The 72,089-nt window shown below is 33.7% G+C and overlaps 3 protein-coding genes and 6 long non-coding RNA genes across 15 annotated transcripts in view; 2 read left to right on the top strand and 7 right to left on the bottom strand.

Moving 5' to 3' along the window:
* The window catches only part of LOC142224919 (uncharacterized), a 5,382-nt gene extending 2,736 nt beyond the window's left edge, over positions 1-2,646 (bottom strand). The window contains exon 1 of the mRNA XM_075294697.1: positions 1-2,646. This exon is cut by the window's left edge and continues 2,736 nt beyond it. Within this exon, the coding sequence (XP_075150812.1) occupies positions 1-2,646 (2,646 nt within the window).
* A 12,610-nt stretch (positions 2,647-15,256) lies between these two features.
* On the bottom strand, positions 15,257-16,643 carry LOC142223619 (uncharacterized). The gene is made up of 3 exons (XR_012718828.1): positions 16,456-16,643; positions 15,554-15,680; positions 15,257-15,488 (listed from the first exon to the last, which is right to left on the bottom strand). It is a non-coding gene; the product is annotated as an uncharacterized LOC142223619 (long non-coding RNA).
* Positions 16,644-25,283: 8,640 nt separating this feature from the next.
* On the bottom strand, positions 25,284-25,798 carry LOC142223618 (uncharacterized). Its single transcript, XR_012718827.1, has 2 exons — positions 25,554-25,798; positions 25,284-25,497 (listed from the first exon to the last, which is right to left on the bottom strand). It is a non-coding gene; the product is annotated as an uncharacterized LOC142223618 (long non-coding RNA).
* A 6,196-nt stretch (positions 25,799-31,994) lies between these two features.
* On the top strand, positions 31,995-33,148 carry LOC142225952 (uncharacterized). The gene is made up of 2 exons (XR_012719536.1): positions 31,995-32,394; positions 32,456-33,148. It is a non-coding gene; the product is annotated as an uncharacterized LOC142225952 (long non-coding RNA).
* A 738-nt stretch (positions 33,149-33,886) lies between these two features.
* On the bottom strand, positions 33,887-35,292 carry LOC142225951 (uncharacterized). Of its 2 annotated transcripts, none has more exons than XM_075295798.1 (2): positions 34,157-35,292; positions 33,887-34,100 (listed from the first exon to the last, which is right to left on the bottom strand). In XM_075295798.1, exon 1 carries the CDS (start codon positions 35,128-35,130, stop codon positions 34,783-34,785), a length of 348 nt encoding a protein of 115 aa, XP_075151913.1. In that variant the 5' UTR covers positions 35,131-35,292; the 3' UTR covers positions 33,887-34,100; positions 34,157-34,782. The 2 variants fall into 2 exon arrangements, with proteins under 2 accessions (XP_075151913.1, XP_075151914.1); XM_075295799.1 differs by having other exon boundaries at positions 33,887-34,089.
* An 868-nt stretch (positions 35,293-36,160) lies between these two features.
* LOC142223617 (uncharacterized) lies at positions 36,161-37,283 on the bottom strand. Its single transcript, XR_012718826.1, has 3 exons — positions 36,940-37,283; positions 36,770-36,875; positions 36,161-36,704 (listed from the first exon to the last, which is right to left on the bottom strand). It is a non-coding gene; the product is annotated as an uncharacterized LOC142223617 (long non-coding RNA).
* Positions 37,284-38,983: 1,700 nt separating this feature from the next.
* Positions 38,984-39,392, bottom strand: LOC142223616 (uncharacterized). Its single transcript, XR_012718825.1, has 2 exons — positions 39,113-39,392; positions 38,984-39,055 (listed from the first exon to the last, which is right to left on the bottom strand). It is a non-coding gene; the product is annotated as an uncharacterized LOC142223616 (long non-coding RNA).
* A 19,882-nt stretch (positions 39,393-59,274) lies between these two features.
* Positions 59,275-72,089, top strand: part of LOC142225949 (protein groucho-like) — a 12,846-nt gene continuing 31 nt past the window's right edge. The window contains exons 1-6 of one of the 5 annotated variants that reach the window (XR_012719533.1): positions 59,275-59,289; positions 70,313-70,521; positions 70,602-70,932; positions 71,006-71,322; positions 71,498-71,703; positions 71,774-72,089. The exon at positions 71,774-72,089 is cut by the window's right edge and continues 31 nt beyond it. Coding sequence is in view for 2 of the 5 variants with exons in the window: in XM_075295797.1 (XP_075151912.1) it covers positions 71,212-71,322; positions 71,498-71,668 (282 nt within the window). In the remaining 3 variants the exon portion in view is untranslated. Of the gene's footprint in view, positions 59,290-70,312; positions 70,522-70,601; positions 70,933-71,005; positions 71,323-71,497; positions 71,704-71,773 lie in introns of those variants that run through there. The other 4 variants (XM_075295797.1, XM_075295796.1, XR_012719532.1 and 1 more) reach the window with 4 other exon arrangements.
* The window catches only part of LOC142225950 (uncharacterized), a 1,671-nt gene continuing 1,670 nt past the window's right edge, over position 72,089 (bottom strand). For both annotated transcript variants that reach the window (XR_012719535.1, XR_012719534.1), the window contains exon 3: position 72,089. This exon is cut by the window's right edge. This is a non-coding gene — a long non-coding RNA (uncharacterized LOC142225950).

Raw genomic sequence — 72,089 nt, 5'->3', positions numbered from 1 at the left:
AAATAAAATTCTTTGATATGGCCTATCTAAGGGATGTACCTTGATCTGTCGGTACATTTTTTCAATATCCGCGCTGTATACATATTTGTATCTCCTCCAATTGAGGATTATGGACATTAAGTCATTTTGTAGAGTTGGTCCCGTATAGAGGACGTTATTTAAAGATTGACCAGATTTGGTTTTACGAGAGCCATTAAATACAACCCTTACTTTTGTAGACCTATGGTCAGGGCGTACAACAGCATGATGGGGAAGGTAGAATGAAAAATATTTACCTTCTGTACAAATTTCAGTTGAGGACGTTTGTTCCATGTGTTTCAAGGATATGTATTCCTTGAGAACTGAGTGATATTGTTGTCGGAGGTCGAGATCTGTGGACAATGTTTTCTCTAGTCTTAAGTATTGACCCAGAGCGAGAAAGCGCGATGATCCTAAAGATAATGTGTGAGGGAACTCCTTCTTGAAAGGAAGTCGTACTACATATCGTCCATCGTCATCACGGGACGTGGTAGAGCTATAATAATCCTGGCAGAATTTATCCTCATCTGAAGAATGTGGGGCTGAGGGAACCTCTTCGATTTCCCAAAATTTTCGGAGAACATCGCTAATATTTTCATCTTCAGATGGGACTACATTTGTTGTAAATATGCGAACGTGTTGGGTTATAATGGGACCGCTGAGTACCCATCCAAAGATGGTATTGTAAGCGGAAGCTTGCCCACAAATATCTTTCTTAATGCCCTCTAGGTTTATAAACCTTTCCGAATCATTGCCCAATATCAAGTCAATGTTCGAAGATTTATTAAAATGGGGATCGGCCAGATCTAAATCCCTGAGCTGTTGAGAGTATGGAACACTAAATGATACGGATGGTAATTTTCTCGTGAGTCGGGGAAGGATAATGGCAGAAATGGAAAAACGACAATCGTATTTCGGTGAATAGAGGACCACTTCACACTCCTTATCAGCCTTTTGTAATGACTCACCAACTCCACTAATTTCAAAAAGAGATTTTCGATAAGGGACCTTTAACAAATTACGTATTCTTTCAGACAAGAATGTCCTTTGTGAACCTGGGTCAATCAAAGCACGAACTGTAAAGAGCTCACCGTGGTGCTCAAGATGCACCAAAGCTGTACGAAGCAATATCGTCTCATTATTAAGCGAAAAATTCGCCTGAATTTGAGAGTATGATTCCTGAGACGTAGAGGGTGTTTCGGTATTGAGAGACAACCCTTCATCACTTCTAGTCGCATTATTCATTTCACTGGAGGATGCAGTCCGTAGAACCTGAGTTCCAGTAGATGGGCGTGATAATTGGCGGTCCAAGTGTAGTAAAGTATGGTGCTGTTTCTTGCACGTTAAACACGTATATTTACTTTTACACTTGGCTTTGGTATGAGCGTCTGAAAGGCAGTTATTACACATCTTGTTCTTGAAAATGAAATCAATTCGTTCTTGAGGGGATAATTTTCGAAATTCGGGACAAATTCGCACGTGATGCCTTTTGTCGCACATTTGACAAGATGAATCAAGTTTCTCCTGAGATGTATACGACTGAATCTTATTCGATGAAGAGGCATTTCGAAAAGGAGTATTATGACTTTCCTTTGTAGATCTAAAGCTCGTTATCCTTTCCACAACTTCAAATCGATTTATCAGAAACCTATCCATTTGGGACCAGCTGGGAAGCTCTCGATGGGATTTCAGCGATTGCTCCCACTGGGATATCGTTTCGTCAGGAAGTTTGGTTGATACCAAATAAATTAATATGGGATCCCAACCATCGACATCTATACCCAAACTTTTCAATGTACAAATACAATCCTTCACCGTAGAATGAATCTTCTGAAGAGATTCACTGTCTTCAATTTTAGCAGGGGAAATATTGAACAAAATTTTGAGTTGGTTGTCCACCAAAACTCTTTTATTCTCAAATCGAGCTTTTAAGGCATTCCAAGCGTGTTCAAAATTCTCGTCACATAAGGGGTATCTTTTTACAATTGCACCTGCGCTTTCCTTAGTCTTATTCCGTAAGTGATAGAGCTTTTGCGCAGGGGTGAGCTTAGGATGATTTACGTACACGGCCGTGAACATGTCACGAAATGATGGCCATTGTTCGTAACTGCCACTGAAAACTTCGGTGTCGCATGGGGGCACTTTAATGCACACAGTTGAGTTATCCGGTATGAATGTATTGTTTTCAACTGGGTCTCGACGTGCTGAAATACGTCTAAATGTTACATTCTCCGAGTTTGGAATTCCAGATATGCGTAAGATATCAATAATCTTCGATCTGGTTGCGTAGTATGCCTCCGCACAATTGTCAAAATTAACCCTCGCGTTTTCTTGGGATTGCCTTGTGTTTGAGAAATCAGGGGACAAGTGCAAGTCTTCATAGATAACCTGAAGTTTCTCCCATCTCCGATCTAAATCCGTCAATCGGACTTCAAGAGATGAATCGGTTTGATCTCGGATATCTATGTTATCATACGTAGAACAAAAAGCAATAAGGTGATTGTATGCAAAGAGAAATTTGTCATAAATGGGGCAAGGTTTATTCGTACCACTGCCTCCCTCTGACTTTTTTGGTGATTTTGCACCAGAGCTACTCGATGAGCTGTCTTTATGTGAAGGAGGGTCCATATTGAAAATATATTATAGAACTTGGAAACGAGTCCAAATTGACTCAAAATTTTAAATGTATTCGTGATAAAAAAAAAAAAATAAACAGAGATTAAAATTTGACCAATCAGAAGCCCTGTTCTAGCACCGACTTGTTCAATTTCAACCAATTCGGAACTCCGTTACTACTTCAGTATTCCTATTCCGAAAACTTTATCGCATCACAATTAGGGGTACCGTAGTCACAACAATAAACGAGTGAGGCATAAGAAGTGTTCAAATTAAGGGTTAATTGTAAACCATACGAGAGGAATAAAAAATATAAGAATCAGCTATAAATGTGTGTGTTTCTAAAATTTCTCCAAGAGAATTTCATAAGACATATAAGTTTTAATATTGACGAATAAAACTTCTTTTAATTGGTGCTATAAATTAATTTGTAACTTATAGCGACAGGTTGATTGCAAACCCATTAAATGTGTAGAGAAAAGAATGTTGCTAGGACATTCGTGCATATACTAAAATTTTAGGAAACTTGAAAAGTATTGTCACGTACATGTCTTTTTTTACTCTTAGATGTATCCAAACACACGACATACGATAGATGAATGTGCGTAACACTTTAAACAAAAATTAAAACAGCTAATAAGCAACACCAATTTTTAAATTTGTTCAAGCGTTGAGAATAGACCTTTTTAAATATATTAGTAAATGTTAGTAAATATGAGACAATTCTAATTATTCATATTTCTGTGCTACCAATTATATAAAATTTCTTTTGATATATTCCATATATCCAAGATCTATAACTTCATATTCTCTTCCAATATCTGGTGACCGTATTACACGTTTATCATTCATACATGCGGTATTAGTCTGCCCTTAACAACGGTTTTTTACGACTGACGCAATATGACTTGTTTTACAAGAGATTACCTGGAATTTGCTCCGCTTCCAATTGATGATGATCTCTGCCTGGAAGTGTCTCTCATCGAATGGACCATGTTTAAGTTTATGTGTATCGAGAGATGAAGTCTGGAGAGATTGAATTCACTCTTACCAACCTCTGGAGTGATAGTGGACTGTATAGGGAATAGGCCTCTGGAATTTACTTCCCACCAGCAGGGACTATAACAAAAGGGAGAGGAGATCAACCATGGAATGTTTTGCCAAACATAATATCTCAGGGAAGAGTTATTATGGGCAAGTGAACCAAAAAGACAATAAAGGAATATTAGGGTGCTATTTGTACAGGTTTATTGAGTCTGTTCTATGCTCACCGTTGAAGTATAAAAAGCAAGTGGCCAAATTCTAATTCAATGACTTGCCACGAAATATCTTAGTACTAAATTCGTAACATTTCCACATATGAGTAATGGCTTATAAGTCTAAACTCATAAGTTTGGACACATAGTTTTATGTAATATAATAATAATTTTTTGAAATAAAATACTGGTAGTTATGAAAAATGATCTTATATTGTACGAAAAATTTCTTAGTTGTATACAGGCTTGTTGTACCTTTAATTCCTCAATTTATTTACTTCTTTGAAAATTATACTGATAAACAGTTTATTTGAAACCAATTTCTAAATATAGGATTCCCAAAAACTTGTTCATTTTTCCGGATAGCAGGAATATTTGGAATAAGTGTAAGTACATTCTTCCCACAGCGTAGTAAGAATGAACTAAAATACGATGCAATACATAAACTTATTTATAAGAAAATCATGAACTTATCTAGATGAAAAAAATCTTTGGCGCCAAATCATGGTCATTCTTACTATGGGTTAGTTCATTTTTCGTAAACAATAGTAAACTTTTTTTTCGGTGTTGTTTTCTTTTGTTGAACCAACCAGATTGTTCCAAAAACATTAACATTGGTATAAAATCCTAATGATACACCCATAGAAAAATTATTACCATACGGGCTCAAATCAATACCGTACATTATTGATAGTTAGCCAACCCCGTATGGTACAGTCGGTACACAAAGCATGAAAGTACCATACGGTATTATGAGAATACCAAAATGGTATTAAAAACAAGTATATGCGGCCGTAAGTTCGGCCAGGCCGATGCTTATGTACCCTCCATCATGGATTGCGTAGAAACTTCTTCTAAACACTGCCATCCACAATCGAATTACTTAAGTTGCGGTAACGCTTGCCGATGGCAAGGTATCTTAAAACCTCATAACACCATCTTCTAAATTGTATGTAAGTCCATACGTGGTATACACCCAGAGAAGGAATATGATCACCTCAAACATATTTTAAGAGCAAAATGTTATTTTTGGGTGGTGACCATGTAACATGGTTTTCGCAACCATGTTATTTTATCGGAAATCATGTATCTGATTTCAGCAAGCAGGTTATATTGGACGAGAAAATAACATTTTAGTGACAAACATGTTACATGGTCACCATACAAAATAACATTTTGCTCTTAAAACATGTTTGAGGTGATCATATTCCTTCTCTGCGTGTATATTAAATCAAAAAAGATCGATCCAATACGTATATAATTCAGTTTGACAAAGTAGACATAAAATGTTGACAAAATTTTCTACAGAAATAAAATTTTAACAAAATTTTCTATAGAAATAAAATTTTGACAAAATTTTCTATAGAAATAAAATTTTGGTAGATTATTTTTGGCTCTAGTGGCAACCATGATTATGAACCGATATGGACCAATTTTTGTGTGATTGGACCAATTTTGGTATGGTTGTTAGCGACCATATACTAACACCACGTTCCTAATTTGAACCGGATCGGATGAATTTTGCTCCTCCGAGAGGCTCCGGAGGTCAAATCTGGAGAACGTTTTATATGGGGGCTATATATAATTATGGACAGATATGGACCAATTCTGTGACGGTTGTTAAAGATCGTATACTACCACCATGTTCCAAATTACAACCGGCTTGGATGAAATTTGCTTCTCTTGGAGACTTCGCAAGCCAAATCTGGGGATCGGTTTATATGGGGGCTATATATAATTATGAACCGATGTGGACCAATTTTTGCATGGTTGTTGGAGACCATATACCAACACCATGTACCAAATTTCAGCCGGATCGGATGAAATTTGCTTCTCTTTTAGGCTCTGCAAGCCAAATCTGGGGATCGGTTTATATGGGGCTATATATAATTATGGACCGATGTGGACCAATTTTTGCATGGTTGTTAGAGACCATATACCAACACCATGTACCAAATTTCAGCCGGATCGGATGAAATTTGCTTCTCTTTTAGGCTCCGCAAGCCAAATCTGGGGATCGGTTTATATGGGGGCTATATATAATTATGGACCGATGTGGACCAATTTTTGCATGGTTGTTAGAGACCATATACCAACACCATGTACCGTTACCAACACCTTCTGTTACACCCTCACAAAAAATCGCTTCTGTAACATATACTCCCAAACATGTTTTGCTTCAAGCATATACATTTTTGGGTATTGCCCAAACATTTATATGTTTGATCTCTTCCAATATATAATATGTTTGAAAGCATATTGGTCTAAACAATATATGTTTGGGTAGTCTAAGTTCCAAACATTTTGTATTTTTGCATCCAAATTCAATAATGTTGTCTTCCAAAAAACAATATGTTATTATGTGAACATATAATATGTTTGGAAGCATTTTGCACCCAAAAATATTATATGCTTAAAAAAAATTCTCCCAAACAATATTGTGCTCAAAATTTTATTTATTTATATATTTACAATCATAATGAATTATGAAAATAAACAGGTAATATAGGTGCTAACAACATAGGTTTTCGACATGAATGCTCAAAATTTTGTTTCTGCCTAATTGTATATTCCCTCACATCTTTCTCACTTCCACGAGATTTTTTAGTTCTTAGCACCTTTTTCTGTAATTCAAACATTGTAGAAGAAATTATTCAATTTTATGATTTTTTTATTTTAATTTTACCTTTTGCCGGACGGGGATTCGAACAGCGGACCACACAGTTCGTAAGGATCAAAGAAGTAGCTGATCAATTGCCCAAGGGAAAATAAAATGTTAATTTTGTAATAACAAGCAACAACCACCAACTTAATTCAATATCGCTCCCTGTTAAATAGCGCTCCAAGCTACTAAACACATATATGTTTATAGGCTATTTCTAAATTAATATATGTTTGCATCCAAGCATATTATATTTACAAACATTTTATGTCCCAAACATAATATGTTCTAACATATTAACATATATGTCCCAAACATGTTGTGCTAGTTTATGAACATTATATGCTTGCACACAAAAATATTGTATTTAAAAATTTGTGTTCCAAACATATAATGTTTATAGCCAAACATATGAAAAACAGTCTTTTTCATCCGTGTAGAGGCTCCACAAGCCAAATATGAGGGTCCCTATATATGTTGGCTATACGTAAAAGTGGACCGATACATTTTCAATACCATCCGACCTACATCGATAACAACTACTTGTGCCAAGTTTCAAGTCGATAGCTTGTTTCGTTCGGAAGTTAGCGTGACTTCAACAGACCGACGGACGGACGGACATGCTTAGATCGACTCAGAATTTCACCACGACCCAGAATATATATACTTTATGGGGTCTTAGAGCAATATTTCGATGTGTTACAAACGGAATGACAAAGTTAATATACCCCCATCCTATGATGGAGGGTATAATAATACCTAAGCGGTATTAATATATATACCATTAAGTTATTAATGTATAAACAGTGTGGTATTACCAAATAATACCAAACCAGTATTGGGTTTAATACAAACCCTGTATTTATTCTTATAATACATATTAATTCAATAAAACACACGTAACAATGACTTTTCCTTTAATACGTTTATAAAATACATAGTACATACACTTCACCACTTTTTTCATGCAAAATTAATCTTTGAATTTTATGTCCCATCACAGGCTCTGCATGCCTCAAGCTGCCTGTAGTGAGATTTGGAAAGCTTTTGTATGTCTCTTACGTATCTAATGAGAGAATGGTTCCGAATAAGTAAACATTAATAATACTAAAACATTTAATACTTACGAATACTTCGCTAAATCCACAAATTTAGTTTTTTCAGTCATCATGTTTTCCAAGAAATATTGCAATTAACGCGTCTATAACTACTAAGGCGACAACTTAGTTTTTAGCAACGGCGACATATCTTATGCTACGGGTAATAACCAAGTACCGCCTTTTTTTCTACCAGTGTACTTACCAATGATTGAAATTAATTTAAAGTGTTTGTACAATTCGCAAATCTAATTAATGAACGAAAAAGGTTCGTAGCAAAACATTTTGGTCCATTCGAATCGTATGGTGTATGAAAAAAAGTAAAGTTGCAAACTTTCGTAAATTAAAAGTTTTGGTAGAAATCAAAGTGAGAAAGTGAAGGTGTTTAAAACAAAAAAGAACAAAGCTCGGAATTTTCGGTTCGGTTCATAAAAACAAAAAGACAGTTCAATAAATACATAACATAAAACAAAAAAGCGGTATTAATATTTATACCGTGAAGGTATTGATGTATAAACAGTGCGGTATTACCAAATAATACCAAAACGGTATCGGGTTTTAATACAAACACAGTATTAATTATGGCAATAAATTTTTAGTTTAATAAAACACAAGTAAAAATTGTTGTTTCATTAATTCATTTAATACATAACATACATACACCTTATCATGTATCCATGCAAAGTTTTTCTACCATTCTGTTCCATGTCACACCTCATGCGCTTTACAGACTATCAGTTATTCCGGACAGAATGTCGGTGTTTGTAAAGAATCTTACAGTGTGTCGGATCGATACGATTTGTCGGCGATGACTAAATAATCGGTAAATGTGTTATCGATCCCTGAAACATGCAGCAGTATCGATTATGCCTTCGGACTTAACTTATAAAGTGCACAAACATATGGGATATGTTCGACACGAGCACTGTCGTCCGGAATAACTGATAGTCTGTAAAGCGCATCAGGCACTGCATTCCACAAGTCGTCTGTTGTGGTATATGGATGGGTTTGGTATGTCACTTGCGCATCTAATTAAAGAACATTCGCATTAGTAAACATTAACATTGCTAAAAAATATTATACCTACTTATATTTCGCTATATTCACAGTATTAATTTTTTCTGTAGCCATGTTATCCCAAATTATAGTTCTTTACAACCCATGCGAAAAAAACTACCAAGGCGACCAATTACCATTGGTCGCAACGGCTACATATCATATCTTACGGCGATATGGTTGTTAATACATAATAATACCTGATGTAAATGATTTGATAAAATGTGGTATCAAAATTAAAAGGTAACCCGAATCAATTTGTTAGTACCACACGGTAATGGCCACGTACCGCCATTTTTCTACCAGTGCACACACGCAAACAAATCCACACAGCAAAGTGAGTACCCCTTTTACTGTTTTAAATAAATAACCGGCAAACAAGTTAAGGATACCGGGTAAAGCATCTATTGACCCAACTTTCCGACAAAAGCGAAAAAGTTCTGTCCATTTGCGCCTGACCCCGTATGCAGCACTTAATACTTTGGATAAAAATCTTTTTGGCGGTTTTTTATAGCGTCTGTTGGTTCGCCATATTAATTTAAGACACATACCCATTACCCATTTACTGAGACACATACAAATTGGCGACCCGTCACATATCAGTGTTTTTTCTCGTGTCGTACTTATGCTCGTTGAAAATAAAGTGACTTAAATCTAACTACGTGGAAAAGACGACAATACAGCTCCAAAGTTTTAAAAATTAGCTCGTATTCTCATCCAGAACTGATTTTATAGTGTGTTTGTTGACAAATACTTTCTCGGTACACGTAGAAGTCATTTTCTAAAATTTTTACTACTGACCCCAAATGTTTTTTCGTCTCTTGTAATGTTACATAGTGGTACAAGTACATGAAACCTTCGTTCACCTATTTTTTGCGTATGAACTCAAACCTAACTTAGAAGAGAAGATTCAATAAAGACCCGTAGACAGCAGTTGTGGGGGATTAACCGACATTTTATAATATTTCACAGTCTTCTTTTTGTTTATACTTGTCGTTTGAAAAAAAATATATATAGAAGTGTATGATACATTGGTTCTCAACTACGGTTGCCTACAGCAGTGGTTCCCAACCTCAGCGATTTCAGACGCCATGTATTCAAAATACAGTGATTCCCAACTACAGTGATTCCCAATCACATGGGCTCTTGTTTACAGGAATTCCCAATTCGGGTGCTGTTCGAAATTTCCATTTCTTTTGTTCAGCCTCAATTGCCTTTTTATACCCTCCACCATAGGATGGGGGTATATTAACTTTGTCATTCCGTTTGTAACACATCGAAATATTGCTCTAAGACCCCATAAAGTATATATATTCTGGGTCGTGGTGAAATTCTGAGTCGATCTAAGCATGTCCGTCCGTCTGTTGAAATCACGCTAACTTCCGAACGAAACAAGCTATCGACTTGAAACTTGGCACAAGTAGTTGTTATTGATGTAGGTCGGATGATATTGCAAAAGGGCCATATCGGACCACTTTTACGAATAGCCCCCATATAAACCGACGCTCAGATTTGGCTTGCGGAGCCTCTTGGCAAAATTCATCCAATCCGGTTGAAATTTGGTACATGGTGTTAGTATATCGTTTGTAATAACCATGCCCCAATATAAACCGATCCCCAGATTTGGATTGCGGAGCCTCTAAGAGACGCAAATCCGGCTGAAATTTGGTAACATACATGGTGTTCGTATATGGTCTCTAACAACTTTGCGAAAATTGGTCCACATTGATTCATAATTAAATATGGCCTCCATATAAACCGATGCCCCGATTTGGCTTAAGAGAAGCAAATTGCATGCGATCCGACTGAAATTTGGTACATGGTGTTAGTATATGGTCTCTAACAACCATGCAAAAATCGGTCCATAATTATATATAGCCCCAATATAAACCGATTCCCAGAATTGGCCTCCGGAGCCTCATGGATACGCAAAATTCACCCTATCCGGTTGAAATTTGGTACGTGGTGTTAGTATATGGTCTCTAACAACCATGCAAAAATTGGTCCACATCGGTCCATAATTATAAGTAGCCCCCATTTAAACCGATCCCCAGATGTGACCTCCTGAGCTCTTGGAGGAGCAAAATTCATCCCATCCGGTTGTAATTTGGTACGTGGTGAAATTTGGTACATTGCGCTAGTATATGGCCGCTAACAACCATACCAAAATTGGTCCATATCGGTCTATAGTTATATATAGCCGATCCCCAAAAATAATCTACCAAAATTTTATTTCTATAGAAAATTTTGTCAAAATGTTATTATTATAGAAAATTTTGTAAAAATTTTATTACTATAGAAAATTATGTCAAAATGTTATTACTATACAAAATTTTGTCAAAATGTTATTTCTATAGATATTTTGTCAAAATTGTATTTCTATAGAAAATTTTATCAAAATTTTATTATTATACAAAATTTTGTCAAGATTTTATTTCTATAGAAAATTTTGTCAAAATTTTATTGCTATAGAAAGTTTTGTCAAAATTTTATGTCGTCTAACTGAATTATATACGTATTTAATCGGCCTTTTTTATTTTTGTTTAATATATACCCCGTATGGACTAACTTACAATTGAGAAGACGGTGTTAAGAAGTTTTAAGATACCTTGCCATCGGCAAGTGTTACCGCAACCCAAGTAATTCGATTGTGGATGACAGTCTTTAGTACAAGTTTCTATGCAATCCATGGTGGAGGGTACATAAGATTCGGCCTGGCCGAACTTACGGCCGTATATACTTGTTGGTTTTGATTTCTCGCCGCGAGTTTTTGGATTTGCATATTTTGGAAATTTCCGCCATAATAAAAATCTCTTTGGTTTTTCGATTACTTCCGATTGCCTCGACTTAAGTACAGTATTTTCGTGATTTGATAATTGTTCGCTTGAATCAATTTTCACCATTGGGAAATTAACCCTCCCAAAAATAGATTTTTTTTTGGTAAAAATAGCTTTCAGACCCACACAGAAAAAAATGAAGCAAAATAAAAATCAATTATTGGCATATTTGAATGAAAAAATTATATCAAATACCATTTTTATTAAGTCAAATACGAAAATAATTGGTTGAATGAAAAACTGTCAAAAATATCCAAATTCCCTGGTAATTGAATTCACAACACATCAATTACTATGTTCAATTGGACTAAGTGTAGAAGTTGTTGATTTAAGAATAATGTGTAATTGCCTGATAAAACTGTTTATGACGTTGCTACGCAATGAAAAAATAAATAAATACAAACAATAAAATGGCATGTATTGTTATTGTTAAGAAACTTCTCAGGTATATGGTCGAATTTATCAAGCAAATAAACCGTGGCATCGGCAACACGATTCGAAATGTTTACATTAACAACATTTTTAGCGCATCATATTTTATTTTTACCGCAGGTAAGTACCTTTATCTAAATACCAGTTCTTTGGTCAAGCGCATTTTTTGTGGAAACTACACTGAAAGAATTCTCTTCGTAAAAATTAACATTTTCATTGTGAATCTAACGTGTCACGTGTTGGAGGAATATGTAACTAGAGGTGGGCGCGTGACACGAAATTCTCGTGACACGCGTGAATCGCGTGAGTCGTAAACAAAATCCAAAACAGCTCTCGTGAATGGGACTAAAATAAATATGTCGGACGTAAGAAATAAAATCGGTTCGTGAATGTGCGTGAGTACTGGTTTTCATTTCGAGAATGTGCGTGAGTGGGTGCACGTATCGTGCGTAAATAAAGGCTTCGTGAATGTTCGTGAGTGTGTGTGAAATTTCAGTCGCGCGCACACCTCTAATATTTACGAAATTCTCGTGTACGTTCACGCAAACAGAACTTTTGAAGACGATTGACGATTCACAACAATTTTTAGACTCACGAAAATTCTCGTGATTTCGACTAGTAGTCGGGATCACGACGAATCACGCATATTTCACAGCATGATCTTTTTACGGAAAGTTAATGTAATATATTTAGTATATATTTCGTAAAAAGTCGTTCGTAAATTTACAAAATTCGCTGAAATCTTTGATAAATATGTAAATGAATTCTCTCGTTGTATAAACTTACACACATCCTGAATTGGACCATTCAAAAACTTGGGAAAAAGCTTTGGAATATACATATAATTACACTCTTTCTATTTTGTTTTTACAATTAGGACGTGTACACGTCGCACTGGTCTATAAATGGATATAAGCGGACTGTCAAAAATATGTGGGCTATAGAAAAATGTGTTTACATCGAAAACGGGGAGTTCGTGCTTCAATTCTTCCCACAAACAAAAGGTAAATTTATATAAATCTTTGAAATCTTTTTGAAACTTTGAAATGAATAGAGGTTTGTATTACAGAAGAGCAAGATGCCGAAACAAACCGCATAGAAATGAGGAAGATTTGGAAAGCAATTCCAGCAGGTGGTACAGATAATTTAAAAACAACTTTTTCTTTGTGAGTGAGCCTGTTAAATATGTCGTTTATAACGAATATTCTGTATTTTTTTCCAAACATGTACTTCGCTGTATTTACTATTATATATTTTTTTACATTTTTTTATAATAAAACGCATAAATCCGTTTTACAGAGTGTATTTGTATACTTTTCTTAAACCAATAATGATTATATAGTACAAAGATTATATTGATTACCATCATAATAAACACAATTACGGTAGTAATTGTACAGGTTGTAAAATTCTATAAATATTGTACTCAGTTCAATTATGGCTGTAATTGGAAAAGCTTATATACTTCAAATACTAATGTATTTGGATTGAGTACTATGTCATTTGGATATTATGACAAATTCAAATTACCTTTATACTCAACACAAATATTCCTTCATTTGAAATTAATTTTATGACAACCTTACAATTTGGGTAATTGGGTTTATGATTTTCGTTATAAGGCCGGTATGCACCTCTAGCGAAAAATTTCATTCCCATAAGAAATGCATTGCTATTTATGCTAACGAAATTTTCGGTAGCGTTCAATTTCGTAAGCTGGTACGCACCTCTAATGAAAATAACAGGGTTGTCAAAAGCATATTTTGGCAGCAAACATTTAATTTATTACAATCATTGTGTGCGTAAAAGTTTTAAAAAGTCTGTAAATAATAAACAAATTATTTGAGGAATATTTGGAACATATATTAACAATTTTTAAAAGCGATTAGCTGGTTTAAAATTTGTGTGCACAGGCCTGTTTTTTTGTTGTAGACTTAAATAAATTTTTGCTACCGAAAATTTCGCTAGAGGTGCATACCAGCCTATAAGCTGAAAATCAAATACAAAAATAATTGAAATCACAATTTTTGTATTTGATTCAAGTATTCACTTTTTTCTGTGCAAGTTTACGGCTTTTTTTTTTGCTTCGTCTTAGCAACGTTTGCCTTCAAACTTTGATGTAAGACATCACCATACGATGGAGAAAGCAAAAAGTGAAACAATTGCAAATAGTTTAAATGATTTACACGACTATGAAAATACTTATACTTACGCGACTGTTGATAATCATGCTCTTGAGTCAATTCAGGTAGAGGTCACTTTATGGTCCAACGTAAAAAACACCTATTTCGACTGTCGAGATTACGTCCAACAAGAGGGAGAAAAGCCTATCGACAAGGTAAGACTGCGGACCCTCTATAGTGAAGCTATGGAAACTTACAAGCGTATAATGGCCGCGGTCAATGATGATATATTGGCAATGAAGGAACAAATTGACACAGAAAAGAAAGAAAGGGAATCTCTTGAATCCCAGTCCACTAGTTTGGAGTTTTCGCCAGCAATGAAGCTTCCTCCAGTTGACACCGATACTTTTAAAGTGGGTGTTTATGCCACTTCGGCATAAATATGAAAACCATTACTTTAAAATATTTTCTATATCTTTTATTGACCATATAATTGTAATCCACCCTAATGTTGATGATCACTTGCTACATTTATTACCCAAATTGAAAACTCTTATACTGACCAAGTATACATACTTTACGTAAACATACATACATTTAAGCTGAACTCATAAACGCAACATGAAACAGACATACTGCAGTCTCACTAACCATTCAAATATACATTCTACGCAATACTTGGTAAACACACAACTATGCATAACTAATAACTAAACAAACATTTATATATATATTTATTGTTACAATTTTTTTGTTATTCAAACTGCACAGAAAAAAGTGAATACTTGAATCAAATACAAAAATTGTGATTTCAATTATTTTTGTATTTGATTTTCAGCTTATAACGAAAATCATAAACCCAATTACCCAAATTGTAAGGTTGTCATAAAATTATTTTCAAATGAAGGAATATTTGTGTTGAGTATAAAGGCAATTTGAATTTGTCATAATATCCAAATGACATAGTACTCAATCCAAATACATTAGTATTTGAAGTATATAAGCTTTTCCAATTACAGCCATAATTGAACTGAGTACAATATTTATAGAATTTTACAACCTGTACAATTACTACCGTAATTGTGTTTATTATGATGGTAATCAATATAATCTTTGTACTATATAATCATTATTGGTTTAAGAAAAGCATACAAATACACTCTGTAAAACGGATTTATGCGTTTTATTATAAAAAAATGTAAAAAAATATATAATAGTAAATACAGCGAAGTACATCTTTGGAAAAAAATACAGAATATTCGTTATAAACGACATATTTAACAGGCTCACTCACAAAGAAAAAGCTGTTTTTAAATTATCTGTACCACCTGCTGGAATTGCTTTCCAAATCTTCCTCATTTATATGCGGTTTGTTTCGGCATCTTGCTCTTCTGTAATACAAACCTCTATTCATTTCAAAGTTTCAAAAAGATTTCAAAGATTTATATAAATTTACATTTTGTTTGTGGGAAGAATTGAAGCACGAACTCCCCGTTTTCGATGTAAACACATTTTTCTATAGCCCACATATTTTTGACAGTCCGCTTATATCCATTTATAGACCAGTGCGACGTGTACACGTCCTAATTGTAAAAACAAAATAGAAAGAGTGTAATTATATGTATATTCCAAAGCTTTTTCCCAAGTTTTTGAATGGTCCAATTCAAGATGTGTGTAAGTTTATACAACGAGAGAATTCATTTACATATTTATCAAAGTTTTCAGCGAATTTTGTAAATTTACGAACGACTTTTTACGAAATATATACTAAATATATTACATTAACTTTCCGTAAAAAGATCATGCTGTGAAATATGCGTGATTCGTCGTGATCCCGACTACTAGTCGAAATCACGAGAATTTTCGTGAGTCTAAAAATTGTTGTGAATCGTCAATCGACTTCAAAAGTTCTGTTTGCGTGAACGTACACGAGAATTTCGTAAATATTAGAGGTGTGCGCGCGACTGAAATTTCACACACACTCACGAACATTCACGAAGCCTTTATTTACGCACGATACGTGCACCCACTCACGCACATTCTCGAAATGAAAACCAGTACTCACGCACGAAATTTTATTCACGCACATTCACGAACCGATTTTATTTCTTACGTCCGACATATTTATTTTAGTCCCATTCACGAGAGCTGCTTTGGATTTTGTTTACGACTCACGCGATTCACGCGTGTCACGAGAATTTCGTGTCACGCGCCCACCTCTAGTTACATATTCCTCCAACACGTGACACGTTAGATTCACAATGAAAATGTTAATTTTTACGAAGAGAATTCTTTCAGTGTAGTTTCCACAAAAAATGCGCTTGACCAAAGAACTGGTATTTAGATAAAGGTACTTACCTGCGGTAAAAATAAAATATGATGCGCTAAAAATGTTGTTAATGTAAACATTTCGAATCGTGTTGCCGATGCCACGGTTTATTTGCTTGATAAATTCGACCATATACCTGAGAAGTTTCTTAACAATAACAATACATGCCATTTTATTGTTTGTATTTATTTATTTTTTCATTGCGTAGCAACGTCATAAACAGTTTTATCAGGCAATTACACATTATTCTTAAATCAACAACTTCTACACTTAGTCCAATTGAACATAGTAATTGATGTGTTGTGAATTCAATTACCAGGGAATTTGGATATTTTTGACAGTTTTCCATTCAACCAATTATTTTCGTATTTGACTTAATAAAAATGGTATTTGATATAATTTTTTCATTCAAATATGCCAATAATTGATTTTTATTTTGCTTCATTTTTTTCTGTGTGGTGTCATTATATGACACTTTAATATTCAAGCTGTAAATAAGTTCCATTATATAGGGCGGCAAAATTTGCTGACCAAAAATCGAACCAAACAAAGTCGTCCAAGTTTATTGGGCGTCAAAATATGATTGACTATTAATCTGATCAAAAAAAATCGCCCCATGTTGCCGGGCGCCAAAATATGACAACCCCCTTATTTAAGCGGATCTAGTACTCAGTGGTGTTATGCTGCGGCCTAGCTCGCCGGATGGGGTTGTTCTTTCCGCTTTTTAGGGTTGTACATTTAAAATATTTAAAGTACCAGTTTGTTTCCCTGAACCAGAGCTGGGAGTATGTAAACAGTGTAAAACAGCAATTACGCGTATACAGCTCTGATGTATTTTTGGCATTCTCTCTCAATGAGTGAAATGGTATGGGTGACTCTCTCAACCAGTTAGTTCAGGGATGGGAAGTCGCAAATTACTATGAAGGGTTTTAGACGATGCAATAATTGCATGCAATAATTGCACGCAATTCTTGTTTGTAGGCAAACGGGGTAGAGAAGCAAAGGGGGTAGAAAAAATTTCATGTTTTCCGTTCCTCTTGCAATTTTTTGACATTTCTGAAACTTGAAATTTCAAGCGATTGCATGAAAAATTTCAACGTATAAATGCTGAAGTTTTTAAGAAGCAACTTTAAAAGAGAATACAAAAAATTGCACGCAACCAATTGCATCGTCTAAAACCCCTCTATATTGGGCTATTGCTGTCTGAGTGAAACGGGTATGCTTTTTTTATGCTGTTTTGCTAACAGACAAATACATTTAAAATTCAACAGATAATTTTTTGGATTCCTATTTGAGACTTGGTGTTCAGCCCACCCCATATGACATTTCTGTCATCCTTGATATTTCCGTTGCCTATAAATATGTGGAAATATCCCAAAATTGCATTAGCCTACTTTTTAACGGCTGTTACATTTCAACCCTTATTAAACACATTTTAACTTTCTTTTTAAATTCAAACATTTACAAAATTGGTTTTATTCTTAAATTTTAACATTTTTTTTTAACATTATATATAATTTAGCATTACATTAATAACATAATTAGCATTGGAGATAAATTATTACATGAATGTTTGTATTATAATAATGTAGTATTAAGGCCTTTAATAATGAATAATATTGAGATTTTATGATATTTTGAAAATGAGATTATGACTAGTTTAGAAATTTTTAATATTTTTATTCGTGCAAAATTGGAATTTTAATATATATATCTATATATCTATATATATATATATATATATATATATATATATATATATATATATATATATATATATATATATATATATATATATATATATATATATATATATATATATATATATATATATATATATATATATATATATATATATATATATATATATATATATATATATATATATATATATATATATATATATATATATATATATATATATATATATATATATATATATATATATATATATATATATATATATATATATATATATATATATATATATATATATATATATATATATATATATATATATATATATATATATATATATATATATATATATATATATATATATATATATATATATATATTTACTCGTAGCGCATTGTTTTTCATCGTTGCGCATATTGGGCTCTGTCCCGCTGTTTTTATTCATTGCAACGCATTGTTCGGAGACCTTGATACTTTCGGGACTTTTTTTTCTCTTTGAGATTTGTATTGCAATGAACACCTATATCATATTTAAAGTGTTTATAGGTCTTTTCATATTTATTTTAACATGATTTCTATTAAATTTCGTAGTTTTTATATTTTTTACCTATAAAAGATGTTGCCACTTTATTACAATATAATTGAATTTATGGCGCCGTTCATTGTCTTAATACTTATCGCCTCTGACATTCCTAAATAAACAAATAAAGTTGGGTTCTGCAGAACAAATTTTTATATGTTTCATCTAAATACCAGTATGCACCACTAGCGAATACTTCGTATGTGTCTTAATAATATAATTTTGACTCGCACGTCTTAAAAGAGCATAGTGTAAAGAAGTAATAACAACTTGTCTTATAAATTATTGCAATTAAAATTTGCATGCAAAATGTGATGTGAGACTTACGCCTCCGCGGTCATATGAGACTATATCGGGCGAAAGATTTTTATAGGGGAAATATATCTACACCTTACCCGATTTTAATAAAATATGTTATGCATACCTGTATGGTTATAATGACACCTCCTCTTTGTGAAAAAAAAATTCTCTTAAATCTGGGTAAAACTTTAACTTCTGTGGTAACAGGAGTATAAATGGGACAATAGATATATGTGGGAGCTATATCTGAATCAATTTCAAGCAACTTTGCCATGCACATATGGAATTTTATTTCTACGCCATGTGAAAAATGTCACGTAAATTGGAGTAAAACTTTGATCTCTGTGGTCAACTGAATGAAAATCGGGCGAAAGAAATATAAGCTAGTTATACCCTTCACCACTACTGTGGTACAGGGTATAATAAGTTTGGCCATTGGTATGTAACGCCAAGAAGGAAAAGTCTGAGACCCATCGTTTAGTATACCGATCGTCTTAGAATTAAATTCTGAGTCGAATTAGCGATGTCCGTCTGTCTGTCTGTCTGTTCATGTATTTTTGTGCGCAAAGTACAGGTCGCAGTTTAAGTCCGATCGTACTCAAATTTGGCATAGGGTCGTTGTTTGGAACAAAGACAATCGCTATTGATTTTGCAAAAAATCGGTTCAGATTTAGATATAGCTGCCATATATATTTATCCCCGATCTGGTCATAATTGGCGTGTTTATCAACCGATGTTCTTCAAATTCAGTTCATCCGAATATTTAATGAGTCTCGAAAAACTTGTAAAATATCAGCTAAATCGGTTCAGATTTAGATATAGCTCCCATATATATCTTTCCCCCGATATGGACTAATACGGTCCCAGTAGCCAGAGTTTTAACCCAATTTAGTTGAAATTTTGCACTAGGAGTGCAATTAGTAGTGTAGTCAAGTGTGAAAAATTTTATTGAAATCGGTTTAGATTTAGATATAGCTCCCATATATATCGTTCGCCCGATTTACACTCATATGACCAAAGTGGCCAATCTTTTACTCCGATTTAATTGAAATTTCGCACAGGGAGTAGAATTAGCATTGTAGCTATGCTTGCCAAATTTGGTTGAAATCGGTTCAGATTTAGATATAGCTCCCATATATAGCTTTCGCCCGATTTACACTCATATGACCACAGAGGCCAATTTTTTGTTCCCATTTAGTTGAAATTTTGCACAGGAAGTAGAATTAGCATTGTAGCTATGCGTTCCAAATTTGGTTGAAATTGGTTCAGATATAGATATATCTCCCATATATATGTTTTTCTGATTTCGACAAAAATGGTCAAAATACCAACATTTTCCTTGTAAAATTGCCACTGCTTAGTCGAAAAGTTGTAAAAATGACTCTAATTTTCCTAAACTTATAATACATATATATCGAGCGATAAATCATAAATAAACTTTTGCGAAGTTTCCTTAAAATTGCTTCAGATTTAAATGTTTCCCATATTTTTTTACTAAAATTGTGTTCCACCCTAGTGCATTAGCCGACTTAAATTTTGAGTCCATAGATTTTGTAGAAGTCTATCAAATTCTTTCCAGATCGAGTGATATTTAAATGTATGTATTTGGGACAAAACCTTTATATATAGCCCCCAACACATTTGACGGATGTGATATGGTATCGAAAATTTAGATCTACAAAGTGGTGCAGGGTATAATATAGTCGGCCCCGCCCGACTTTAGACTTTCCTTACTTGTTATATCTAAACCTTACCAATTTCAACGATTTTTTTCAGATATAGTAATAACGACACTTCTACTCCTTGCGCAAAATTTTGCATAAATTGGTGTACAACTTTGGCCTCTGTGGTCAACTGAGCATAATTTCAATTCAACTTTACCAGGCAAAGCTAGAGTTAAACGTATACCCCCTGTGTGCAATTCGACTTAAATCCGGGTAAACTTTGACATCTGTGCTCAGATGATTATAAATGTGGCGAAAGATATATATGAGAGCTATATCTGAATATTAACCGATTACAATAATATAGCTAGAATGACACTTCTACTCCTTGTGCACAATTTCTCGTAAATCGGAGTAAAACTTCGGCTTGTGGTAAACTGAGTGCAAATCGGGCGAAAGATATAGTGGGAGCAACATCTGGATCTGAACCAATTTCAATCAACTTCGGCATGCATTAAATAATCCTAATTGTACTCCCTGTATAAAATTTTACGTGAATCGGAATAAACTTTGTTCTCTGTGGTAATATGAGGGTAAACCGGACGAAATATCTATAAGAGCTATATCATAATCTGAATCGATTTCAACCAACTTTGGCATGATGTAATGTCACCCTATGCAAAACATCAGGCAAATCGGAGTAAAACCTTGGCCTCTGTGGTAACCGAGTGTAAATCGGGCGAATGAAATATATAAAGGGTGATTCTTTTGAGGTTAGGATTTTCATGCATTAGTATTTGACAGATCACGTGGGATTTCAGACATGGTGTCAAAGAGAAAGATGCTCAGTATGCTTTGACATTTCATCATGAATAGACTTACTAACGAGCCACAACGTCGAATTTTCAGTGAATGGGCCCTAGAAAAGTTGGCAGAAAATCCGGTTTTTTATCGACAAATTTTGTTCAGCGATGAGGCTCATTTCTGGTTGAATGGCTACGTAAATAAGCAAAATTGCCGCATTTGGAGTGAAGAGCAACCAGAAGCCGTTCAAGAACTGCCCATGCATCCCGAAAAATGCACTGTTTGGTGTGGTTTGTACGCTGGTGGAATCATTGGACCGTATTTTTTCAAAGATGCTGTTGGACGCAACGTTACGGTGAATGGCGATCGCTATCGTTCGATGCTAACAAACTTTTTGTTGCCAAAAATGGAAGAACTGAACTTGGTTGACATGTGGTTTCAACAAGATGGCGCTACATGCCACACAGCTCGCGATTCTATGGCCATTTTGAGGGAAAACTTCGGAGAACAATTCATCTCAAGAAATGGACCGGTAAGTTAGCCACCAAGATCATGCGATTTGACGCCTTTAGACTATTTTTTGTGGGGCTACGTCAAGTCTAAAGTCTACAGAAATAAGCCAGCAACTATTCCAGCTTTGGAAGACAACATTTTCGAAGAAATTCGGGCTATTCCGGCCGAAATGCTCGAAAAAGTTGCCCAAAATTGGACTTTCCGAATGGACCACCTAAGACGCAGCCGCGGTCAACATTTAAATGAAATTATCTTCAAAAAGTAAATGTCATGGACCAATCTAACGTTTCAAATAAAGAACCGATGAGATTTTGCAAATTTTATGCGTTTTTTAAAAAAAAAAGTTATCAAGATCTTAACAAATCACCCTATATCTGTATCTTACCAATTTCAACCAATTTTGTTGATATAACGACACTTCTACTCCTTACGCAAAATTTTACATAAATTGGTGTAAAACTTTGGCCTGTGTGGTCAATTGAGCACAAATCGGGCGGAAATATATGTGAGCTATATCTGAATCTTAACCAATTTCAATGCAACTTTTCCAGGCAAAGCTAGAGTTAAACTTCTAACCACTGTGCGCAATACCACTTAAATTCGGCAAAAGCTTTGACATATGTGGTCACATGGGCTCTCGATTTTAACCAACATCTGCTTTCATTTCATAGACTATCTGTGCAAAATTTGAAATAACCCGCAGTAAAATTTTAGGCTCTTTTTAAATCTTCTCGTAAATCAGATTGAAACTTTTACATCGCTGTACAAAATTTCTCGTAAATCTGAGTAAACGTATGTCCTTTGTAGTTAAAAGAGCCTAAAACATATATCTGGTGTGTATATCTAAATCTGAATCGATTTCAACCAACTTCTGCTAACTGTGTAAAATTTCACGTAAATCGGTGTTGAACTTTGGCCTCTGTGGCCATATGAGTGTAAATCGGGCGAGAGATATATGTAGAGCCATATCGGAATCTAAACCTATTTTATTTAACATTACATCAGACTGAAACGTTGACCTCCATTATCATATGAGTCTACCATATATAGAGTGCTATATCTAAATCTAAACCAATTTCCAAATTCCGCATGCATAGCAACAATTCTAACTCAACTCTGTCTACATGTCTGCCTCTCATATGGTCATGAGTGTAAATCGGACAAAAAGAGACATATTGGAGCTATATCTAAATCTGAACAGAATTTAACCAGTTTTGTCATGTATAGCTACAATGTCACTTTGACCGGCTGTGAAAACGTTCATGTAAATCGGAGTAAAAGTTTGACTTCTGTGGTCATATGATTCTAAATGGGAGCTATATTTAAATCTGAACCGATTTCAGTCAAAATTAGCACACTTGACGACACTATTCATTGTACTCTGTGTGCCAAATTTGAAGCAAACCAGGTTAATAATCTGGATTTCTTCTTTCCAGATATTTTTACATTCACTTCAAAAAACTTACATACAATTTATTTGAATAATAATTTATTTCTTGTTTCATGAATATTTTATCGAATAAAAATTAATAATTATTCTTAGGCAGCCTTAGACTTTGTGGGTGTTTCACGAGATAAAGTAGATGGCTGGAGGTTCTCGGACAGCAAATTTATACAATCTGCGAAAGCCCCTGTTAGCTGTTGTGTTTCGGTGTTCCTGCGCAATGATTAAACATGAGCAGTGTTAATTGCCAAATGCTTGTCTCACGAAACTTGTTCCATGATTCTCACAAACGACGAAGCCCTCCTTGAATTTCTAATATTCATTATAAATTCTTGGCAAACATAGACTTATTTCACTACACTTCTTTATGTGCTTTGAAAGGTTACGTGGTATTTTATCCATGTAACTGTTTTGGCGGAATGTAAGGCAGCACGAATTGATCGACCACAGATATTTCCACCTGTAGGCGATAAAATTTGATGGTCAATAACATAATCTGACCATTCTAAGTTTAAGAAAAGTTTCAAATCTCCTTGTTTGATTTTTGTTCTTCCTTTCTTCTGGAAATTTGATCAACATTTGCTGTCAGTGATGGGAATTGGAAAAAGATTGGTACAACATTAAAGGGAACTTTTGAAAGTAATCAAACATGACATATACATGATTGATTAAGGTACTATAATGAAACAACTGATTACAATATTTTCATTTTATGTTTCCCAGTTTTTTGTATGTATATATTGTATATATCCCAATTTTTTTTTTTGTATATATAGACTAACTATATATACGAAACAATTTTAATAATTTGGGACTCACAATGATATTTTCATATCCTTTGAATTTACCTTTGTTTTCTTACATTTTTGGAGAAATGGCATCATTTTTTTACAATTTAACAAGGTACATATTGGGTGTGCATTTCAAAGAGAAAATGTTAAGTACAAATTATTTCAAATAGACTTAATTTTTGAAATATCGATCGTTAATGTTTAAATATTTTAATTTTTTTTGGGAAAATGGCTGCACTTTTTACAAAGTTTAACAAAGGAAGTGCATATTAGATAGAAATTGTGTATTTTAAAGATAAAACTTTAAGTAACAATTTTGTCAAAAAGGCTTGGCTTTCGAGATATCGTTCATTGAAATTTTAAATTTTAAAATTTTTTTCTGAACAAGGCTGCAATTTTTACAAAATTTAACAAAGAAAGTGCATATTAGAAAAAATTTTGTATTTTAAAGAGAAAACGTTAATTAACAATTTTGTGAAAAAGGCTTAGTTTTCGAGATATCGTTCGTTGAAAATTTACATATAAAAAAAATTTGAGAGATGGCTAATTTTTTTACACAATTTAACAAAAGAAGTGCACATATGGTATAAATAGGGTATTTTAAAGAGAAAATATTAAGTACAACTTTTGTCAAAAATGCTTAGTTTTCGAGATATCGATTGTTGAAAATTTAAGTAGGTACTTTTTTTGGGCAAATGGCAGCATTTTTTACACAATTTAATAAACAAAGTGCGTATTGGGTATAAACAGCGTTTTGTTTTACTTCTAAATGTAATTATCCGCTTTTTTCAAGTCGTGAGATATATACCCTGCCAACATTTTTGGAATTTGACGACACTTCTGAGAATCTCCACCACGTCGAAAACAATCGTATACGATATCAAAAACTCGTCGGAAAAGCGCCGTCACTATTGAGAAGTTGTACCACGCAAAAGTTACTACAAAAAGGTTTCGCATGAGTGCAATTATTAGGTGCCTTTATAGATCAATTTAGAACGACGCCAATAAGGGACCCTCCAAACAATCAGAAAAAGTGCATTTTAAGATAGTTGTAAAAGAATCATTGTGGTCGAGTAAAACACGTTTGTTTAGATATTTATTAATTTGTGTAAACATTTACAAATTCTTAAAAATATAACATTTATACCACTATCACATTACATTTTAAATAATTTTTGGCATTAATGATGATGTTGAGTTACAAGTAGCGAGTTACATGTTGCAGCGTCTATCAACTAGTGTTTTTATTTGATGGAAGCAGCATGTCTGTAAAATATCTGAAAAACAATCACTTTATTCCATTTGGAAAATCAAAAATTGTTCACCAATATACCTTTCGCAATTTTAAGCGTATAATCTATGTTTTCAGAACTTTATTTTCGTTTTTATTTAATTAAAATATAACAAGCTGGTTGCGCTTGGCGTTTCACAAAAAAAATCGTAGTAGGGATGGCAAAATACTTTCATGTACTTTTTGATGTACCTTTTCATGATGGTTGAAGTGACATTTACGAGTCTGTGGTAACGATGAGGATGAAATGGAACTTTGAAATGCTGGCAGGGATTTTGTTAATTAAAGGCCGGTACTCTGTTCGGTTTTCGCGTTGAAACTCCATACAAAACCAAAACATGCGAAAAACTAGCGAAATTTTTTCCATTTGTGGTACTTTGTTTTTTTTCGAGTTGAAAACTGACGTAACTCGGTAGTCAGTATTTTCATAACATGGCGCCATTTGCAATGTGAATTAAGAAATAATTTATTAAACTGATTTTTGTGAATTTATAACACAAAAGTGGATCTGATTATTATTTAAAAATGTAATCTGATGATTGATAAAACAAAGTATAACATGGAGTTGTATTTCCATATTAAACTAGCAACAATATCTAGCCGCTCCCTACTATATGGTAGAATATAAATAATGTACATATATAACATGAAATTTAAACACAAATGTTAACAAAATAAAAGCTTTATTTGGTGAATTATATTTTACAATCGTTTCATTTGTACTGGGCATCGGGATAATAAACACAAAACATAATTTAAAAAAAAAGGAGGCACAGCAATTGATGTTCCAAAACAAGCATTAGCACTTCAACCAACATGTATAGTACCGAAGTAGCAATGAATGGAATCACAAGAATTAATTGCTATGTTCCAAAAAATAAAATGCAGCACTGTAAAATTTATTTTTATAATTCCAAAGATATTTGTAAAATAACTTCGCCTGCTTCTTCTTTTTCAAATTATTTATTTTGTATGCGTGTGTGTGTAAATCGAGCCACTAGTTGCGTATGTATATGTAATCATTTCGTGACAGTCTGCGATGTTGTCAATACATCTCGACGAAATAAACGCAAAAAAGTCCCAAAATGGCTGTTTTTTTCCCTTAAAATATATTGTCAACACTATCATTTTTCAACGCGAAACAATGATTGAGTGGAACTTTTTTCGCACCAACAAACAGAGTACCGGCCTTAATGTGTTAAATGTTTTCTCATATTTGGTTAAAGTAATTTCCTGAGGACAAGCATAGAGGTATCTCGATGATTGGATATTTTTAAATAAAAATTACAACTTACAAAAAACAACATCTGTTTTTAATCTCATGACCTCGAGCGGAACTAAACAACTATGATTTCTTTGCACATCTTAAGTGTTCTCACTGGCACATCAGGCGAAATATTGTCAACATATTTTAGTAAAAAACGAGTTTTTTAATTAGACGGCAAACGTAAGAAAAACAAAGAGTGTGAAAAAAACATTAAGAGTCGGTTAATTATTAAAAAACTTGTTAAATATATATCAACTATAAAACTAAAATATCGCAATTAAGTGTTTCATTGATAAAACCTTAATCGAATATGCCATGCTTGAACACTTCCAAAAGTTCCTTTCAACATGTACCAAACATTTTCTAATTCCCATCACTGATGCAAGGCATATTAAAGAGGTAAAGTCATGTAATCAGGTGACTAATATCGACATTCATCTTGTCAAAGGCTTTGTTTACGTTTAGTATGTTTGTTTACATTCTTTGTGTACATAAATATTACAATACAACAACACTACACATACACAAAATGTCAACTTAAGTGACCTGTCATTTTAGTTTGAGTTTCTAAATATCATGGGGTGTACACATATCATGGGGTGACTTTACCTTTAATTAATATGCCTTGTCACTGATGGTAGCTGTTAAATTATGATCATATGGATACCAGTGATGCCACGTTTGCTATTTTGTAGTTACTACTGATGTTGGCGTGCTAGTAAAATTGTGTAATTACTATTAAAGCTCATTCACATTAGTCTCGAAATCTACGAAAAATAGATTTGAAATACCTTTTTTATAAGGCAAATGACAGTTGAATTTTAGTGGATTTTGAAAGTGTAATGTGTACGAGGTATTAAGGTGGGTATTAAGTTCGAGTTTAACCGCTAAAATCGGCATTTTTTCACGATTACTTTTCTTTAATAATTTATTGTAAGGAATAAAAAACTTTTTGAAAATTTGCTTTGGGCTATTCCCCCCATTAAGTTATAATAAAATTTACTACAAATATGTTTTTAGTTTTCACTTTAGCGGATAAACTCGAACTTAGTACGCATATTATTCATATTAGCTCCGTTCGAGAACCCGCTAATTATTGGTAATCATCAAAAATATTACTGGAAGTCGTTCGTTTACCTCAAAAAGCCAGCAAAAGAGAACCATAGAGGGATCAATTTTGATAATTGAGAAATAGAGAATTCTCCGCTTTTTTCTCTGCTTCACACTCATATTTATAAGGTGTTGCATATAATATGGCGTTCCCACCAAGCATGTTTTGGGGTTTGAAATGTTTTCGCTGTATAAGCATTTCAAAACGAGTCGTTTTCCCATACAAAAATCAAGTTCATAACACAAGGTTTCCTCCAAAAACACGTCAACTTCATAATTTAAAACGCCCCTAATTTGGAATATGTTCTGACTGAACATATTCTTTTCAAAATATATGTCAAATTATTAAAATAAATTTCATAGAAAAAATGAATAAACAAAGGATTTTAAGAACATAGGGATGTGAAAATAACTTAAAAAAAATGTTTTCCTTTTGCGATCGCGGTATTTATTTAAACAAATGGTGACTATATTTGAATTTAGAGTAAATGGGAATTTCGAAGCACCGTTTGTTCAAATAAATACCGAGATCGCATTAAAACCAGTGCGATTAAAACCAGATAATTTAACTCAATTGATACGCATTGTCTTTTTCATCTATATTCCATTACGATTTCACAGCAATCTATTTGTTTTTATTTAAAATTTTTATTGTAAGTAATCGCGAAAATAAAGTGATTTTCAACTCGAAAACCGAACATAGTACCGGCCTTTAGGCAGAAACGAACTTAGTACTAAGTATTGAAATAAATCAATGTTTAAGGAAAATGGAAACTGTATGACTAATTAGTTAGCATGATTACTCATTTTCATGAAATTAAATCGAATTCAAATGACATCTGTTATGCTATTGTTTGAATAATTCGTTTAAAGGTGACGATTTTTTGACGAATTGAATGCCCAACAATTGACATCACTGCCCACAGCATATATAGCACAAATATTTTTTGTCTCATTCTGCCTCACGTTAATAAATTACAAAATAAAAGGTATATGTTATAAATGACTTAAATCGAGGTATCTTATTTTCGTGATATCAATCGTTGAAAATGTTAACATTTTAATTTTTTGATAATTTGCCGCATTTTGTACATAATTTAACAAGAAAGTGCTTTGTGGGTATAAATAGTATATTTTAAAGAGAAAATGTTAAGTAACAATTTTGTCAAAAATTCTTAGTTTCCGAGATATCAATCGTTGAATTTTTAAATACTTTAACATTTTTTGGATAAATTTTTGCAAAATTTAATAAAAAAGTGCATAATGGATGTAAATAGTGTATTTTAAAGAGAAAACGTTAAGTAACAATGTTGACACAAATGCTTAGTTTTCGAGATATCGAACGTTGAAATTTTCGATATTTGATTATTTTTTGAATAAATTGCTGCATTTAAAAAAAAAAATTAACAAAAAAGTACAAAGTGGGTATAAAAAGTATATTCTAAAGAGAAAATGTAAAGTAACAATTTTGTCAAAAATGCTTAATATTCGAGATATCGGTCGATGAAATTTTAAATATTTAACCTTTTTTTTTTTGATAAATTGCTGAATATTTTACGAAAATTTAACAAAGGCAGTGTATAATGGGTGTAGATAGTGTCTTTTAAAGGGAAAACGTCAAGTAACAATTTTCTTAAAAAATGCTTATTTTTCGAGATATCTGTCGTAACAAGTAACAATTTTGTCAAAAATGTTGTTGTCGAGATATAGAACGTTGAAGTTTTAAATATTTTAACATTTTCTGGATAAATTGCTGCATTTTGTTACAAAATTCAACAAAACAAGTGCATAATGGGTATACATAGTATATTTTGAAGAGAAAATGTTAAGTAGCAATTTTGTCAAAAAGGCGTAGTTTTCGAGGTATCGAACGTTGAAGTTTTATATATTTAAACATTTTTAAATAAATAGCTCCTGTTTTTACAAAATTTAACAAAAAAGTACATAGGTGATATAAATAGTATATTTTAAAGAGAAAATGTTAAGTAACAATTTTGTGAAAAATGTTTAGTTTTCGAGATATCTTGAATAAATTGCTCCTTTTTTTACAAAATTTGACAAAAAAGTACATAGTTGGTATAAATAGTATATTTCAAAGAGAAAATTTTAAGTAACAATTTTGTCTGAGATATCGGTAATTGAAATTTTAAATATATGAACATTTTTTGGATTTGTTGGTAAGGCCTTGATTTATTGGTTTCGTTTGATTTATGTTAATATTAATATCACATATAGCACAAACATCTTTTTCTCATTCTACCTCTTATACGAAGTTGAATGATCGAGTGAAATAGATCTATAGCATATCAGTATAACCGCATCAGTATTGCCAAGTTGTTGAATTTTAAGAATTGTGGCAAATTTCTTTCCAATACGCATACACCTCGTAACCATAGCGTAATTAACCCTTAACTGCACAAGATATACCGATTCCTCCGAAAAAATAAATAATAAGCAAAATGGTAAACAAAAACATCTAATGGGAAATATAAAAAAATACGCCATATGATCAAAATTCCACACTTTCTGCCATTATTGATGGAAATTACAAAAAGTTTGGTACAAAATAAAAGGTGTATAATAAATGACTTAAATCGAGGTATCTTATTTTCGAGATATCAATCGTTGAAAATTTTAATATTTTAAATTTTTTTGGTAAATTGCTGCATATTTTACAAAATTTACCAAGAAAGTACTTTGTTGGTATAAATAGTATATTTTAAAGAGAAAATGTTAAGTAGCAATTTTGTCAAAAATGTTTAGTTTTCGAGATATCGAACGTTAAAGTTTTAAATATTTGAAAATTTTTTGAATAAATTGCTCCATTTTTTACAAAATTTAACAAAGAAACGTGCATAGTTGGTATAAATAGTATATTTCAAAGAGAAAATGTTAAGTAACAATTTTGTGAAAAATGCTTAGTTTTCGACATATCGGTCATTTTAAAATTTTTTGGATAAATTGCTGCATATTTTACAAAATTTACCAAGAAAGTACTTTGTTGGTATAAATAGTATATTTTAAAGAGAAAATGTTAAGTAGCAATTTTGTCAAAAATGTTTAGTTTTCGAGATACCGAACGTTGAAGTTTTAAATATTTGACAATTTTTTGAATAAATTGCTCCATTTTTTACAAAATTTAACAAAGAAACGTGCATAGTTGGTATAAATAGTATATTTCAAAGAGAAAATGTTAAGTAACAATTTTGTCAAAAATGCGTAGTTTTCGAGATATCGGTCATTGAAATTTTAAATATATATAATTTTAATTTAAATATATATATAAGTATATATACATATTTAAACAAATGAATCATTTGTAAATTTTAATCAAATTTTGACCCAGATTTTTATTCGAATTAATTCTTTAGATCGTTGCGTTTTGTTTTAAGGCCAGCATTAAATCACTCCATATCGCTAAAATAGCCATTTATTCAATGTTACTTTTCTTTAATTACTCATTTCAACGAATATAAACTTTTTCAAATGTTGCTTTGGTTCATTCCCTACAAAGTTACAATACATTGAACATTGAAAAAACACCAGAAAGGAAAATTTTTGTTAATTTTATAAAAAATATATCCATTTTAGAAAATGTTAACTAAACTGTATTAGAAACGCAAATGTCACGCGGTTTTCACAAAAATAAGTAAATAATTTTAATTCAAAAAAATTTTTATACAAAATTAATTTTTTTTTTAAATGTTAAAGAAAATTTTGTAGTTTGAAGGAAAAACATTGAGTTAAAAATTGCAAGAATGTCTTTAGTACCATATGAAGTTCATGATGGGCGCATTTTTGGTAAAATTTACAAATTTTAAGAAATTCAGAACATTTTTTGGGAGATACACGAACTTAGTTAATCTTAATGCTTCATTTATGTATAATGTATTCCTCTGTTTTAGTTAATTTAACAAAAGTACGCAAATAATTATTGAAGTCGTTGAAACTTTGTTAAAACGTAATAATTCCATGGACAAAACAAAAATTATATCAGCTTTATGCTATGTTCCTACTGACTCGTTTTCCTCATTAATTTTTCCAAAACATTTCACCCTTCACACCGAGTTGAGATGTTTCAGTTTGACAGTGGGTACTATGTTTGTTGGCACGAAAAAAACTTCACTTAACCATTCTTTCGCGTTGAAAAATGAGAGTGCTGACAATACATTTCGAACGAAGAAAACAGCTATTTTGGAGCTATTCCGCGTTTATTTCTCCTCAATTTAATTGACAACATCGCCAAATGTCATACTATTTTTACTTATACATACGCAGCAGCTGATTGTTTACATACACGCATTCATGATAATTGTTTTGAAAAGTGTTTTTCACCAGTTTTTGGATTGTTTTGCTAAAAAATCTCATACAGCACTGGACACTAATAATTGTTAAGAATAAAGCTCCAGCCGCTCTACTCCTGGTGTCTTACCACATTCTGCAACAGCTTTTACAACATGTGGTACATTGTCTTCTTCAGCTTTTCCAAATGGATACCGTCAATTTGTAACGCACATCAAAAAAACATATAATTCCGGTGTTATGCAATATTTTACATCATCCGCAGCAATGGGTTCATAATTCGTTCAGCAACAAACTTAATTCGTTGGTGTCCACAATATCTACATAATCGCATTGCATTAACAGTGGACAAGAGTGTACTTATGCACATGCTGTTGCCGCCTCACTAGCAATTTCAACTCTAGTGGTCACCACCACAGTTCCCACAAAGGATAATAACGCCATTTCATTTGCCAATATTGTTACATCGGGGGGAACAACCAACTTAAGCCCATAACTCAAGTTCAAGGGTAGTTCCTAAGCCAAAGTCACTGTTCCCGACTTATATTTCGTCACAAAGGGATGTTAGTGTTCTATACCAGACTCTTCGTTGACTGAAATTAATACATTGAGAAGCAATTGGCTGGTTTACTGAAGGATGTTATACTCTCCCAATGAAATTCAACCAGTGTTTTGAATTGATAAAATGCAAGAATGCCGCTAACTGAAATTTAAAAGCCACAACGAAATTAAATCGTTTCATTCCAGCCTATCGCAATCATTTTGGACAAATGATGAATACAAGAAAATTATTTTGCTATTTAAATAAAAATTATTTAATTATTTACTATAAACATTTATTTTGGATATAACTTTGTTCAGAAAAATTTACTAATTTTATATTAAAAAGTATAAAACGTATAAGACCACCCAATTACCTATACCCCGGTATATAAAAATAAGACAAGTTCGATTATAATTTTATTATGAGTTTTTATTAATTTGTACATTTATAGACTAATTAAAGACCCTAGAACACAATGTTTTCTTTTCTGGATTATCAGCTTTCTTTCATTAATATTGTTATATTTAAAAATTTTTAATTATCATTTCTCATATTTAGCTTTCATGTTGTTTCCATTAAAAATTAAAATTGCATTAACATTTCTTTTGTTCAGTTCTCATTCATTTACGCCTCTTACACACAAAAAACGAGCTCGCTTAACAAATAGAAAAGGGAGCAATTACGAGGAGCGGTAAAATAATAAAAAAAAAATACGATTCATTTCCTTGTAAAAAAATGGGTGTTGAATGTAGAAGCACTGGGTTTACAGAGATAAGACGAAATCGTTTTTAAGCATATTTTAAAAAAGAAATCTTCATCGATTACATCTGCAGTATTATGACAATTAGCTTCTTCTACTTCTTCGTGTTCTGTGCAAACATTATGTTGCATAACATCCCTGCCAACATTTTTGGAATTTGACGACACTTCTGAGAATCTCCACCACGTCGAAAACAATCGTATACGATATCAAAAACTCGTCGGAAAAGCGCCGTCACTATTGAGAAGTTGTACCACGCAAAAGTTACTACAAAAAGGTTTCGCATGAGTGCAATTATTAGGTGCCTTTATAGATCAATTTAGAACGACGCCAATAAGGGACCCTCCAAACAATCAGAAAAAGCGCATTTTAAGATAGTTGTAAAAGAATCATTGTGGTCGAGTAAAACACGTTTGTTTAGATATTTATTAATTTGTGTAAACATTTACAAATTCTTAAAAATATAACATTTATACCACTATCACATTACATTTTAAATAATTTTTGGCATTAATGATGATGTTGAGTTACAAGTAGCGAGTTACATGTTGCAGCGTCTATCAACTAGTGTTTTTATTTGATGGAAGCAGCATGTCTGTAAAATATCTGAAAAACAATCACTTTATTCCATTTGGAAAATCAAAAATTGTTCACCAATATACCTTTCGCAATTTTAAGCGTATAATCTATGTTTTCAGAACTTTATTTTCGTTTTTATTTAATTAAAATATAACAAGCTGGTTGCGCTTGGCGTTTCACAAAAAATAAAATCGTAGTAGGGATGGCAAAATACTTTCATGTACTTTTTGATGTACCTTTTCATGATGGTTGAAGTGACATTTACGAGTCTGTGGTAACGATGAGGATGAAATGGAACTTTGAAATGCTGGCAGGGATTAGTCAATTCTAAATTAGCAGGGGATGATGATAAATGGTGGCCTGGTTGTATCTCTACAATATGACGCTGATGGAATGCTATTGTTGCTGATGGCTGAAGCGATGATAGTACTGTTGTAATAGGCGGAGTTTCCAACGGGCACCGGTCGCCGATTGGAAACTCCTAGAAGACATTCCTTAGGGGTAAAATTTCACCCAGCCACTTCTTCGCCAGCAAAATCCAATTTAACAACATCACCTGGTAAACATTCCTCCACATCAACTTCATTCTCTGCCGTATTTATACGGTTCAATGTCATTGTAATATCTGGACCAGACTTAAGTCCCACGGTAGCTCCTGCTAAAGCCATTGTAGTGGTGGGAACAACATTCGATCCAGCTGCTGGTGATACTATTGTGGATGATTGTGAAACCACCATTGCATTAGTATTGCATTTGTATTACTAACGGCAGCAACAGTCGATATTGCATTTGAAGAATTAGTAATAGTGGCTAATGTTGGAGTAGTATTTGCTGCCACCCCAATGGGACCACTCACTACTTGGGCGGCCGTTGTATTTGGTTGTTGCAATACAATATTTGCGGTCACAGCCACTGTGGTCGTGGCAGGTGTTGAGGGTGCTATGTTGGAGTTGTTCACTGTAGCTGATGTAGTGGCTGCAATTGTGGGTGTCAGGGATGTGAGGGCAGATGCTACTGTGGCAGAAACGGCTACAGAACCAGATGCTGTTATATACATATAGCACTCCGTTATTTTTATTTCGTCAATCTAATTGCATTTTTAAATAACAACGCGAACCACTTTTGTATTCTAATTTAACACAAATCATTTGAATAAATCAATTATTTCTTAATTCACATTACAAATGGCGCCATGTTTTGAAACTAACTAATCTCAACATATGAAAGGATTTAAAGCCGACCTAATTAGGGACTATGCACTTTATGTCAGTTTTTCAACTCGAAAAAAACAAAGTACCACAAATGAAAAAATATTTCGGTAGTTTTTCGCATTTTTGGTTTTGTATGGGATTTCGCTTCGGAAACCGAACATAGTACCTACCTTAAGGTGAGTACTATGTTCGGTTTTTTCACCAAAACACTAACTTAAAACTACAAATATATTTATGAAGACGATTATATTTTGATCGAGTCTTGCCAAATAATGGATGGAAAAGATCCAAGGAATTGATTGCAAATAATTTTATATTTCTAAATTATTTAATTAAAAAAAGTAACCGTGAAAACAAGCTGGTTTTCAGCTTGAAAACTGAAAATAGTACTCAGCTTTACCATGGAAACTAGAAATTCACATTTACTCGAAATTCACATATATGCAACGTATGTTCAAATAATTACCGCGAGCGCAAAGGGAAAAAATGTTATATTATTTTCACATGTCCATGTTCTTCAAAGCCTTTGTTTATTCCTTTTTTTTCTATGAAATTTATATCAATAATTTGACATATCCCAATAAACACAAACGTTTGAAAAATGCTAAATTTCAACAATTTTTCAAAGGATTAGGGTAATATTCAAGTTGAGAAATTGTTGAGAAAATCGCGTTCTCAACAAAAAACAGACATTACCCTCAACAGTGAAATTCAACACATTAGCAATAATATCTCAAGTGTTATCCTCAAATTGAAATGCATCGCTTCTCAATAATTTGTCAAACAATTTTCGATGCGAGTCAAATTCAAAATTAACATCGTTGCAAATACTTTTCAACCTAAATTTGTATGAATGATTGAAAGTCAAAGCCAAAATTCTATGAATTTTGTATAATTTATTCATTTTCATCAAAATAAAATATATAATAATACACTACACTACATAATATACTACAATACCAATTGATAAATAATAATCTTATTAAACATATCAACAAATAAGAACAAACAAAAAAACAACAAAACTTTAAATATCTTAAACATTATTAGTAAAGACTTTTGCATTGATAATTCGATTTCCTTCCTGTTGGTGTCATAAAACAGCATTAAAATGTATTAACATGCGGGCAATTCGAAATTAGGAACGTACTGGACCGCGTGTTAGAATTGATTTCCAGCAGAAGGAATTCACAAAATATCAATTTTAAACTGATATTAGCATATGAATTAAACTGACGATGTGATGCACATTTTCATCCAAAAGTTGTTGATTTCAACAATTTGTTGTTTTTAACAATTCTAATTGGTTGCAGTTGTTTGTAATGTTTGTGGAAACTTTTTCTTGTCGATAAGCCACTCATTTTTCATTGGTCAGCTTCTTAATGTTTGCAAGAATGTAGCATCCAAAGATTTTAGTTTTCTGCAAAGAGATTTAAATTTAGTGACTTTTCTAAAGTGTTGATTTAATTTTTCATATTGACGTACCAATTATTATAAATTATTGGAAGCAGTTCAAGTTAATTGACCACCATTTTTTCATCGGTCAGCTTTTTAATGTTTTCAAGAACGTAGAATCCATAATTTTAGTTTTCTGCAAAGAGATATATATTTAGTGACTTCCTTAAATTTTTATTTCATTTTTTATTTTCACTTACCTATTTTTATAAACTATTTGGATATTTGTCTAAAATTTTCCATTTTTTTTTATTTCTTGCAATTGACCACGAACTTAGTTGCACAAATAAGTATTGAAAACCACATGGTTTTTTCGTTGCATTTTAGGGTAGTGTTTTGTCAAAGTTTTCTCATATTCGTGTCTGTTCTGGTACACACATATACAATTTTCGTGTGGTGTCACACTTAAAAGGTGTTCTGGCCAACACTATACACCGTCATAGACCTGAAAAATGTACACGAACATTTCTTTTGTGTAGGCTTAGTGTACAGCCATCGTATGCAAAGTTAGAAGTTTTTATAACTAATAAATAACAGAATCTGAATCTTTATTATGTTTTTTATAAATATTTGCAAATTTTATTGAGGAAGTCACTTATATATGGCAGAAACCACGATTTTAAAAATCCATCTAAAATTTGAACCGAAATTTCCTCTGATTGGTGTATAAATTTTGGGGTTGTTTTAATCAGCTGATTTTCAGTGTGTTCGAAAGTATAATGTTGCCACAATTTTTAAAAGTTAAAAAAAAAAGTTTTAAGCAAAATTATCTTTCATTTTTGTGAATACTAGCCGCTTTCCTAAACAAATCAAAGGTCTTTTTGAAAATATAAGGTAATTAAATTATAACTTTTACAAAATCAATGGGCTAAGAAAAGTGAATTTTACCAAATTTATTGCATGAAAAATATGGCATCTTCAATTCTGCAAAGTGTTCTTGGTGCACAAATCACTGAACAATTAAAAAAAACTAACGCCGCCATTATCTTTCTGCACATGGAGGCCGCCACGATAGAAAATTTGTTTGAAATATTATTGTAAATATTTAAGCTATACAAATGAGAAAAAACCTTAACAGAATAGTTAATTATGCTCACTATAATTAAATTTCCTTTAATGTATGGATGTTAAAAACTGTTTGACCAAAACCAAAATAAAAACTTCTCCGCCGTCAAAAACAAAAAAGAGAACGACCCGGCGATCGTTTGTTCATAACATTGAGGAGGGATAGAAAAAAACAAATCAAAACAGATTTGAAGCATCACGCAATTGTCGCCTTCTTATTTGTTCTTGATAAATTGCTCTTGTCCTTACATTATTCACTGCTAACAAAAATCCGGCAGGCATTTTATGGCTTTGAATTACGCACTTACTTTTAATTTTTTATGTTTATACCGGCAAAATATGTTTTGTTTATAATTTCTGTCTGCAAATAATATGGCTTGCAGAAAAAATCAGCTGCCACATTTTTCGATTAGAAGTCCGAAAAAAGTGTTCACACGTGTGACTCAGAACAACTAACTTTGTGTGTGGTGTGTAGAAAGTGTATAGTGTGGTGCACAATGCGGTGTGAGCCAGAACAGGTATGATTATCTTCAACACCTTTTCAAAGATTTCGTCAACATTTTGGCAAATTGGAAGTAATTCGCAAACAATTTGAAGATGTATTGAAGATGAGCTATTTCAAGTCAAGTTGAATTTATGTTGAAAATTATATTTACCCTCAAGGCCGGTATGCACCTCTAGCGAAATTTTCGGTAGCAAATATTTATTTAAGTCTACAACAAAAAGACAGGGCTGTGTACACAAATTTTAAACCAGCTAATCGCTTTTAAAAATTGTTAATACCCTGCCAACATTTTTTGAATTTGGGGACTCTTTTGAGAATCCCCACTACGTCGAAAACAATCATATACGACATCAAAAACTCGTCGGAAAAGCGCCGTCACTATTGAGAAGTTGTACCACGCCAAGTTACTACAAAAATGTTTCACATGAGTGCAATTATTATGTGCCTTTATAGATCAATTTAGAACGACGCCAATAAGGGACCCTCCAAACAATCAGAAAAAGTGCATTTTAAGATAGTTGTAAAAGAATCATTGTGGTCGAGTAAAACACGTTTGTTTAGATATTTATTAATTTGATTAAAAATTTACAAATTCTTAAAAATATATCATTTATACCACTACCACATTACATTTAACATAATTTTTGGCATTAATGATGATGTTGAGTTACAAGTAGCGAGTTACATGTTGCTGCGTCTATCAACCAGTGTTTTTATTCCATGGAGGCAGCGTGTCTGTAAAATATCTGAAAAACAATCACTTTATTCCGTTTGGAAAATCACCAAATTGTTCACCAATATACCTTTCACAATTTTAAGCGTATAATCTATGTTTTCAGAACTTTATTTTCGTTTTTATTTAATTAAAATATAACAAGCTGGTTGCGCTTGGCGTTTCACAAAAAAAAATGGCTTTTTTAACAGTAGGGATGGCAAATTACTTGCATGTACTTTTTGATGTACCTTTTCATGATGGTTGAAGTGACATTTACGAGTCTGTGGTAACGATGAGGTTGAAATGGAACTTTGAAATGCTGGCAGGGTATATGTTCTAAATATTCCTCAAATAAATTGTTTATTATTTACAGACCTTTTAAAACTTTTACGCACACAATGATTGTAATAAATTAAATGTTTGCTGCCAAAATATGCTTTTGACAACTCTGTTATTTTCATTAGAGGTGCGTACCAACTTACGAAATTGAACGCTACCGAAAATTTCGTTAGCATAAATAGCAATGCATTTCTTATGGGAATGAAATTTTTCGCTAGAGGTGCATACCGGCCTTCAAACTGAAAAGTTGTTGCATTTGGAAAACGCTCATCCTGTGTTTATTGGGATATTTTGAAATGAGTATGTTATTCGGGGTATATTCCAAATTAGGTGGGTTCACATTCTAAAATTGACGTGTTTTTGAGGAAAACTTGTGTTTTGGATTTTTTATATGGGGGGTTTTGAAATGCTTATAAAGGGAAAACATTTCAAACCCCAAAACATGCTTGGTGAGAACACCGTATTAGTGAAATATAGGGTTTACTTTTTTTGAGTGAACTTGCTAAAAATCCACATTATCGTACAGAACCCATTCGTTAGAAAAATATCACCCGATTCAGTTTGAGGGTTTCTACTTTTGAAAGTTAATTTCGCTTGGATTTTTTAAAGACTGGTAGTAAGTTCGAATTTAGCCGCTAAAATCATCATTTTTCAATACTACTTTTCTTTAGTAATCCATTTTAAAGAATATATACTTTGTGAAAAGTTGATATTCTCAATCAAATTATAATAAAATTGTCATCAAAGAATTAACTTTTATACTTTTTTACAGATTTATTTTTGATTTTAGCAGATAAACTCTTAGTTAATACCCACCTTAAAAATGTATATTTAAAATTTTTGACTTGAATATTTTAAATTCATGTGTTCGACTCCTACTCGACAACAACAAATGAAGTTATTTGTTTTCAAAATCGAATTTCTTTCGTTTGAAATACGAAAATACGCCTTCGTTTGAGATAGGGAAAGAGACTATTGTATTCTTCAAAATGATTTTGATTGAGTTACAACTTTTTGAATGTTGGTTTTTCGTCGCGAACCTCTGTTGTTGTTCGATAACAAAGTCGTTCTCCATAAGAAATGTATGTGATATCGCCTACCGACATTCGCCATGGATGTGTTGACACACTATAAAATCAAAGCCGGCGTGTTAAAATGAAAACGTGTACAAAAATGTGGCAACACGATTCTCCATATAGTTTTCATATACGCTTCGGTGTCTTTGAGGACGCGTCCTCGAAGTAAACGGAAAATGTATAAATTGTCGCGAAAGAATGCGTTGTATGTAAAATGGGATATATATCATAAATGTGGGGTCAAAAATTGGGGAAATTAGTTTAAATTTAATATTATAGAGGTAATTAACCCAACCACAGCGAAAAAATTATGTTTTTTTTTAGGACCCCAAATTATGCGCAGGGAGTAAATATATATATATATATATATATATATATATATATATATATATATATATATATATATATATATATATATATATATATATATATATATATATATATATATATATATATATATATATATATATATATATATATATATATATATATATATATATATATATATATACTTATTATGTGTCTAATAAAAAAAATACGTTTTTATAATTGAAAAATAATAATAACACTTATGATTATATTTGAATAATATATATTTATTTATTTTTTTTGTTTTTAATATTAATTAATTAATTGTTTTAATTAAAACAATTAATTATAATGTATTAAGTGAGTTTATTTTCTTATTATTATTTTTGTAATATTAAAATTTTTTTTTTGCTTTCTTTTAAATTTTCGATTCAAATTTTTGATTTTCTATTTTTGTAAAAAAAATTGTTAATGAGCACCTCCGATATATAAGTTAAGACTTTATATATCGAAAGTACCCACGTGTTCTTTGTCTTTTACTTTTCTACGGACAATCACACATTTACCTTATTTTTTTGAATATCCTTTGTGTACAAGATATCAAGATATGAAGATAGAATTCTTAATTCGTTTGCCACGCCTGTGTCACAGTAATTTTACAATGCTTTTTCATCCACTACAGAGTATGTACGGTGTGAGACTACGCTATTTGCAAACTTAGTTGGCAAATTCCAGCATGTGCATTGCCACTAATAATATCTTGGGGTTTTGTCTCCACTTACTATAGGGATTGTTTTGACTGAATTCCTGATTTCTGTCCGAATTATTTCACAGAGAAAGAGAAAACAAAATAATACTAATTAGTATTGAAAATACAATTATACAAATCATAACATTAGGTTTTTTTGCAGTGCACTAAGACAAACGTGTTCCCATCTCTCCGTGATTTCTCTGATGAAATACATTGTGGAATATACTTTTTTTGCGAATTCTGCACGTCTCCAATTAAAAATTCTCAATAAAATCTATGTGTGAACGAGGAATTATCTCATGAAGAACTAACCTCGAAATTCGCAAGACAAACCAAGACCTGCGGATCAATGAACATGTCGTATCAAGTGGGACAGGTTTCTCCCATATAGCAAATTACATGCAGCTTGATTTTTCTTGCAAATGTCGCCCAAAATTGCAAAATTAAATCATTCACACAATGAAATTAAAACCAAACATGAACATCTTACTTTTTTCCGTAATGATTCCTTATTGGCAAATTATTATATTATTACACACTTAATTTACTTCTATTTAACTTATTCCAATTCAACTATATCCTTTTTTTTTTTTTTTACTTCTGGAACTTCACAATTGTACTCCGGCTAGTGTGATCGGCAAGCGTGGTGAAATGTAAAAGAAGGTTTCCTCAAACTCTACGCACCACGTCACCTTTGTCGTCATATGTTCATTCTAAACAATGAACACAGCTCGATTGTCATATTGTTACGAATTTGATAATTATAGATATAAGTTTATTTAAATTAGTTTCCGTTAATTTAAAATTTCAAATTGTAACGATAACATTTCGCTATCACTTGTTGGAATCATCTATTCATTTTCTAGTATTTTCCTGAATTTCTTTTATGTTCTTTTGTTTGCTTACCGAAATGTTAGTTCTTACTCTCTCATAGAATAGCAACCCCTTTGCTTTGTTATTCTGCATTCTCATTTCATCTCATTGTCTATTGTCATTATTGTTGTTGTTGTAGTAATGCGAGCATATATCTATGTGAGTGTGTATGTGTTTGGCAGCCACCAGGTAAACAACTTAATGGTCGTAGATCCTTCTAGCATTGTCTAAGAATGTTCTGGCGTTGCCAGAATATTGTTGTGCTACCAGAATGTTCTCGTATTGCCACACCGTCATATATAAAAGCGCTCGCATGCTGCTAACGAGTCAGTCTTAATTAAAGCGTCAAACGAATAACTCCAGTGTGAACGAATTGTAAAGTGTGAAGTCATAGTAAATAAATTGTAGATTGTCGTTATTTAAAAGAACTGTGTTTTAATTGTCGGGTAATTAAAAACGCCTAAATATAAAAACGTAACAATTGGTGTCAGAAGTGGGATAACGGAAAAAAAAATCTACAATGAAGTTTAATGAGCTTCGTGTGGAAGACTTAAAAAAGGAATTGAGCAAACTGGAGCTGCCGACAACAGGCAATAAGGCCCAGCTTCAAAAGCGTCTACTGGAAGAGTTTGAACGGCGTAATATGGACATTGCGACGCATGAGTTTGATTATAAGGAAGACATTGATGAATCAATACTCGTCAATACAAGCAGTGTAGAAACTCCATCTGTGGCTTCGAGTGTTGTGGATTACACATCAATGCTCAATGTTTTGAGCAAAATGATGGAAGAAAACTCTAGAAAAATCATGGATGAGAATTCTAGAAAAATGGAAGAAAATTCTAGAAAATTGCTGAAAGAAAATGCCCTACAAATGGAAACAAATTCTAGAAAATTGGAAGAAAAATTCGACGAAAATTCTAGAATTCTCAACGAAAAATTACAACAAATTTCTGAAGGCATGGAGAAACGTGTGGACCATATAGAAAATCAAATTGTGGAATTGGATAAGAAAGTTCTTTCCGTGGATGAGAAAATTATGGTTCATGATGAGAAGTTTCTGCACATCGAGAAAAAAATGTCAGAGCTGGAAATTAAAGGTGGTCCAGTGCGCGTCATCGAGGGCTCAAAAATCAAAACTCCTGTTTTCGATGGCTCAACGTCATTTGATGTCTTCAAATTTCAATTCGAAATGGTTGCTTGTAGAAATTTGTGGAATGACGATGATAAAGCAATTGAACTTCTATTGGCATTAAAGGGCAATGCTGCTGATGTGATACAAAGCATTCCCGCTGCTTCTAGAAATAACTATAATGAAGTAATAGCGGCACTTCAACGCAAGTATGGTGGAGAGCACAAGCAGGACATCTTCAGAATGGAATTGAGAGGAAGAATCCAGAAATCGAATGAAACCCTACAAGATTTCGCAACAGAAGTTGAGCGGCTAGTGCTTTTGACATACCCAGGTGAGAGTCATCCTCTTGTGGACCGCATCAAGATTGAAACCTTCGTCAATGGAATTCGAGACCCAGATATAAAATGTGCAACATATGCGTCACAAAAGGCTACATTCGCTGAAACAGTAACATTCGCACTTGCACAGGAGACTGCGAGATTGCTAGCGCGGCCTCAAATTCACAAGGTACGTAAAGTAGAGACAGAGTGTGATGAATCAAAGTCCGTTATTGAGTCGATGAAAGAGGCCATGAAGCAGGCAATGCAAGAAATGAAGCAAGAGGCAAATAAATCCCGGATCAAATGCTATAACTGTGATAAGCCGGGACATCTAGCTCGAGAATGCAAAGCACGACGCAAACGGTCAAGGTCCACATCACCATCTCCATTAAACAATAGCCATAAGAAGGTGACCCCACAGTCAAGTGAGTCACCTTTAAACTAAATCGAGCTAGTTCAGCGGGGCAAGAGCTGGCTCCCACAGACGATGGCCCCACCATCTCCATAGCAATAGTTCAACAGAAAAACAACAATTTAACTATTGCGGGTGTTATTAATGGCGACAAGCGTACTTTGACGTTGGATACTGGTGCATCAAAGTCTATCATTAGATCTGATTTAGTAAAAGGAAAAGTTACACCACTGATTGGAGTCAAGCTACGCACGGCTACAGGGGAACCCGCAACCGTATATGGAAAGGTCACCGTAAAATTAACTATTGCTAACAAATCCGTTACTTATGATTTCATTGTGGCCGATATAGTAGACGAAGTTATAATTGGAGCGGATTTCATGATTGCTTTTGGTCTCAATCTGGATATGAAGCGTCGTGTAATGACATGGTGCGATACCGAAATAACGGTAAACGTGGGATACGACGAGAATACACCTGTCAGACGTTTGACAACGAGCCAGTCAGAGTCTATACCACCGAATGCCGAAGCAATTATATGGGTTTCTATGGATGGAGATTGTGAAGTCGGCCAATTGTGGGTTGTTGAACCAGCAGAAAACAAAAGCAACAACATCTTGATAGCAAATGCCCTGGTAACAACGAACGAAGAGAGACTAATACCAGTCCGTGTCTTGAACTTGTCTGACAATCATGAGCAAATTGTAAAATTTTCTGATATTGGAAAATGTACACCAGCCGAGGCAATAGTCAATTTGGAAGGCAACTCATCAAAGACACATGGAGCAGTGAGAAAACATCTAGAAGGGTATTTCGAGGCTTGGACACGTCATCTATCGCCGTCAGAGAGAAATAAAGCCAAGCAATTGTTGTGGAAAAACGCCTCTGCTTTTGCTTCTGAAAAGGGAAATCAAGGAAGAACATCTGTAGTGAAACATGAAATTAAAACCGCAGAAGAAAGGCCCATAAAACAGGCACCACGAAGTGTTCCCCTGGCAAAAAGAGACGAAGTTCAAAAGCTCATAAAGGAAATGGCGGAGAGTGGAGTGATCGAGCCATCATCAAGTCCTTGGTGTTCCCCAGTTGTGCTGGTCAAAAAGAAAGATGGAAGTACCCGATTCTGCGTGGACTACAGAAAACTAAATGATGTCACCAAAAAGGACAGTTATCCGCTTCCACGCATTGATGACACGTTGGACACACTAGCCGGAACAACATGGTTTTCTACGCTTGATTTGCAGAGTGGATATTGGCAAGTAGAGATCGCCGAGAAAGACAAGGAAAAGACGGCTTTTGGCGTTAATGGCGGTCTCTGGCAATTCAATGTAATGCCGTTCGGGCTCTGCAACGCTCCAGCTACCTTCGAAAGATTGATGGAGCGGGTACTGAAGGGGTTGCACTGGAAGTCGTGCTTGATATACTTGGACGACATCATAGTGATGGGCAAAACATTTGACGAGCACCTTAAGAACTTGAAAGACGTTATCCAGCAATTGTCAGCCGCTGGTCTACGCCTTAACGCAAAGAAATGCTCCCTTTTCCAGCGAGAAGTTAAATACCTGGGTCATCATGTGACTGCAGAGGGCATATCCACCGATGAAGACAAAATCCAAGCTGTCAGAGATTGGCCACGACCCGGAAATCTCCACGAATTAAGAAGTTTCCTTGGGTTATGTACATATTACCGACGATTCGTCCCAAACTTCGCCAGCATCGCCGCTAGTCTCCATAAATTGACGCAAAAAGGTCAGAAGTTCCAGTGGAGCGACGAACAGGAGGATTCATTCCAACATTTAAAAGAACTTTTATGTTCAGCTCCTGTTCTAGCGTATCCTATTCCGGGCGAAAAATTTGTTTTGGATACAGATGCTAGCGCGCATGGTATTGGAGGTGTGCTATCCCAACAGATAGACGGCAAGGAGAAGGTCATCGGATATTTCAGCCGAACGTTGTCCAAGCCAGAAAAGAACTACTGTGTAACGCGACGAGAGCTGCTAGCCGTCATAGAGAGTGTAAAACATTATCATAAATATTTGTATGGACAACATTTCTTGCTAAGGACTGATCACTCAGCTCTACGATGGTTGCTTCAATTCAAGAATCCGGAAGCTCAACTGGCACGTTGGATCGAGAGGCTCCAGAGCTATGATTTCAGTATCGAGCATAGAAAAGGTGGAAAACACGGTAACGCTGACGCTTTGTCACGTCGACCTTGCAGTATAGAATGCAAGCACTGCTCGAAGGCTGAACATAAGGAGGAGATTGTTGATATTCGGCTGTTACACATCGAATCTGGAGTGGACTGGCCAACAGAACAGCGTAAAGATCCCATTTTGAACAAAATTATTTCGGCAAAGGAAGAGAACAAGAAGCCCAGTAAGAAAGACATCGCAGCCGAAAGTCCACTTATGAAATCATACTGGGCTCAATGGGATAGTTTAGTTCTAGCCAATGGATCCCTGCAACGTAAATGGGAAAGCGAAGATGGCAAGAGCAGCCGAAATTTGATCATCGTTCCAGATTCCAAAATAAGAGACGTTTTGGCGGAGTTCCATAATGGTCCCAGTGGAGGTCATCTGGGAATAACCAAAACCGCCGATAAAGTGAAGCAACGATTCTACTGGGTTGGATGCCAGAAATCAATTGCTGAATGGGTAGCCAATTGCGAGAAGTGCATGAAGGCGAAAGGTCCAACAAGGAAAAGTCGAGGTCCTATGCAAGAATATAGACCAGGAGCCCCGTTTGAAAGAATAGCAATGGACGTGGCAGGCCCTTTCCCAGTAAGTGATTCTGGAAACCGTTATGTCCTTGTGGTCATGGATTACTTCAGCAAATGGCCGGAGGTGTATGCAATTCCAAACCAAGAGGCAAAAACGATTGTGGATGTGGTCAACAAAAACTGGATATGTCGCTACGGTGTGCCGTCCGAGATTCACTCAGACCAGGGAAGAAATTTTGAATCGGCCATATTCAAAGAGATGTGTGAATCCTTTGGTATCAAGAAAACGAGGACTACACCATTACATCCACAATCCGATGGCATGGTAGAAAGGTTTAATCGCACTCTGGAGGAACATCTTCGAAAAGTGGTGGACAACGGCCAGAGGGACTGGGACGAGCATATACCAAAGTTTTTGCTGTCCTATAGATCTGCCATTCATGATTCCACCTCTCGAACACCGGCCAATATTCTATTCGGAACTGAGTTAAAGTTGCCTGGAGATTTGATATTCGGCGCTAAACCTAATGAGCTCGCCATGGAAGAAAACAGAAACGACATCCCAAACACTTTCGGTGAAGTTCACGAATCAGTGCGCAACAAAATAAAAATGGTCAGCAACACAATGAAGGCGAGATACGATCGTGCTGTAAATACTGAGGGCTTCCAAGAAGAAGAATTGGTTCTGCTATTTAACCCGCAACGAAAGAAAGGATTGTGTCCTAAACTGCAAACACAGTGGGAAGGCCCATACAAAGTCATCAAGAAGATCAATGATGTTGTATACCGGATTCAGAAGGACGACAGCCCTAGATCAAAGATGAAAGTTGTACATCTGGAACGATTGGCTCCTTACGGAACAGGTTCTGTGCCTGTTCGGGACGAACAGGCTTAAGCGGGAGGCAGTGTTACGAATTTGATAATTATAGATATAAGTTTATTTAAATTAGTTTCCGTTAATTTAAAATTTCAAATTGTAACGATAACATTTCGCTATCACTTGTTGGAATCATCTATTCATTTTCTAGTATTTTCCTGAATTTCTTTTATGTTCTTTTGTTTGCTTACCGAAATGTTAGTTCTTACTCTCTCATAGAATAGCAACCCCTTTGCTTTGTTATTCTGCATTCTCATTTCATCTCATTGTCTATTGTCATTATTGTTGTTGTTGTAGTAATGCGAGCATATATCTATGTGAGTGTGTATGTGTTTGGCAGCCACCAGGTAAACAACTTAATGGTCGTAGATCCTTCTAGCATTGTCTAAGAATGTTCTGGCGTTGCCAGAATATTGTTGTGCTACCAGAATGTTCTCGTATTGCCACACCGTCATATATAAAAGCGCTCGCATGCTGCTAACGAGTCAGTCTTAATTAAAGCGTCAAACGAATAACTCCAGTGTGAACGAATTGTAAAGTGTGAAGTCATAGTAAATAAATTGTAGATTGTCGTTATTTAAAAGAACTGTGTTTTAATTGTCGGGTAATTAAAAACGCCTAAATATAAAAACGTAACAATATGGTTCGACCATATGATATGTGTCCAGAGAGAATAAAAAGACAAGAGGACGAAACTGTGAAGCAAAACTGCGTCAGTAGGTGACAGTCATGAGGAAAATTTCTCTAATATCATACAGTTTGCGTCGGCGTCACCCAGTTCAGTTCTCTGCCGGCTTTACGAAACGTAAGGAAAATAGGATTTAGAACCTACTTTGTTGTAACAAATGTTCTATTTTATAAATGTTTTCATTCCATTAAATTTTTTGGCCGATGACTTTTTAAAGAATTTATTAAAACAGCGCTCCGACCGCGACGTCGGTAATACCAAAGCTGCAGGCATTGTGCGACATCTATACGGTTGACATTTGTTGTTTTTGTAGAAAAGTGCTTTTCGTTCTCTTGTGTTTTTATTCTCTCTGATGTGTCCATCAGTGTCTAATTTGAATGGCAACTCTAAAACCATTGATGTGTAGGTATTGTGGTAATTATTTGGAAACATTTAAATATAGCTGTCGAAATATAGAAAATAAATGTGGAGTTGCCTTTCTTCTCAATGGACGTCACAAATTGCTTCCGACATTCACACAGCCGGAACCTTATCTAAATATTCAGTGGAAAGTATGGGGTCATCTTCCCTGACGTTGTGCCATTTTTGCCTAATTCGGAAAAATATATGACGCTTTATACACAGAAAAAAAGTAACCAAAATATTTCCAATTAAAAAGTTAATTGAAGTTGAAAATTTTTTCAACTAATAAATTAATTGATACAATTAACTTTTTAATCATGATAGAAAAATTAAGTTAATTAAGTCAATGATAGAAAATTTTAAAATTTTAATTAAAAAATTAATTGATACAATTAATTTTTTAATCAAATTCGGAAGACTAATTCAGTTAAAAAAAGTGATGAAACTTTTTTTTAAATTTTTTATTAAAAATGTATTTCAAACAATCAATTGTTAATCTAAATAAAAGCTCTAAATCAATTCAGAAAGTAATTGAAAATAGTTACCTTTTTTAATTAATAAATTAATTGAGTTTTGCAATCAACATCAATTAAATTTTTAATTGAATCAATTAAAAATTTAATTGAAATTTGCTAATGAAATCAATTAATTTTTTAATCAAGAATTTTTTCTATGCCCAATTAAAACTGTGATTGATACTATCATTTTCGTGATTGAAGACATTTCAATTAAAAAATTAATTGGATCAATTAATTTCGTGATTGAACCAGAAATAAAATGTTTTGTGTGTATAAATCTGAACCGATTTGTATAAAATTCGTCACAGTTTGATAGAATGTGAAATCTTACTTCTGTGTAAACTAAAATCTATTGCAGTAAAATTCCGTTGAAATGGGTATAAAATATGAAAATTTCTACCATATTTTCTCAAATCAGGCGTATATATAACAGGTTGGCTGATAAGTCCCCGGTCTGACACATAGATGGCGTCGGTACTATTAAATGCAAATTATTTTTATACCAACCACCATAAAATGGTGACGGGGGTATAATAAGTTTGTCATTCCGTTTGTAACACATCGAAATATCGATTTCCGACTATATAAAGTATATATATTCTTGATCAGGGAGAAATTCTAAGACGATATAAGCATGTCCGTCTGTCCGTCTGTCTGTCTGTCTGTTGTAATCACGCTACAGCCTTCAATAATGGCGCTATCGTCCCGAAATTTGGCACAGATTAGTTTTTTGTTTGCAGGCAGGTCAAGTTCGAAGATGGGCTATATCCGTCCACGTTTTGATATAGTCCCCATATAAACCGACCACCCGATTTGGGGTCTTGGGCCTATAAAAACCGTAGTTTTTATCAGATTTGCCTGAAATTAGAAATCTAGAGGTATTTTGGGACCATAAAGAGGTGTGTCGAAAATGGTCCGTATCGGTCCATGTTTTAGTATAGCCCCCATATAGACCGATCTCCCGATTTTGCTTCTTAGGCGTCTAGAAACAATATTTTATATCCGATTTGTCTGAAATTGAAAATCTAGAGGTATTTTAGGACCATAAGGAGGTGTGTCGAAAATCGTTCGTATCGGTCCATGTTTTGATATAGCCCCCATATAGACCGATCTCCCGATTTTGCTTCTTGGGCGTCTAGAAACTATATTTAGCATCCGATTTGCCTGAAATTAGAAATCTAGAGGTATTTTGGGACCATAAAGAGGTGTGTCGAAAATGGTCCATATCGGTCCATGTTTTGGTATAGCCCCCATATAGACCGATCTCCCGATTTTGCTTTTAGGGCTTGTAGAAACTATATTTACCATCCGAGTTGCCTGAAATTGGAAATCTAGAGGTATTTGAGTACCATAAAACGGTGTGCCGAAAATGGTGCCCATCGGTCCATTTTTTGATATAGCCCCCATATAGACCGATCTCCCATTTTGCTTCTTGGGCTTCTAGAAACTATATTTACCATCCGCTTTGCCTGAAATTCTTGAGCTACAATAAACTGTATTTAAAGGGTGATTCTTTTGAGGTTAGGATTTTCATGCATTAGTATTTGACAGATCACGTGGGATTTCAGACATGGTGTCAAAGAGAAAGATGCTCAGTATGCTTTGACATTTCATCATGAATAGACTTACTAACGAGCCACAACGTCGAATTTTCAGTGAATGGGCCCTAGAAAAGTTGGCAGAAAATCCGCTTTTTTATCGACAAATTTTGTTCAGCGATGAGGCTCATTTCTGGTTGAATGGCTACGTAAATAAGCAAAATTGCCGCATTTGGAGTGAAGAGCAACCAGAAGCCGTTCAAGAACTGCCCATGCATCCCGAAAAATGCACTGTTTGGTGTGGTTTGTACGCTGGTGGAATCATTGGACCGTATTTTTTCAAAGATGCTGTTGGACGCAACGTTACGGTGAATGGCGATCGCTATCGTTCGATGCTAACAAACTTTTTGTTGCCAAAAATGGAAGAACTGAACTTGGTTGACATGTGGTTTCAACAAGATGGCGCTACATGCCACACAGCTCGCGATTCTATAGCCATTTTGAGGGAAAACTTCGGAGAACAATTCATCTCAAGAAATGGACCGGTAAGTTGGCCACCAAGATCATGCGATTTGACGCCTTTAGACTATTTTTTGTGGGGCTACGTCAAGTCTAAAGTCTACAGAAATAAGCCAGCAACTATTCCAGCTTTGGAAGACAACATTTCCGAAGAAATTCGGGCTATTCCGGCCGAAATGCTCGAAAAAGTTGCCCAAAATTGGACTTTCCGAATGGACCACCTAAGACGCAGCCGCGGTCAACATTTAAATGAAATTATCTTCAAAAAGTAAATGTCATGGACCAATCTAACGTTTCAAATAAAGAACCGATGAGATTTTGCAAATTTTATGCGTTTTTTTAAAAAAAAAAGTTATCAAGCTCTTAACAAATCACCCTTTATTACATGATTCGCCTGAAATTCGAAATCTAGAGGTATTTTTAGACCACAAATAAGAGTGCCGAAATTGAGGTATATCGGTCCATTTTTTGGTATAACCCCCATATAGACTGATCTTTCGATTTTTACTTCTATATTTTCTGGCCGATTTGTTTGAAATTGAAAATCTGGAGGTATTTGGTCCAAGTTTTGGTATAGCCCCCATATACACCGCTCGCCCGGCTTTATTTCTTGGGCTTCTAGAATCCGTAGTTTTTATTCGATTTGCTGGAAATTAGTAATCTATATTAAAATTTTAGACAAACGAAATTTCTTTTTCTTATAAAGTGTTTTCGTTTATTCAACGATTGTCTCTAAAATTTGTGTCAAAAGAAAACTTTGCTTGCCTAAAATTACGATTCTCAAAAAAGAAAACACTTCTTTCAGGGTATAGCAGGCGCACTGATCATGAAAATTGCTTCAAACTGAAAGTAAAAGTTCCAGATTTTACTCATCGTATTTAAATAAATGCGGAAAAATTTACAGATTTAAGATTTTAAATCAAGGCGTAATTTCAACATATACACGATATGTTTATATTTTCTCTAAAACTCAAACAAAATTGGTTCTCATAAATCAAGAATCTTATCTGGTCTTCATAGCTAGAATCTTTAAAGTTTGTCTTCGGGAGCTGGCTCGTCATCAAACCCCCTATAATTCTATATATTATCAAGTAACCCACTACGACGAAGAGTTTTCATAGTAAACTATTATACTTGATTCATGGTGGTGGGTATTTAAAATTCGGCCCGGCCGAATTTACTGCTGTATATACTTGTTATATAGTACCAACCCTCAAATGATTCGTGTTAAAATTTGACGTCTGTAAGTCAATTAGTTTGTGAGATAGAGTGTCTTTTGTGAAGCAACTTTTGTTATTGTGAAAAAATTGAAAAAAGGAATTTCGTGTTTTGATAAAATAACATACTGCATTCTGAAGAGAAAAAATACGGTGGAAGCAAAAACTTGGCTTGATAATGAGTTTCCGGACGCTGCCCCAGGGAAATCAACAATAATTGATTGGTATGCAAAATTCAAGCGTGGTGAAATGAGCACGGAGGACGGTGAACGCAGTGGACGCCCGAAAGAGGTGGTTACCGACGATAACATCAAAAAAATTCACAAAATGATTTTGATTGACCGTAAAATGAAGTTGATCGAGATAGCAGAGGCCTTAAAGATATCAAAGGAACGTGTTGGTCATATCATTCATCAATATTTGGATATGCGGAAGCTCTGTGCAAAATGGGTGCTGCGCGAGCTCACATTTGACCAAAAACAACAACGTGTTGATGATTCTGAGCGGTGTTTGCAGCTGTTAACTCGTAACACTCCCGAGATTTTCCGTCGATATGTGACGATGGATGAAACATGGCTCCATCACTACACTCCTGAGTCCAATCGACAGTCGGCTGAGTGGACAGCGACCGGTGAACCGTCTCCGAAGCGTGGAAAGACTCAAAAGTCCACTGGCAAAGTAATGGTCTCTGTTTTTTTGGGATGCGACTATCTTGAGGAGGGAAAAACCATCAACAGTGACTATTATATGGCGTTATTGGAGCGTTTGAAGGTCGAAATCGCGGCAAAACGGCCCCATATGAAGAAGAAAAAAGTGTTGTTCCACCAAGCCAACGCACCGTGCCACAAGTCATTGAGAACGATGGCAAAAATTCATGAATTGGGCTTCGAATTGTTTCCCCACCCACCGTATTCCCTGATCTGGCCCCAGCGACTTTTTCTTGTTCTCAGACCTCAAACGGATGCTCGCAGGGAAAAAATTTGGCAGAGGTGATCGCCGAAACTGAGGCCTATTTTGAGGCAAAACCGAAGGAGTACTACCAAAATGGTATCAACAAATTGGAAGGTCGTTATAATCGTTGTATCGCTCTTGAAGGGAACTATGTTGAATAATAAAAATGAATTTTGACAAAAAAATGTGCTTTTCTTTGTTAGACCGGGGACTTATCAGCCAACCTGTTATGGGAGCTATGTTTAAATCTATACCAATTTGAACTACATTTGGTACACAAAGCTAAAATCTTAATTCTATTCTCAGGCAAAAATTTCAAGTAAATTGAAAAGACAATTTGGTCTCCGGTTGTTATATGAATCTAAATCGGGCGAAAGATATATATGGGAACTATATCTAAATCTGAACCGATTTTAACCAAATTTGGCAAGGTTTGGTAGAATATCAATTTAACTCTTTGTGCAAAATTTTACGTGAATCGGTGTTAAAATTTGGCCTCTACGGTCATTTGAGTCTAAAACGGGCGAATGATATATATGGGAGCTATATCTAAATCTGAACCGATTTCAACTAAATTTGTCACAATTCAGGACAATATTAATTGGCTTCTGGGACCATATAAGCAAGTATCGGGTGAAAGATATATATGGGAACTATATCTAAATCTGAACCGATTTGGCAGATATTTTGTAAGTTTTTCGAGACTCATAAAATATTTGGATGTACGGAATTTGAAGCAGATCGGTTGATAAACACGCCAATTATATCTAGATCGGTGATAAATATATATGGCAGCTTTATCTGAATCTGAACCGATGATTTCCAAAATCAACAGCGATTGTCTACACTGTTAGAAAAATATGTTTTTCATATGCTCCGATATAAACAAAATGTGTTTCGGGCACAATTTTTAATCACAATATATTTAAGGGCAAACATGTAATGTTCCTAAACTAACACTAAATGTTTGGGACACATATGTTAATAAGTTAGAATATATTATGTTTGGGGCATGAATGTTTCATAAAAATAATATGTGTGAATGTAAACATATATAAATTTACAAATTTCGAGTAAACATATATATGTTGTGATATTTCATTCAGAGAGCGACAGAGAGAGAGAGAGAGAGAGAGAGTATAGAGAAAGAAATAGAGATGGAAACCGGGAGAGTTGACGAAAGATATCAACATAACACAGCGAAAGAATCAAAAGAGAACAATTTCTGTGAAACCGCTTGTATGTTGTTTCGGAAAACTGTTTTATGATAAGGCCAAACATTTGATATGCTTAAGTCTAAATATTATTTAATTTGAATAAAGAGAATATATATTCTGAACCAAGAGAATAGACATTTGAAAAACAAACAGCTTATGTGTTCGCCTTGAGAGCAGCATTTTATGTATGTGTGGACATGTGTTTTGTTTATCATTTTGGCATTATGGGCACAATTTTTTTCTTGGTTCGAAAGGGCACTATACTCTTTTTAGAGTTGGGACAGTAAAATAAAATAAGGAGGAAATAGTGAAAAATTAAACAGTAAAATGTATAAAAACAAAGTTTAGTTCCTCTTTATTAATAAGTAGTCCACGAGGAGTTGACGGACACCTTCAAATATAAAAGCGGGCATTAAGTTCGAGTTTTGCAGCTAAAACAATTTAAAAAGTCTTTTTCTTTAAAATGAATTATTAAAGAAAAACAAAAACAGTTTTTTATTGCAAAATTGTTATTTTTGCAATAAAAAATAATATTTGATCCAAAAATCAGTCAATTTCGTTTATATCAAGCACTGTTACTGACTATAAATCTTTAATAACCCACATTTCGAAGTTTTATTATAAAAATTTAATATAGTATAAATATAAATGTGTAAATTACAAAAAAAAAGTGTTCGGTCAGAGCAGGGATTGAACCCACGACCCTTTGCATGCAAGGCAGACATGCTAACCACTGCTCCACGTGGCAAACAAATGTATGTTTCTGTTAAATAATGTTATGTTTGCATGGGCTCGTGGGCGCTGCAAACTATGCTATATAAATGTAACTTATAACGATAATTATCTACTGGTGACAATATCAGCTACATAGCCCAGTGGATAGTGTGTTGGCTTACAAACTGTATGGTCCTCGGTTCGATTCTCCGTGCAGGCGAAAGGTAAAATTTAAAAAAATTATAAAAGTGAATAATTTCTTCAACATTATTTGTGTTACGGAAAAAGGTGCCAAGAACTAAAAAAATTCGTGGAAGTGAAAATTACGAGTATGTTAGGGAATGAGCACAATCGTCTTTGTGAAAAATTCTTCCAAGCATATACTATTTTTGGGCTCAAAATGCTTCCAAACATATAATATGTTCACATAAAACAAACATATTAATATTTCGGCAGTATCCAATAATATATGTGCTTCCTGCAAAATATGTTTGGAACATATGTTAAAGAAGCGATTTTTTTTGAGGGTGTATGAGCCAAAATAAAGCTCTGTGCCAAAGTTGAGGACGATCGGACTTAAAATGCGAGCTGTACTTTGCACACAAATGTACATATACAGACAGACGGACATCGCTAGATCGACTTATAATTAAATTCTTAGACGATCGGTATACTAAACGATGGGTCTCAGATTTAGATATAGATGTCATATATATTTATCACCGATCTGGTAATAATTGACGTATTTATCAACGTATCTTTTTTAATAAAGATCGTAAATAATCGTTTCATTTGAATAATAAACGCAAGGCCTTTAAGGCCGGTACTATGTTTGTTGGCGCGAAAAAATTTCCCCTAACGCACTCTTTCGCGTTGCAAAATGATAGTGTTGACAATATATTTTGAAGGACAAAAACAACCATTTTGGGACTTTTTGCGTTTATTTCTGCGAAATATTATTGGCAACATCGCAAAATGTCACAAAATGATTACAAACTAGTGGCACACATGCTAATTGATTTGAAAAAGAAGAAGCATTGACCATTAATTTTACAAATAGCTTTGGATTAAGAAAACTAATTTTACAATGCTGTATTTTATTTTCGGGCCCTACCAATTAATTCTTGTGATTCCATTCGTTGCGACATCAATTGCAGTGCCTCCTTTTGTTTACATTTTGTTTTGTGTTTACCATCCCGATGCCCAGTACAAATGAAACGATTGTAAAATATAATTCACGAAATAAAGCTTTTATTTTGTTAACATTTGTGTTTAAATTTCATGTTATATGCATTATTTATATTCTACCTATAGTACACACAAAACATTATCACCGAATTTGTTTCAATTAATCACTTAATTGAATTTGGAAACGGATTCAATTAATATGTTAATTGATTCAATTAAGTATTTAATCAAATCCGAATAAAAACCAATTAAAAAAATTAATGATATTTGTTTCGTTTCCAATTTAAATATTAATTGATTCAATCAATTTGGAAATAATTTTCAATTACAAACGTGATTGAAAATTTTTCCGTTTCCAATTACACATGTGATTGATCCAATCACCTTTGTGATTTAAATTGAATAATTTTGAGCGATGGAAAGAGCGAAAAGAGAATAAGACAATGGGTATTTATTCAACAGTGTATGATGGAGAGATCAGTCTGTGGAAGTAACTCGTAACGAACGGTTGGGTTTTTGTTTTTCGCGTAAATTGAAAAACATGTTTGGCGACATTCTGTCTGCTGCATTCGAAATGTGTGCATAAATATTTTGAACAAATCATAGCAAAAGGTTGAAATAAATTACCTGTGTTTGTGTTTTGTGGTATTGTAAAAATGGAAAACAATCTACGTTTATTGAAGGTAAGCAATTTTGAAGTGTGAATACCGTTTTCCATTGAAGCCTGTTTACATTAAACGGAGTAAAATTATATATTTTTTATTCACTTCTTTTAGTGAGCAATTTTATTTCGTGAAATTGACCAATCAATCCCATCAACTCCATCATTTTATCAAATATATAAGAATATAAGAATATGTTTGCAATAAAAAGGTGGGCACTGTATTAATCATTTAAAATTATAAATTTTTTCACTCATAGTTTTTTTAAAACCAAGAGCGGCATGGGTTTGTTTGAAGATTCACCTTGACGTTGCGAAGTAGCGTTGGCATTAAATTGCATTTTTTTGTTTTACCAGCCTTTTTCAGTCTGATCCCAAGTAAAGAGCAGTATATCTGATATATAAACTATTGAGCTGAATTATGTAATGTTAAAAAGTTCTTTCTTTTGGATTTAAAAATATGAAAAATATCCGAAAATAATAAAAAAATATGTATTTTCCATTTATATTTTTTCTATTTCCAGAATTTGGAAATACCACTCCATGTTATATTTTGTTGTATCAATCGATCTGATTACATTTCTAAATAATAATCTGATCTGCTTTTGTATTAGAAATTCATTCAAATAACTTTAATAAATAAATTATTTTATAATTCACATTGCAAATGGCGCCATGTTAAGGCCGGTACTCTGTTCGAGTGATTCCAAGGACAAATTGAGGAGTCTGGTCAGGTATTCAACTCCCAGTATTCCCAGATGGTTCAGAATTAGCGTTGAAATTCCGTCGGGGCCCAGAGCCTTGGATGGTTTCGCGCCGTTGATGACATTGGTAACTTCGGCTGCGGTAAATTGTGGTGTGTCGTCGGCTCGGAGACCACGTATGCGACGAGTAGCTCTCTTTTTCGCTCTGGGGATGCTCGACAAACTTGTCATGTGCGGCCGAATATTGTTTTTATCTTTCTGGTTATTAGCGCCATCTATTTGTGGAGAGCGAGGGGCGCATGATGAACAGGGTTATCCATCCCTGGCAACAACGCACATATGTTTTTGTTGGGGATTGGAATCAAATGGTGAGGATGATGGCGAATGAAGCGTCAACAATGGAGTTTTTTGGAGATGGAAGCGTCAGATTATTCGAAGTTTGGACGCAGAAATGTGAGGTTGAGACGTGTGCCTAATGTGAAAGAAAAGACGGTGTTCGAGAAGATTGGCTAAAGTTTTTTTGAGTTTATTAAAAAGTATGTCCAGAAGTTGAAATTCATTAAAACGCAAACAGAACATTCGATGTGAATGCAAAAAGAAATGCATGGATGTTTATTTATTGCAAATAAAATTAATACGGACATAGTATGAAATCAGTTTTGAATATAAAAGTTTGCAAATGCATAATTAAAGATACGATACAAATTAAACAAGAATTATAACAAAAACTTTTTTGTGCTACAAGTGGATTTTCATAGAAAGCCAAAACTGAATAATATAAATTTAAAGCAAAAGTGAAATGCTAGCCTATAACGTATAAACTATGGTATGAACTTAAAACTAAACTTAAAATTAAACTGAAAAGATACAGAAAGAATATTTTAGTAAAAGCGAAATAAATTTTGAACTGAATTTAAAAAAAGGCTAAGTTAAAAATAACAAAAGAAAACCTGGAAAGAAAGAAAAAGAAAAGGTGACGCTACATTCGCGGCTCCAAACATTTCCGGCAGAGCAAATTGATGCGACCCTCCTGACTCCTTTATAACGTTGTTTATGTTCCTGGCATCGATCACGTCGTGTTCATGCGCACCAGCTTTATGGACATTCGTTTTGCGCTGGTCATCCCACAGCACCCAGGTACCGTGAAGCTTTCCTTTTATTTTGTCTGACAAGAACTTGGACAGTTACATGTTTTAGACATTAACGGACGGACGGACTTGTACATTATACTTCTGTGAATAAAAAAGGAAAAAAAGGAGATTCATTAGTATATGGATTTTATCTAGTGTCACTAGTTTGTCTATAGTGTGTTAGGGGGATTGCATTTACGCATGGGTAGTTTAATAGTGCCGTATTTGGGAAACAGTGTTAGGTTGAGCTCACGTATAATGTGCTCCCCATAAGACCTGGAACGGACCAGTGAAGAGTACTAGAGAAAAAAAAAAGAAAAAATTAGATCTACTTTATTGACAGAAAGTTATACTGGTTGACGTTACGATACTTACCTTATATTGATGGACGGACGGACGGAAAAAACAGGAAACGTGAAGGAAGAAGACTGGGAAGAAACAATAATAATTAATAATGGAATATTTATATATTTTGTTTTTGGATTTTGTTTAACAAAATGTTAGAGTTAGATTATAATAAAATTATAAACCATTTATAACGTTATGAATTGAAATATTTGCGTATGAAAATTAATATAAATATGGAAGAATAAGGAAATTTTAAAAGGAAAAGGTTAAATATAATTTGAAGAACAGGTGATAAGCATTTGGGGTGTCCCGAGTTGATGGGCCACGGGGAGATCATGGTTGGGGAGGGTCATGCCACGGCATGCCTTGGAAAACCGGCTTGCCAGCAAGTCAATATGGGTGCACCCAGAAAACAAATTCGTTGTCTCAATGAATTATTTGCCAACCGAAAGCAGATGGTTCCATCAACTATCAATGATATCTGTCAGCACAATTAACATTTGGCAATTGTAACTACATAGTAGTATGTTGGATCAACTTTGCATTTGTTGTCGCAATTTCATATTAATTGTTTTGTTTGTTGGTGCAACCGCCCTCGATTTTCTTTACTATCATCCTAACCAAATTCCAATATCAAATGAAAGGGCAGATTATATTGAGATTTTATTAATTTATTACAAGATCATAATAAACTACGAAAATAAATACAAAAGGTGCTAACAACAAAGGCTTTTGATCTACAATTTTTTATAGGTAATGTTTGTATACCAATGACAGATGATTATTAGTGTAATGTATTGAAACAACGATGTCCGAATTGTAACTGTACTTTATTCTTATTTCAAACATGAGTTTATGCTATTTTCAAGAAAGCTTTAATCTACTGTAATGCTAATGTTAAATAGAAGTAACATATGATTTGATAAGCATCAGTGGTTAACATAAGTTATCGATATGTAACACGCCTCCGCTTTAATTTGATGTTTCATTTAAAATTATTTAATGAGATAGGTTTAAGTACATTTTTCTATAATTTACATATGCGTAATTCATTTACATAATTATAATTCATATTTATTTTAATATTCAACTATAATCTAAAGAAAAGAAGAATTTTATTTTATTTGTTTGGTTGTCCCTTTCTAGGTCTTAAAACTCGTTTATAAACACCTTCATTATGAGTTTGTTCAATTATATTATTTTCATTACTGTTAATTACACTGTGATTTCTGTTTGTGTCTAAATTTAAGTCTTCATTAGTGTTAACATTATTTAAGTCAGATTTTACCAAATTTTCGTTAAGTGATTTATCAACTGCATAACTCTCCACATTTCTGTTAGAACATGATGGTGGTTCTTGGTTTGTGTTAACATCATCGAAATTGCTCTTTTGTGCCCCTGCTCTTATTTGATCAGTGTGCCTCTTGATTACTCTCCCGTTTGATAGAATGCACTGATATGAATGAAAACCTGTTTTATGTTTAATAGTAGCTGGTGTCCAAGACTCTTTATTAGGATTTGAGTAATCTCGAATGTAAATATTTTGGCCCTTTTCAAAATCAACTACTCGATTGCCTTTGTGATTTTCTATACTCTTTTCTTGTTTCCTAAGCAGAGTTTCCTTTAACAGAGGAGGCTTCATAAAATCAAATCGGGTTCGAATGGACCTTCCAAGAAAGATTATAGCGGGACTTTCGTCAGTAGAACAATGTTTTGTATTGCGATAGTCCATTAAAAATCGATTTAAGACAATGTCTATGTTTTCATTATGGTTAGAGTTCAAATTAGCATAAATTGATTTTTTTTAAGGTCTTTATAAAATTCTCAGCCTGACCATTGGTAGCCGGATGACCTGGAGCTGTTAGGATATGGTTAATTTTATTCATTTTTACAAATTCCAGAAATTCTTGAGATACAAATTGTCGCCCATTGTCGCTAACAATCATGCGAGGAATACCGTATCGACAAAATGTTTCTCTTAATTTTGTAATTACAAAATGTGAAGTTATATCCTTAGTCTTAAAAACCTCCACCCATTTGGAATAAGAGTCAATAACAACAAATAAATGATAATTTTTAATTGGACCCGCAAAATCCACATGAATTCTTTGCCAAACCGTTTCTGTAGGCTTCCATGGGAAGAGAACACTTTTCTCTGGACTGGGCAATAACCTTTGGCAAGCAACACACGACTTGACCAAGTGTTCTATATCTTTATCTAATTTAGGCCACCAAACAAACGACCTCGCCAAAGCCTTCGTCTTAACAACACCCAAATGTGATTCATGAAGTAGATGTAGAACTGATTTTCTAAGTTTTTGTGGAACAATAACTCTGTAACCCCAAAGTAAACAATCATGATCTATAGTCAATTCTAAGTCCTTATTGACAAATGCTATAAATTCTGGGCCATTCAAATCTTTAAGGCTACCATTCTTAACATGATGACAAACTTTTGAAAGCGTAGGGTCTCTCCTAGTCTCCCTAGCTATGTCCCTGAAATCCAAGTTCAACAAATTTTCATTTTGTATTAAATTTACATACGTGTCCAAATCATGATCATTTGAGTCATTACTTGAATAAATTTGTGGCATTCGCGACAGATGATCCGCATAATTACACTGACCCTTAATATATTCAATCCTATAATTAAAACCTGACAGTATAAAAGCCCATCGTTGAACACGAGATGCAGCCATTAGAGGCAAACCTTTATTCTCGCCAAATATAGTAACCAATGGCTTGTGGTCTGTCCTTAATGTAAAACAATTCCCGATCAAATATTGTTTAAGTTTTGTCACTGAAAATACTATTGCAAGAGCCTCTTTTTCATATATACTATAGCTATGCTCAGCCTTTGACAATGCTCTGGATACAAACGCAATTGGTCTTATTTCATCGTCAGGAAATTTATGTGAGAGAACTCCAGCAACAGCATTATCAGAAGCGTCCGTGGTAAGAATAATTGGAAGTTTCGGGTTAAAATGTACCAAGATTCTGTCGGATGTTATTTCCTTTTTTACTAAATTATACGCAGTTTGGCATTCATTGGACCATTTAAACTCAACGTTCTTTTGAAGCAATCTATATAAAGGTGCCATCATTTCGGCAAAATTATCAATAAATTTTGCGTAATAATTTACCATGCCTAAAAATGCACGTAGCTCAGATAAATTCTTTGGAACAGGAGCTTTAAGAATTGTGACAGTTCTTTCCTTATTTTTCTTTAACCCGAATTTGTCTATTGTAAATCCAAGATAAGAAATCTTGTCTTTAAAGAATTCACACTTCGACAAATTTAATCTAAGTCCAGCTATTTGTAATTTGGTAAGAACCGATTTTAAGTTCTTAATATGCTCCGAAAAATTTCTACCTGATATAGTTATGTCATCCTGATAAACAACAACAAGCGGAATACTTCCTAACAAATTTTCCATCGTCTTTTGGAAAATTGCTGCTGCAGGTTTAATCCCAAATGGTAAACGTTTCATCTTCAATGTACCAATATGGGTAGACCAAGTACAAAGAAGTTGAGATTCTTCATCTAAAACAAGCTGTAGATTGCAAAGTTCTTTGTACGTTTTTGATGCTGGCGTTGCCGGACTACATAAATTATGTAGTGTTTCATATGGAGATGGTCCTATTGCCTTTAAGAGAGTAGCCTTCTTTGCATTGTCATCTGTGCATTTCATTTCAGCGAGGTGAATTTCCAATTTCTCTTTCCATGCCAACGGAACCGGTCGTGGCTTGCAAAAAATTGGCTTGACGTTGCCCTCTATCTGTAAAGAAACCTTACCATGTTTGTACGTGCCTAGTTCATTATTAAATACCTCAACAAATTCATTCTTAATCTGCTCAATTATTATCGAAGATTGATCAGAGTTAGAAACGGAGTTCACTTGAACTAATTCAAAATCAAAACATCTCAAAAAATTTCTACCAAACAGGGGAGTGTTATCATTGTCAGTTACAATAAGATTAATTTTTCTTTTATTTCCATTAAAATCTACTAACTCTTCGTATTCTCCTAAGACCTTTATCTTATTTCCATTATAATCAACATATGACTTATGGCATGGTTGGAGACTTACTTGTCTTTTTATTTTTCTCAAAAATGATTTGGAAACTAAGCTGCAAGGCGCACCCGAATCACAAACTACTTCAATTAAGACTCCATTGATTTTAACAGAAATGGTGTAGAGTTCCGTTGAATCATCAGACTTATTATTTATGCTGTAAACAGAAAAATCAAGATAATTGTTTTTATTACTATTAAGACTAGAAGAGTCGTCTGATTCAGATACGTAATTTACAGATTTATCCTTGGTTCTACAAACGGATGCTAAATGTCCAACTATACCACAAAAATGGCATTTACTCTTTTTAAAACGGCAGCTATTAGATGGATGGTTTCTCCAACCGCAATACAAACATGCCTTTTCTTTTCTATTTTCGGTTGACAATTGATGTTTCTTTTTGTTATATTTCTCATATCCCCTTTGTTTACTGTTGTTGTAGTATTTCTTTTTATTTCTGTTTTCGTTGACATATCCAACCTGCATTTCACTCTCAGTTTTGGATGACAGTTTCATTTCCATTATAAGCGCTTTTCGTAATGCTACCTCCATCGTTATTTGCTCATCCTCTTCGCACAATCTCTCAAATATTCTGGTGTTTATGCCCATGATAAAACGATCCAATACAAAAGCTTCTAGGTTATCACCAAATTTGCAAGAGAGTGCTACTTTTTTTACTCTTGCATGCCAATTAGAAACAGATTCATCATGTGCTTGTTTTGCAGAGTAAAAATTTTTACGCTCTCGAAAGATTATTGTTGGTGGTGTATAATGAGTTTGAAGTAGATTGCAAAGTTCTTTGTACGTTTTTGATGCTGGCGTTGCCGGACTACATAAATTATGTAGTGTTTCATATGGAGATGGTCCTATTGCCTTTAAGAGAGTAGCCTTCTTTGCATTGTCATCTGTGCATTTCATTTCAGCGAGGTGAATTTCCAATTTCTCTTTCCACAACAGCCAAGATTCATTATGTGGTGAGAATTGTGGTACATTATTTTGTTGGTATATTGTAACGGTACCAATGTTGTCAGTTTCAACCATTTTTATCGGATTTTGTGTGATAAGCAATTACTTTAAACAATTGAGTTTTAATGTCTCACTTTGTTGACAATTAGACAATCGTAAAAACTCCACTGATTTCACTTTCGACTACTATAATCTGTAGTGTTGATTATCTCTTTGCGGCATAAAACGCCAAAAAAATAAGATGGTTTCACTTGGAATACGATGTATATATTTGTAAATACAAATATGTTTCAAAATTTGTTTGATACGTTTGTTCCAAACTTCGGTAAATTTTTGTGCAGGTGCAAGACACGTGAATCATAAATACGATTTTTTTACTCAACTTGTTTTGCCTCGTCGCCAATGTAATGTATTGAAACAACGATGTCCGAATTGTAACTGTACTTTATTCTTATTTCAAACATGAGTTTATGCTATTTTCAAGAAAGCTTTAATCTACTGTAATGCTAATGTTAAATAGAAGTAACATATGATTTGATAAGCATCAGTGGTTAACATAAGTTATCGATATGTAACAATTAGGTTGCAATTATGTGGTCAAACTACAGAACCTAATTCAATATATACTTGCCAGAAATTTCTTCCTTAAGCCTCTAGATATAAATACAGATCGACTTAGACTCTTCCTGTATTCTTAATACAATAAAAAAAGCTCGCTTGCCGTAAAAAGTATTTGCGTTTGTTGGTGTATGAAGCCTGCAATTTTTATGGAAACTTTTGTAATATTCCTTTTTTATAAATCGGTGCGATACTTACCCGAAGGCAACTTCTTTTCTATGGGATAAACTTTATTCAATGTATTGCGGACTATTATCAAGTAAATGCTGTTCCCCGTTTTTCAAATTTTGTAGCGTCATACCATTTACCATGTCGATGTTGATATAAATATTTATTTGTTGCAACAACTACCTTACGCCCGTCCTATAATTGAACTAAGATTCTATTAGTATACTCAACTTTTGGTTGTACCAACCATTTGTTGGTTAGCTCAACAATTTTATGCAGCATAAAACCAAATTTATCGGCATTGGTTATTGTAACCAATTGAATGGTTATGGGAATTTCATTTTGATCCTGTGAACTTTTTTATGGTCGTGTTGAATGTATAATGGGGAAAATAATCAAAACATTGTTCATCATCATCTCCTCATTGTAATTATCGAATTACAACCAACCATTTCTCTGGGTGTGTAAATTGTGTGGATATTATTTTTGTGATACGTATCTGTTGGCCTTTGTGCTGTCCCCCAAAGCTGGTTGAATGTTTTGTTTTTTTGTCAGCTGCCAGAGGACTGAGTTGCCAATGAACCACGCCCCATAGACTGAGCCAAAGCCGGCAACACCGTTCAGCAACCAACGTAAGGCAACTCAGTTCGTCCCTCCAGATGGCGGTAGCTTCCGGGCTGTGACAAAAATGGCGCCCGCAACATGGGACATGAGAAATCAGGTTTACCAATTCATGTTTTTGACCACAACAATTTCCGATCTTGTCTCGTGTGTTCGTTTGTGTAGGTCCCGATGTTTAGTCCGAATTAAGAGTCCGAAATCGGGTGTTCATGAACGGATACATGAAGTGTGGGCGGGAACAAAAGTGGTCAGGTATCCGTCGATTCCAAAAGGGGAGCGTAAGTCACGACGCGGTCGTTTGCGACGTTTCCTGGGAAAAGAAAATACCATCATTAACAATAGTTTTAGTGTCAATAGTCGCAATTGTGTTTACTTACCTGTCCGTCCGTATACATTTTGCTTCACATATACTAACTAAAATGAGCCGTGGATGGAATTTGTTTTTTATGTTTCTCCATTGTCCTTTTGGTTTTTGTTTATTAGGGGGTAACGCGATATCGGTTTTTCATTTAAAATGCCAGCAGTACGTATCTGTAAAAAGGGAAATAGGGGAAAATTTATGTTGTGTTGGAGATATGTAAATTTTCTTGATATTAATCCACCCTATTGGTTTGCAGTTACTCGCCTGTTTGAAGAGTCTCCTTTGAACACCTTTTCCTGATTTTGATTGATATTTATTTTGAATTGTTGAGTCTTATTTGATTAAGAAATTTGTCTGAAAGAAGAACAGAATTTTTAAATTGCGGATGACTGAGAAATGGTCGAAAGACAATGGTCTTGGGGTAAATCCTGCAAAGACAGAAATAGTCATGTACTGCAAAGATCGCAAAACTCCCACGGTTAGGCCCATATCCTTAGGGGTATTGAAATTCCCTTTGGTGAGTGTGCAAAATACCTTGGCGTTATTTTGGACAGGAAGCTGAACTTAAAGTTAAAAAGGGTTTAAAGTTAAAATGGTTGTTTGTTTTTCCATTTACTAGCTGGTTTTCAATTTATTATTCTTATTTTTTAGGTATAATTTCGATTTGGATTTTAATTCATTTTTTTATTTCATTCATTTTAATCCATTTCTTTCCATATTTATTCATTTCATTCCATTTTGATTTATTACATTTCATTTTTATTCATTTCATTTCACTTTTAGTTATTTCATTCGATTTTCATTCATTGCATTTAATTTTTTTTATTCATTTCATTTTAAAATTTCATTGTTATTTACTATTTGGTTATTCAATTAATATTAGGTATAATGTTATTATAATTCTAAGTTTTTTTATGTTCATTTTTATTTTATATCTTTTTTATTTGTTTCATTTTATTCTGTTTTTTTTTTTAAATTTTTACTCATTTCATTTAATTGTTATTCAATTCATTCTATTTTGTTATATTGCTTTCCATTTCTATTCATTTTTATTCATTCTCCATCCATCCATTTTTTTTATTCATATCTTCCCATATTTATTCAATTAATTTTTCGCTTTTATTCAGTTCATTTTAAATTAAATATAATTTGTTGTTAGTGTTTGAAAGTTTGTTTAGACTTACATATAATGTATACATTTAATTTCGATTTTACACTTAGTTATTTACTAAGTTTACATTATTATTATCTATCATTTTCTTTTTGTCAAGTTTTAGTTGGATTGTATTTTGCTTTTGAGTTGAAAGTTTTGTTTTTTTTTTTTTGATAAATTACGTTTGGGCGTTTAGTTTTACATTTTTATACCCTTCACCACTACTGTGGTACAAGGTATAATAAGTTTGTGCATTTGTATGTAACGCCAAGAAATAGTGGTCATAGACCCATCTTTTAGTATACCGATCGGCTTAGAATTAAATTCCGAGTCGATTTAGCGATGTCCGTCTGTCTGTCTGTCCGTCCGTCTGTCTGTATATGTAATTTTGTGCACAAAGTACAGCTCGCAATTTAAGTCCGATCGTCCTCAAATTTGGAATAGGGCCGTTTCTTGGGACAGAGACAATCGCTATTGGTTTTGGAAAAAATCGGTTCAGATTTAGATATAGCTACCATATATATTTATCCCCGATGTGGTCATAGTTAACGTGTTTATCAACCGATTTTCTTGAAATACCGTACATCCACATATTTTGTGAATCTCGAAAATCTTGCAAAATATCAGCCAAATCGGTTCAGATTTAGATATAGCTCCCATATATATCTTTCGTCCGATTTAGACTCATATGACCACAGAGGCCAAAGTTTACTACCGATCTTCGTGAAATTTTGCACAGAGGGTAGCATTGACATTCTGCCAATGCTTGGTAAATTTGATTGAAATCGGTTCAAATTTAGATATAGCTCCCATATATATCTTTCAATGCCAAAATTTCCACAGAACGGATGAGTTTTAAATAATGCTCCAAGTCACCCGACTAGACCAAATAATATATCACCACCCACACTTGACCACATATCTTGGCGAGATCTAACCAATCCTTGTAAAATCGCCACTGCTGAGTAGCAAAAATTGTAAATATTACTCTAATTGTCCTATATCTCGAATACATATGTATCGCCTGAAAAATCATAAATCTCTTTTGTACAATTGCATTAAAATTTCTCTCGCTTCATATTTCCCATATTTTTTACTAACATTGTGTTTCATCCCATGGCGTTAGCCGATTTAAATTTTAATTCTAGAGTTTTTGTAGAAGTACAAAAAATTGTTTCCAATAAAAGTATTTGTATCTGGAAATGCAAACTTTTATATAGCTCCCAGCAAATTTTAAGTAGTTGAGATGGTAACACAAATGTTTGTCTACATAGTGGTGAAGGGAATAATATAGTCGGACTACTTTACTTACTTGTTTTATTTTCATTTTTTTTCATTGGGTTATTTTATTCGGTATTTATTTGTTTAAGTTTTTTTATTTCATTTTGGTTTTGATTCAGTAATATTTTTTTTATTTTCTAATTTTCATAAACAGCTATTATTATTATTTTTTAGTTTAGATTTTTTTTACATTTCATTTTAAAATCTTTTTATTAATTTTTAATGCTTTTTTTGATATTTGATATTTACCCAGCAAAAACTAGGTAACCATAACTCATTACAATTTGCATTACCAGAAGTAAAACTCTCATTACACGTTGCATTACATTGCGATGAGTTATAATTACTAACTTATAATGACAATAATAACTACTTCTCAGTAATTTGTGATGATTATTCTCAAAAAGTAATGCAGTTGATCGATAAATTATTGAGCTTTTACATAAAAAAATAAAACCAATATTTAATCTAACGTCAAATATGTTTTCCAAGTATTTCATAATAATGGTGCTTTAAATGAATATAGGTATATTATAAAGTAATTCACGAATTTAACTCACTGTAGTAAGTTAATTTGCGTTTAATTCATTTTAGGGTATATGCGCATCTAAATTTACATCTCTCCAAATTTCGTGGACCAAATTTCGTTATAAACCGCACATGCATTGTATTTTGTATTATTTTCATAAACTGAAGGAAACAATATTAGGCCAAAGTTTTTGTTGCGAGTTTTGCTTAGCATAAAAGACGCATAACATTTTTTGCCTTGTCCAAAGTAGATAAACTTTTTAATAAAGTTTTTTTATCCTTACAGTTAGGTGATTCGACTTAAAATGGGTATTTATACATGAAAAGCAATTTTGTTGTACTAAGATCAATTTGGCTTTAACAATTCTAAAAAACTCTTCAAAATTAATGAAATTGTATTTAAATTTGTTGACTTTTGGTTTCTAGCAAAGCTAAACAGGATTAAAGAATAGGAGATGTCTTCTAATACTTTATTATAAAGTCGTTTTTACTTGAAACATAGCATTTGAGTTATCATTAAAAGGTTTCGAAAGGACTCTGAGAGCACATGAAAAGAAAAATTGAAAAAAATCGAAAAAGATCAAATTCGTCTTCAATTCTCCGTTTCTTTGTCTCGGAATTAGTACCAACATAATTAGTGTAAAGACAAAATCTTTAGAACCGGACAAGCTTTTTTACTGCGAAGAGAACTACACCCATAGAAAAATTATTACCATACGGGCTCAAATCGATACCGTACGTTATTGATAGTTAGCAAACCCCGTATGGTACAATATCAATACCGAATGGTACAGGCGGTACGCAAAGCATGAAAGTACCATTCGGTATTATGAAAGTACCAATATGGTATTGAAAATAATACCTAAGCGGTACTATTATTTATACCATAAACAAGGCATATTAATTAAAGGTAAAGTCACGAGCAAACGTGTGTACACCCCATGATATTTATAAAGTCAAACTAAAATGACATCACTTAAGTTGACATTTTGTGTATGTGTAGTGTTGTTGTATTGTTGAACGACATTACATTAAATATCAAGTAATTAAGAGCCCAATTTTTTTGATTTATATCGATAATGGATGGATGAAATGGATATGGACTGATGATGGATAAAGGTGAGTGCCAAGTTTGACTTTAACCCCCAAAATCAAAAATAAATATGTAAAAACCAGTATAAAATTAAACCTGTGTGAAGCAAATTTTATTATATCTTTTTAAACTTTTCACAAAGATTAAAATGGATTATAAAAGAAAATTAATACTAGAAAACTGGTGATTTTGGCAGCTAAACTCTATCTTAAAGCCATCCTTAAGAGTAAGAATAAACATTCTTCTGTACTGACTGGCGGAAATATTGCTGCCCGACAAGACGACAATAGCAGATGGCCAATTGAAAGCCAACCCCACAAAGCATTCACTCAGCTGGACTTCAAGGGTAATATCTTGGGCATTACTCATTTATTGGAATCAGCATCCAACGAAAAATCTATCAGGACCACAAAAAGCGCATTTTGTTTCCGTATTATGTAAGTAACAAGTAATTTTTTACATGTTGCACAATGCAATCTTGAACTAATTTAAACATTTCTTCAACTCTAGGATAATTGCTACATTTTACTGTAGTGTAGGTAGATGGCGAAGTTATGACGAGGACGGAATCTTATTTGTTGTTGTTGATTTCCGCTTTAAACTTTTGTGTAGCTTAACAAACAGAGGAAAAGAATTTTTGTCAAATTTATTTGGGCAAAGCCCTATAGACTGGTTTAGGACCACTAGGAGGACCATTTGGTGCATTGGGTGCTTCCATGGGTTTACCCTATGGACCACAGGGTCTGTTAAAAGCCCCACCGGAGCTCCATAGACCCGATATAAAGCCAACAGGCTTGGAAGGTCCAGCGTGTGCAGAAGAACGAATAGTAAGTTCATATGTTGGAAGATATGTGTGGAAAACATCAATGTAATTACCGGATTATTCGTTATATTTTCTATTAGTTTTTAATGTTTGTCACACATAGCGTTTGATTGAGAGCTGCTAATTGAATGCTTTTGTAATGTTTTGATTTCATTTTAACTATGTTTTTTTCATTTTAGCGCAACTCCGTTTCTCCAACAGATCGTGAAAAATACCGTACACGCTCTTCCCTCGGCATAGAGGTTTTTCTTTTTTGTTATTGTTGTAGGAATCACATTCACCTCGACCAAATGGCGAACTATGTCTATGGAAGGTCGGGACAGGAAAAGTCTAAATGGAGAACGATTTGAGATCAAGATCAACTCCCAGCCTTAATACAAAAGATGTAAGAATAGCTTTTCAAATCGAATTGTTTTGTATGTAAGATTTAAAATTATGTTTCTTTTTTCGAAAAGTTAGATAAACCTGGCACAACGGGAGCCAAAGCTCGAACTCCCACACCTCAGCTCAGGTGTTAGTCCCAAGCAAATAATGCCACAAGGTGGCCCACCGCCAGATGGCTATTCAGCATCTCCATACCAGCGACCAGGTGATCCTTACCAGAGACCACCCTCTGATCCGCCTTATGGAAGTTCACACTTCCGCATATTTTTCCTTTTTATTTCTTTCTTTAGCTACAGCAAAAAGAAACTATTTTTATTTTATTTTTGTTTTTATTTTATTAAATTTAAGAATTTAATTAAAGTGTTAAAATATACCAATAACTGTAAT

Source organism: Haematobia irritans, chromosome 2 (genome assembly GCF_050003625.1).
Source record: "Haematobia irritans isolate KBUSLIRL chromosome 2, ASM5000362v1, whole genome shotgun sequence".
In the NCBI taxonomy this organism is placed as follows: Eukaryota; Metazoa; Arthropoda; class Insecta; order Diptera; family Muscidae; genus Haematobia; species Haematobia irritans.
The sequence above is the reverse complement of the archived record's forward strand: the minus strand, read 5'-3'. Positions and strand labels throughout refer to the sequence as shown.

Excerpts from the sequence above, each read along its gene's own strand:
- LOC142225951 (XM_075295798.1), bottom strand. The coding sequence starts at position 35,130 with ATGTATATAACAGCATCTGGTTCTGTAGCCGTTTCTGCCACAGTAGCA.